The sequence below is a fragment of the Rattus norvegicus genome, chromosome 6 (assembly GCF_036323735.1).
Source record: "Rattus norvegicus strain BN/NHsdMcwi chromosome 6, GRCr8, whole genome shotgun sequence".
Classification (NCBI taxonomy): domain Eukaryota; kingdom Metazoa; phylum Chordata; class Mammalia; order Rodentia; family Muridae; genus Rattus; species Rattus norvegicus.
This window is the reverse complement of record NC_086024.1, coordinates 5,483,139-5,555,227: the sequence shown is the minus strand read 5'-3', so window position 1 is coordinate 5,555,227 and position 72,089 is coordinate 5,483,139.

The window sequence follows — 72,089 nt, the reverse complement described above, 5'->3', positions numbered from 1 at the left end:
ATCCTATTGGGAACCTACTGAATTCACCATGATACTTAGATTCCGTTCCACAAAATGTTGCTCTATATTGAAAAGCAGACTCATACAAGCATGTCCCATTGGGAACTCACTGAATTCGCCTAGAAATTTTGATTCCATTCGTGAAAATTTTTCTATATCCCGAACAGTCCACTCATTACTACTGCGGCCTACTGGGAACTAACCGAATTCACCATGTTACTCAGATTCGGCTCACCAAATTTTGATAAATCTTTAAAAGTACACATAGTACAAGAGCAGGCTACTGGGAACTAACTGAATTCACAGAGAAACAGTGTTTCAGTTCGTTAAAACGTTGCTCTATCTTGAATAACAAGCTTATTACATGCGAATCCTATTGAGAACCTACTGAATTCACCATGATACTTAGATTCCGTTCCACAAAATGTTGCTCTATATTGAAAAGCAGACTCATACAAGCATGTCCCAATGGGAACTCACTGAATTCGCCTAGAAATTTTGATTCCATTCGTGAAAATTTTTCTATATCCCGAACAGTCCACTCATTACTACTGCGGCCTACTGGGAACTAACCGAATTCACCATGTTACTCAGATTCGGCTCACCAAATTTTGATAAATCTTTAAAAGTACACATCGTACAAGAGCAGGCTACTGGGAACTAACTGAATTCACAGAGAAACAGTGTTTCAGTTCGTTAAAACGTTGCTCTATCTTGAATAACAAGCTTATTACATGCGAATCCTATTGGGAACCTACTGAATTCACCATGATACTTAGATTCCGTTCCACAAAATGTTGCTCTATATTGAAAAGCAGACTCATACAAGCATGTCCCATTGGGAACTCACTGAATTCGCCTAGAAATTTTGATTCCATTCGTGAAAATTTTTCTATATCCCGAACAGTCCACTCATTACTACTGCGGCCTACTGGGAACTAACCGAATTCACCATGTTACTCAGATTCGGCTCACCAAATTTGAATAATCTTTAAAAGTACACATCGTACAAGAGCAGGCTACTGGGAACTAACTGAATTCACAGAGAAACAGTGTTTCAGTTCGTTAAAACGTTGCTCTATCTTGAATAACAAGCTTATTACATGTGAATCCTATTGGGAACCTACTGAGTTCACCATGATACTTAGATTCCGTTCCACAAAATGTTGCTCTATATTGAAAAGCAGACTCATACAAGCATGTCCCATTGGGAACTCACTGAATTCGCCTAGAAATTTTGATTCCATTCGTGAAAATTTTTCTATATCCCGAACAGTCCACTCATTACTACTGCGGCCTACTGGGAACTAACCGAATTCACCATGTTACTCAGATTCGGCTCACCAAATTTTGATAAATCTTTAAAAGTACACATCGTACAAGAGCAGGCTACTGGGAACTAACTGAATTCACAGAGAAACAGTGTTTCAGTTCGTTAAAACGTTGCTCTATCTTGAATAACAAGCTTATTACATGCGAATCCTATTGGGAACCTACTGAATTCACCATGATACTTAGATTCCATTCCACAAAATGTTGCTCTATATTGAAAAGCAGACTCATACAAGCATGTCCCATTGGGAACTCACTGAATTCGCCTAGAAATTTTGATTCCATTCGTGAAAATTTTTCTATATCCCGAACAGTCCACTCATTACTACTGCGGCCTACTGGGAACTAACCGAATTCACCATGTTACTCAGATTCGGCTCACCAAATTTTGATAAATCTTTAAAAGTACACATAGTACAAGAGCAGGCTACTGGGAACTAACTGAATTCACAGAGAAACAGTGTTTCAGTTCGTTAAAACGTTGCTCTATCTTGAATAACAAGCTTATTACATGCGAATCCTATTGGGAACCTACTGAATTCACCATGATACTTAGATTCCGTTCCACAAAATGTTGCTCTATATTGAAAAGCAGACTCATACAAGCATGTCCCATTGGGAACTCACTGAATTCGCCTAGAAATTTTGATTCCATTCGTGAAAATTTTTCTATATCCCGAACAGTCCACTCATTACTACTGCGGCCTACTGGGAACTAACCGAATTCACCATGTTACTCAGATTCGGCTCACCAAATTTTGATAAATCTTTAAAAGTACACATCGTACAAGAGCAGGCTACTGGGAACTAACTGAATTCACAGAGAAACAGTGTTTCAGTTCGTTAAAACGTTGCTCTATCTTGAATAACAAGCTTATTACATGCGAATCCTATTGGGAACCTACTGAATTCACCATGATACTTAGATTCCGTTCCACAAAATGTTGCTCTATATTGAAAAGCAGACTCATACAAGCATGTCCCATTGGGAACTCACTGAATTCGCCTAGAAATTTTGATTCCATTCGTGAAAATTTTTCTATATCCCGAACAGTCCACTCATTACTACTGCGGCCTACTGGGAACTAACCGAATTCACCATGTTACTCAGATTCGGCTCACCAAATTTTGATAAATCTTTAAAAGTACACATAGTACAAGAGCAGGCTACTGGGAACTAACTGAATTCACGGAGAAACAGTGTTTCAGTTCGTTAAAACGTTGCTCTATCTTGAATAACAAGCTTATTACATGCGAATCCTATTGGGAACCTACTGAATTCACCATGACACTTAGATTCCGTTCCACAAAATGTTGCTCTATATTGAATAGCAGACTCATACAAGCATGTCCCATTGGGAACTCACTGAATTCGCCTAGAAATTTTGATTCCATTCGTGAAAATTTTTCTATATCCCGAACAGTCCACTCATTACTACTGCGGCCTACTGGGAACTAACCGAATTCACCATGTTACTCAGATTCGGCTCACCAAATTTTGATAAATCTTTAAAAGTACACATAGTACAAGAGCAGGCTACTGGGAACTAACTGAATTCACAGAGAAACAGTGTTTCAGTTCGTTAAAACGTTGCTCTATCTTGAATAACAAGCTTATTACATGCGAATCCTATTGGGAACCTCCTGAATTCACCATGATACTTAGATTCCGTTCCACAAAATGTTGCTCTATATTGAAAAGCAGACTCATACAAGCATGTCCCATTGGGAACTCACTGAATTCGCCTAGAAATTTTGATTCCATTCGTGAAAATTTTTCTATATCCCGAACAGTCCACTCATTACTACTGCGGCCTACTGGGAACTAACCGAATTCACCATGTTACTCAGATTCGGCTCACCAAATTTTGATAAATCTTTAAAAGTACACATCGTACAAGAGCAGGCTACTGGGAACTAACTGAATTCACAGAGAAACAGTGTTTCAGTTCGTTAAAACGTTGCTCTATCTTGAATAACAAGCTTATTACATGCGAATCCTATTGGGAACCTACTGAATTCACCATGATACTTAGATTCCGTTCCACAAAATGTTGCTCTATATTGAAAAGCAGACTCATACAAGCATGTCCCATTGGGAACTCACTGAATTCGCCTAGAAATTTTGATTCCATTCGTGAAAATTTTTCTATATCCCGAACAGTCCACTCATTACTACTGCGGCCTACTGGGAACTAACCGAATTCACCATGTTACTCAGATTCGGCTCACCAAATTTTGATAAATCTTTAAAAGTACATATAGTACAAGAGCAGGCTACTGGGACCTAACTGAATTCACAGAGAAACAGTGTTTCAGTTCGTTAAAACATTGCTCTATCTTGAATAACAAGCTTATTACATGCGAATCCTATTGGGAACCTCCTGAATTCACCATGATACTTAGATTCCGTTCCACAAAATGTTGCTCTATATTGAAAAGCAGACTCATACAAGCATGTCCCATTGGGAACTCACTGAATTCGCCTAGAAATTTTGATTCCATTCGTGAAAATTTTTCTATATCCCGAACAGTCCACTCATTACTACTGCGGCCTACTGGGAACTAACCGAATTCACCATGTTACTCAGATTCGGCTCACCAAATTTTGATAAATCTTTAAAAGTAAACATCGTACAAGAGCAGGCTACTGGGATCTAACTGAATTCACAGAGAAACAGTGTTTCAGTTCGTTAAAACGTTGCTCTATCTTGAATAACAAGCTTATTACATGCGAATCCTATTGAGAACCTACTGAATTCACCATGATACTTAGATTCCGTTCCACAAAATGTTGCTCTATATTGAAAAGCAGACTCATACAAGCATGTCCCATTGGGAACTCACTGAATTCGCCTAGAAATTTTGATTCCATTCGTGAAAATTTTTCTATATCCCGAACAGTCCACTCATTACTACTGCGGCCTACTGGGAACTAACCGAATTCACCATGTTACTCAGATTCGGCTCACCAAATTTTGATAAATCTTTAAAAGTACACATCGTACAAGAGCAGGCTACTGGGAACTAACTGAATTCACAGAGAAACAGTGTTTCAGTTCGTTAAAACGTTGCTCTATCTTGAATAACAAGCTTATTACATGCGAATCCTATTGGGAACCTACTGAATTCACCATGATACTTAGATTCCGTTCCACAAAATGTTGCTCTATATTGAAAAGCAGACTCATATAAGCATGTCCCATTGGGAACTCACTGAATTCGCCTAGAAATTTTGATTCCATTCCTGAAAATTATTCTATATCCCGAACAGTCCACTCATTACTACTGCGGCCTACTGGGAACTAACCGAATTCACCATGTTACTCAGATTCGGCTCACCAAATTTTGATAAATCTTTAAAAGTACACATCGTACAAGAGCAGGCTACTGGGAACTAACTGAATTCACAGAGAAACAGTGTTTCAGTTCGTTAAAACGTTGCTCTATCTTGAATAACAAGCTTATTACATGCGAATCCTATTGGGAACCTACTGAGTTCACCATGATACTTAGATTCCGTTCCACAAAATGTTGCTCTATATTGAAAAGCAGACTCATACAAGCATGTCCCATTGGGAACTCACTGAATTCGCCTAGAAATTTTGATTCCATTCGTGAAAATTTTTCTATATCCCGAACAGTCCACTCATTACTACTGCGGCCTACTGGGAACTAACCGAATTCACCATGTTACTCAGATTCGGCTCACCAAATTTGAATAATCTTTAAAAGTACACATCGTACAAGAGCAGGCTACTGGGAACTAACTGAATTCACAGAGAAACAGTGTTTCAGTTCGTTAAAACGTTGCTCTATCTTGAATAACAAGCTTATTACATGTGAATCCTATTGGGAACCTACTGAGTTCACCATGATACTTAGATTCCGTTCCACAAAATGTTGCTCTATATTGAAAAGCAGACTCATACAAGCATGTCCCATTGGGAACTCACTGAATTCGCCTAGAAATTTTGATTCCATTCGTGAAAATTTTTCTATATCCCGAACAGTCCACTCATTACTACTGCGGCCTACTGGGAACTAACCGAATTCACCATGTTACTCAGATTCGGCTCACCAAATTTTGATAAATCTTTAAAAGTACACATCGTACAAGAGCAGGCTACTGGGAACTAACTGAATTCACAGAGAAACAGTGTTTCAGTTCGTTAAAACGTTGCTCTATCTTGAATAACAAGCTTATTACATGCGAATCCTATTGGGAACCTACTGAATTCACCATGATACTTAGATTCCGTTCCACAAAATGTTGCTCTATATTGAAAAGCAGACTCATACAAGCATGTCCCATTGGGAACTCACTGAATTCGCCTAGAAATTTTGATTCCATTCGTGAAAATTTTTCTATATCCCGAACAGTCCACTCATTACTACTGCGGCCTACTGGGAACTAACCGAATTCACCATGTTACTCAGATTCGGCTCACCAAATTTTGATAAATCTTTAAAAGTACACATAGTACAAGAGCAGGCTACTGGGAACTAACTGAATTCACGGAGAAACAGTGTTTCAGTTCGTTAAAACGTTGCTCTATCTTGAATAACAAGCTTATTACATGCGAATCCTATTGGGAACCTACTGAATTCACCATGACACTTAGATTCCGTTCCACAAAATGTTGCTCTATATTGAATAGCAGACTCATACAAGCATGTCCCATTGGGAACTCACTGAATTCGCCTAGAAATTTTGATTCCATTCGTGAAAATTTTTCTATATCCCGAACAGTCCACTCATTACTACTGCGGCCTACTGGGAACTAACCGAATTCACCATGTTACTCAGATTCGGCTCACCAAATTTTGATAAATCTTTAAAAGTACACATAGTACAAGAGCAGGCTACTGGGAACTAACTGAATTCACAGAGAAACAGTGTTTCAGTTCGTTAAAACGTTGCTCTATCTTGAATAACAAGCTTATTACATGCGAATCCTATTGGGAACCTCCTGAATTCACCATGATACTTAGATTCCGTTCCACAAAATGTTGCTCTATATTGAAAAGCAGACTCATACAAGCATGTCCCATTGGGAACTCACTGAATTCGCCTAGAAATTTTGATTCCATTCGTGAAAATTTTTCTATATCCCGAACAGTCCACTCATTACTACTGCGGCCTACTGGGAACTAACCGAATTCACCATGTTACTCAGATTCGGCTCACCAAATTTTGATAAATCTTTAAAAGTACACATCGTACAAGAGCAGGCTACTGGGAACTAACTGAATTCACAGAGAAACAGTGTTTCAGTTCGTTAAAACGTTGCTCTATCTTGAATAACAAGCTTATTACATGCGAATCCTATTGGGAACCTACTGAATTCACCATGATACTTAGATTCCGTTCCACAAAATGTTGCTCTATATTGAAAAGCAGACTCATACAAGCATGTCCCATTGGGAACTCACTGAATTCGCCTAGAAATTTTGATTCCATTCGTGAAAATTTTTCTATATCCCGAACAGTCCACTCATTACTACTGCGGCCTACTGGGAACTAACCGAATTCACCATGTTACTCAGATTCGGCTCACCAAATTTTGATAAATCTTTAAAAGTACATATAGTACAAGAGCAGGCTACTGGGACCTAACTGAATTCACAGAGAAACAGTGTTTCAGTTCGTTAAAACATTGCTCTATCTTGAATAACAAGCTTATTACATGCGAATCCTATTGGGAACCTCCTGAATTCACCATGATACTTAGATTCCGTTCCACAAAATGTTGCTCTATATTGAAAAGCAGACTCATACAAGCATGTCCCATTGGGAACTCACTGAATTCGCCTAGAAATTTTGATTCCATTCGTGAAAATTTTTCTATATCCCGAACAGTCCACTCATTACTACTGCGGCCTACTGGGAACTAACCGAATTCACCATGTTACTCAGATTCGGCTCACCAAATTTTGATAAATCTTTAAAAGTAAACATCGTACAAGAGCAGGCTACTGGGATCTAACTGAATTCACAGAGAAACAGTGTTTCAGTTCGTTAAAACGTTGCTCTATCTTGAATAACAAGCTTATTACATGCGAATCCTATTGAGAACCTACTGAATTCACCATGATACTTAGATTCCGTTCCACAAAATGTTGCTCTATATTGAAAAGCAGACTCATACAAGCATGTCCCATTGGGAACTCACTGAATTCGCCTAGAAATTTTGATTCCATTCGTGAAAATTTTTCTATATCCCGAACAGTCCACTCATTACTACTGCGGCCTACTGGGAACTAACCGAATTCACCATGTTACTCAGATTCGGCTCACCAAATTTTGATAAATCTTTAAAAGTACACATCGTACAAGAGCAGGCTACTGGGAACTAACTGAATTCACAGAGAAACAGTGTTTCAGTTCGTTAAAACGTTGCTCTATCTTGAATAACAAGCTTATTACATGCGAATCCTATTGGGAACCTACTGAATTCACCATGATACTTAGATTCCGTTCCACAAAATGTTGCTCTATATTGAAAAGCAGACTCATATAAGCATGTCCCATTGGGAACTCACTGAATTCGCCTAGAAATTTTGATTCCATTCCTGAAAATTATTCTATATCCCGAACAGTCCACTCATTACTACTGCGGCCTACTGGGAACTAACCGAATTCACCATGTTACTCAGATTCGGCTCACCAAATTTTGATAAATCTTTAAAAGTACACATCGTACAAGAGCAGGCTACTGGGAACTAACTGAATTCACAGAGAAACAGTGTTTCAGTTCGTTAAAACGTTGCTCTATCTTGAATAACAAGCTTATTACATGCGAATCCTATTGGGAACCTACTGAGTTCACCATGATACTTAGATTCCGTTCCACAAAATGTTGCTCTATATTGAAAAGCAGACTCATACAAGCATGTCCCATTGGGAACTCACTGAATTCGCCTAGAAATTTTGATTCCATTCGTGAAAATTTTTCTATATCCCGAACAGTCCACTCATTACTACTGCGGCCTACTGGGAACTAACCGAATTCACCATGTTACTCAGATTCGGCTCACCAAATTTGAATAATCTTTAAAAGTACACATCGTACAAGAGCAGGCTACTGGGAACTAACTGAATTCACAGAGAAACAGTGTTTCAGTTCGTTAAAACGTTGCTCTATCTTGAATAACAAGCTTATTACATGTGAATCCTATTGGGAACCTACTGAGTTCACCATGATACTTAGATTCCGTTCCACAAAATGTTGCTCTATATTGAAAAGCAGACTCATACAAGCATGTCCCATTGGGAACTCACTGAATTCGCCTAGAAATTTTGATTCCATTCGTGAAAATTTTTCTATATCCCGAACAGTCCACTCATTACTACTGCGGCCTACTGGGAACTAACCGAATTCACCATGTTACTCAGATTCGGCTCACCAAATTTTGATAAATCTTTAAAAGTACACATCGTACAAGAGCAGGCTACTGGGAACTAACTGAATTCACAGAGAAACAGTGTTTCAGTTCGTTAAAACGTTGCTCTATCTTGAATAACAAGCTTATTACATGCGAATCCTATTGGGAACCTACTGAATTCACCATGATACTTAGATTCCATTCCACAAAATGTTGCTCTATATTGAAAAGCAGACTCATACAAGCATGTCCCATTGGGAACTCACTGAATTCGCCTAGAAATTTTGATTCCATTCGTGAAAATTTTTCTATATCCCGAACAGTCCACTCATTACTACTGCGGCCTACTGGGAACTAACCGAATTCACCATGTTACTCAGATTCGGCTCACCAAATTTTGATAAATCTTTAAAAGTACACATAGTACAAGAGCAGGCTACTGGGAACTAACTGAATTCACAGAGAAACAGTGTTTCAGTTCGTTAAAACGTTGCTCTATCTTGAATAACAAGCTTATTACATGCGAATCCTATTGGGAACCTACTGAATTCACCATGATACTTAGATTCCGTTCCACAAAATGTTGCTCTATATTGAAAAGCAGACTCATACAAGCATGTCCCATTGGGAACTCACTGAATTCGCCTAGAAATTTTGATTCCATTCGTGAAAATTTTTCTATATCCCGAACAGTCCACTCATTACTACTGCGGCCTACTGGGAACTAACCGAATTCACCATGTTACTCAGATTCGGCTCACCAAATTTTGATAAATCTTTAAAAGTACACATCGTACAAGAGCAGGCTACTGGGAACTAACTGAATTCACAGAGAAACAGTGTTTCAGTTCGTTAAAACGTTGCTCTATCTTGAATAACAAGCTTATTACATGCGAATCCTATTGGGAACCTACTGAATTCACCATGATACTTAGATTCCGTTCCACAAAATGTTGCTCTATATTGAAAAGCAGACTCATACAAGCATGTCCCATTGGGAACTCACTGAATTCGCCTAGAAATTTTGATTCCATTCGTGAAAATTTTTCTATATCCCGAACAGTCCACTCATTACTACTGCGGCCTACTGGGAACTAACCGAATTCACCATGTTACTCAGATTCGGCTCACCAAATTTTGATAAATCTTTAAAAGTACACATAGTACAAGAGCAGGCTACTGGGAACTAACTGAATTCACGGAGAAACAGTGTTTCAGTTCGTTAAAACGTTGCTCTATCTTGAATAACAAGCTTATTACATGCGAATCCTATTGGGAACCTACTGAATTCACCATGACACTTAGATTCCGTTCCACAAAATGTTGCTCTATATTGAAAAGCAGACTCATACAAGCATGTCCCATTGGGAACTCACTGAATTCGCCTAGAAATTTTGATTCCATTCGTGAAAATTTTTCTATATCCCGAACAGTCCACTCATTACTACTGCGGCCTACTGGGAACTAACCGAATTCACCATGTTACTCAGATTCGGCTCACCAAATTTTGATAAATCTTTAAAAGTACACATAGTACAAGAGCAGGCTACTGGGAACTAACTGAATTCACAGAGAAACAGTGTTTCAGTTCGTTAAAACGTTGCTCTATCTTGAATAACAAGCTTATTACATGCGAATCCTATTGGGAACCTCCTGAATTCACCATGATACTTAGATTCCGTTCCACAAAATGTTGCTCTATATTGAAAAGCAGACTCATACAAGCATGTCCCATTGGGAACTCACTGAATTCGCCTAGAAATTTTGATTCCATTCGTGAAAATTTTTCTATATCCCGAACAGTCCACTCATTACTACTGCGGCCTACTGGGAACTAACCGAATTCACCATGTTACTCAGATTCGGCTCACCAAATTTTGATAAATCTTTAAAAGTACACATCGTACAAGAGCAGGCTACTGGGAACTAACTGAATTCACAGAGAAACAGTGTTTCAGTTCGTTAAAACGTTGCTCTATCTTGAATAACAAGCTTATTACATGCGAATCCTATTGGGAACCTACTGAATTCACCATGATACTTAGATTCCGTTCCACAAAATGTTGCTCTATATTGAAAAGCAGACTCATACAAGCATGTCCCATTGGGAACTCACTGAATTCGCCTAGAAATTTTGATTCCATTCGTGAAAATTTTTCTATATCCCGAACAGTCCACTCATTACTACTGCGGCCTACTGGGAACTAACCGAATTCACCATGTTACTCAGATTCGGCTCACCAAATTTTGATAAATCTTTAAAAGTACATATAGTACAAGAGCAGGCTACTGGGACCTAACTGAATTCACAGAGAAACAGTGTTTCAGTTCGTTAAAACGTTGCTCTATCTTGAATAACAAGCTTATTACATGCGAATCCTATTGGGAACCTCCTGAATTCACCATGATACTTAGATTCCGTTCCACAAAATGTTGCTCTATATTGAAAAGCAGACTCATACAAGCATGTCCCATTGGGAACTCACTGAATTCGCCTAGAAATTTTGATTCCATTCGTGAAAATTTTTCTATATCCCGAACAGTCCACTCATTACTACTGCGGCCTACTGGGAACTAACCGAATTCACCATGTTACTCAGATTCGGCTCACCAAATTTTGATAAATCTTTAAAAGTAAACATCGTACAAGAGCAGGCTACTGGGATCTAACTGAATTCACAGAGAAACAGTGTTTCAGTTCGTTAAAACGTTGCTCTATCTTGAATAACAAGCTTATTACATGCGAATCCTATTGAGAACCTACTGAATTCACCATGATACTTAGATTCCGTTCCACAAAATGTTGCTCTATATTGAAAAGCAGACTCATACAAGCATGTCCCATTGGGAACTCACTGAATTCGCCTAGAAATTTTGATTCCATTCGTGAAAATTTTTCTATATCCCGAACAGTCCACTCATTACTACTGCGGCCTACTGGGAACTAACCGAATTCACCATGTTACTCAGATTCGGCTCACCAAATTTTGATAAATCTTTAAAAGTACACATCGTACAAGAGCAGGCTACTGGGAACTAACTGAATTCACAGAGAAACAGTGTTTCAGTTCGTTAAAACGTTGCTCTATCTTGAATAACAAGCTTATTACATGCGAATCCTATTGGGAACCTACTGAATTCACCATGATACTTAGATTCCGTTCCACAAAATGTTGCTCTATATTGAAAAGCAGACTCATACAAGCATGTCCCATTGGGAACTCACTGAATTCGCCTAGAAATTTTGATTCCATTCCTGAAAATTATTCTATATCCCGAACAGTCCACTCATTACTACTGCGGCCTACTGGGAACTAACCGAATTCACCATGTTACTCAGATTCGGCTCACCAAATTTTGATAAATCTTTAAAAGTACACATCGTACAAGAGCAGGCTACTGGGAACTAACTGAATTCACAGAGAAACAGTGTTTCAGTTCGTTAAAACGTTGCTCTATCTTGAATAACAAGCTTATTACATGCGAATCCTATTGGGAACCTACTGAGTTCACCATGATACTTAGATTCCGTTCCACAAAATGTTGCTCTATATTGAAAAGCAGACTCATACAAGCATGTCCCATTGGGAACTCACTGAATTCGCCTAGAAATTTTGATTCCATTCGTGAAAATTTTTCTATATACCGAACAGTCCACTCATTACTACTGCGGCCTACTGGGAACTAACCGAATTCACCATGTTACTCAGATTCGGCTCACCAAATTTTGATAAATCTTTAAAAGTACACATAGTACAAGAGCAGGCTACTGGGAACTAACTGAATTCACAGAGAAACAGTGTTTCAGTTCGTTAAAACGTTGCTCTATCTTGAATAACAAGCTTATTACATGCGAATCCTATTGGGAACCTACTGAATTCACCATGATACTTAGATTCCGTTCCACAAAATGTTGCTCTATATTGAAAAGCAGACTCATACAAGCATGTCCCATTGGGAACTCACTGAATTCGCCTAGAAATTTTGATTCCATTCGTGAAAATTTTTCTATATCCCGAACAGTCCACTCATTACTACTGCGGCCTACTGGGAACTAACCGAATTCACCATGTTACTCAGATTCGGCTCACCAAATTTTGATAAATCTTTAAAAGTACACATCGTACAAGAGCAGGCTACTGGGAACTAACTGAATTCACGGAGAAACAGTGTTTCAGTTCGTTAAAACGTTGCTCTATCTTGAATAACAAGCTTATTACATGCGAATCCTATTGGGAACCTACTGAATTCACCATGATACTTAGATTCCGTTCCACAAAATGTTGCTCTATATTGAAAAGCAGACTCATACAAGCATGTCCCATTGGGAACTCACTGAATTCGCCTAGAAATTTTGATTCCATTCGTGAAAATTTTTCTATATCCCGAACAGTCCACTCATTACTACTGCGGCCTACTGGGAACTAACCGAATTCACCATGTTACTCAGATTCGGCTCACCAAATTTTGATAAATCTTTAAAAGTACACATAGTACAAGAGCAGGCTACTGGGAACTAACTGAATTCACGGAGAAACAGTGTTTCAGTTCGTTAAAACGTTGCTCTATCTTGAATAACAAGCTTATTACATGCGAATCCTATTGGGAACCTACTGAATTCACCATGACACTTAGATTCCGTTCCACAAAATGTTGCTCTATATTGAAAAGCAGACTCATACAAGCATGTCCCATTGGGAACTCACTGAATTCGCCTAGAAATTTTGATTCCATTCGTGAAAATTTTTCTATATCCCGAACAGTCCACTCATTACTACTGCGGCCTACTGGGAACTAACCGAATTCACCATGTTACTCAGATTCGGCTCACCAAATTTTGATAAATCTTTAAAAGTACACATAGTACAAGAGCAGGCTACTGGGAACTAACTGAATTCACAGAGAAACAGTGTTTCAGTTCGTTAAAACGTTGCTCTATCTTGAATAACAAGCTTATTACATGCGAATCCTATTGGGAACCTCCTGAATTCACCATGATACTTAGATTCCGTTCCACAAAATGTTGCTCTATATTGAAAAGCAGACTCATACAAGCATGTCCCATTGGGAACTCACTGAATTCGCCTAGAAATTTTGATTCCATTCGTGAAAATTTTTCTATATCCCGAACAGTCCACTCATTACTACTGCGGCCTACTGGGAACTAGCCGAATTCACCATGTTACTCAGATTCGGCTCACCAAATTTTGATAAATCTTTAAAAGTACACATCGTACAAGAGCAGGCTACTGGGAACTAACTGAATTCACAGAGAAACAGTGTTTCAGTTCGTTAAAACGTTGCTCTATCTTGAATAACAAGCTTATTACATGCGAATCCTATTGAGAACCTACTGAATTCACCATGATACTTAGATTCCGTTCCACAAAATGTTGCTCTATATTGAAAAGCAGACTCATACAAGCATGTCCCATTGGGAACTCACTGAATTCGCCTAGAAATTTTGATTCCATTCGTGAAAATTTTTCTATATCCCGAACAGTCCACTCATTACTACTGCGGCCTACTGGGAACTAACCGAATTCACCATGTTACTCAGATTCGGCTCACCAAATTTTCATAAATCTTTAAAAGTACACATCGTACAAGAGCAGGCTACTGGGAACTAACTGAATTCACAGAGAAACAGTGTTTCAGTTCGTTAAAACGTTGCTCTATCTTGAATAACAAGCTTATTACATGCGAATCCTATTGGGAACCTCCTGAATTCACCATGATACTTAGATTCCGTTCCACAAAATGTTGCTCTATATTGAAAAGCAGACTCATACAAGCATGTCCCATTGGGAACTCACTGAATTCGCCTAGAAATTTTGATTCCATTCGTGAAAATTTTTCTATATCCCGAACAGTCCACTCATTACTACTGCGGCCTACTGGGAACTAACCGAATTCACCATGTTACTCAGATTCGGCTCACCAAATTTGAATAATCTTTAAAAGTACACATCGTACAAGAGCAGGCTACTGGGAACTAACTGAATTCACAGAGAAACAGTGTTTCAGTTCGTTAAAACGTTGCTCTATCTTGAATAACAAGCTTATTACATGCGAATCCTATTGGGAACCTACTGAGTTCACCATGATACTTAGATTCCGTTCCACAAAATGTTGCTCTATATTGAAAAGCAGACTCATACAAGCATGTCCCATTGGGAACTCACTGAATTCGCCTAGAAATTTTGATTCCATTCGTGAAAATTTTTCTATATCCCGAACAGTCCACTAATTACTACTGCGGCCTACTGGGAACTAACCGAATTCACCATTTTACTCAGATTCGGCTCACCAAATTTTGATAAATCTTTAAAAGTACACATCGTACAAGAGCAGGCTACTGGGAACTAACTGAATTCACAGAGAAACAGTGTTTCAGTTCATTAAAGCGTTGCTCTATCTTGAATAACAAGCTTATTACATGTGAATCCTATTGGGAACCTACTGAATTCACCATGATACTTAGATTCCGTTCCACAAAATGTTGCTCTATATTGAAAAGCAGACTCATACAAGCATGTCCCATTGGGAACTCACTGAATTCCCCTAGAAATTTTGATTCCATTCGTGAAAATTTTTCTATATCCCGAACAGTCCACTCATTACTACTGCGGCCTACTGGGAACTAACCGAATTCACCATGTTACTCAGATTCGGCTCACCAAATTTTGATAAATCTTTAAAAGTACACATCGTACAAGAGCAGGCTACTGGGAACTAACTGAATTCACAGAGAAACAGTGTTTCAGTTCGTTAAAACGTTGCTCTATCTTGAATAACAAGCTTATTACATGCGAATCCTATTGGGAACCTACTGAATTCACCATGATACTTAGATTCCGTTCCACAAAATGTTGCTCTATATTGAAAAGCAGACTCATACAAGCATGTCCCATTGGGAACTCACTGAATTCGCCTAGAAATTTTGATTCCATTCGTGAAAATTTTTCTATATCCCGAACAGTCCACTCATTACTACTGCGGCCTACTGGGAACTAACCGAATTCACCATGTTACTCAGATTCGGCTCACCAAATTTTGATAAATCTTTAAAAGTACACATAGTACAAGAGCAGGCTACTGGGAACTAACTGAATTCACGGAGAAACAGTGTTTCAGTTCGTTAAAACGTTGCTCTATCTTGAATAACAAGCTTATTACATGCGAATCCTATTGGGAACCTACTGAATTCACCATGACACTTAGATTCCGTTCCACAAAATGTTGCTCTATATTGAAAAGCAGACTCATACAAGCATGTCCCATTGGAAACTCACTGAATTCGCCTAGAAATTTTGATTCCATTCGTGAAAATTTTTCTATATCCCGAACAGTCCACTCATTACTACTGCGGCCTACTGGGAACTAACCGAATTCACCATGTTACTCAGATTCGGCTCACCAAATTTTGATAAATCTTTAAAAGTACACATAGTACAAGAGCAGGCTACTGGGAACTAACTGAATTCACAGAGAAACAGTGTTTCAGTTCGTTAAAACGTTGCTCTATCTTGAATAACAAGCTTATTACATGCGAATCCTATTGGGAACCTCCTGAATTCACCATGATACTTAGATTCCGTTGCACAAAATGTTGCTCTATATTGAAAAGCAGACTCATACAAGCATGTCCCATTGGGAACTCACTGAATTCGCCTAGAAATTTTGATTCCATTCGTGAAAATTTTTCTATATCCCGAACAGTCCACTCATTACTACTGCGGCCTACTGGGAACTAACCGAATTCACCATGTTACTCAGATTCGGCTCACCAAATTTTGATAAATCTTTAAAAGTACACATCGTACAAGAGCAGGCTACTGGGAACTAACTGAATTCACAGAGAAACAGTGTTTCAGTTCGTTAAAACGTTGCTCTATCTTGAATAACAAGCTTATTACATGCGAATCCTATTGGGAACCTACTGAATTCACCATGATACTTAGATTCCGTTCCACAAAATGTTGCTCTATATTGAAAAGCAGACTCATACAAGCATGTCCCATTGGGAACTCACTGAATTCGCCTAGAAATTTTGATTCCATTCGTGAAAATTTTTCTATATCCCGAACAGTCCACTCATTACTACTGCGGCCTACTGGGAACTAACCGAATTCACCATGTTACTCAGATTCGGCTCACCAAATTTTGATAAATCTTTAAAAGTACATATAGTACAAGAGCAGGCTACTGGGACCTAACTGAATTCACAGAGAAACAGTGTTTCAGTTCGTTAAAACGTTGCTCTATCTTGAATAACAAGCTTATTACATGCGAATCCTATTGGGAACCTCCTGAATTCACCATGATACTTAGATTCCGTTCCACAAAATGTTGCTCTATATTGAAAAGCAGACTCATACAAGCATGTCCCATTGGGAACTCACTGAATTCGCCTAGAAATTTTGATTCCATTCGTGAAAATTTTTCTATATCCCGAACAGTCCACTCATTACTACTGCGGCCTACTGGGAACTAACCGAATTCACCATGTTACTCAGATTCGGCTCACCAAATTTTGATAAATCTTTAAAAGTAAACATCGTACAAGAGCAGGCTACTGGGATCTAACTGAATTCACAGAGAAACAGTGTTTCAGTTCGTTAAAACGTTGCTCTATCTTGAATAACAAGCTTATTACATGCGAATCCTATTGAGAACCTACTGAATTCACCATGATACTTAGATTCCGTTCCACAAAATGTTGCTCTATATTGAAAAGCAGACTCATACAAGCATGTCCCATTGGGAACTCACTGAATTCGCCTAGAAATTTTGATTCCATTCGTGAAAATTTTTCTATATCCCGAACAGTCCACTCATTACTACTGCGGCCTACTGGGAACTAACCGAATTCACCATGTTACTCAGATTCGGCTCACCAAATTTTGATAAATCTTTAAAAGTACACATCGTACAAGAGCAGGCTACTGGGAACTAACTGAATTCACAGAGAAACAGTGTTTCAGTTCGTTAAAACGTTGCTCTATCTTGAATAACAAGCTTATTACATGCGAATCCTATTGGGAACCTACTGAATTCACCATGATACTTAGATTCCGTTCCACAAAATGTTGCTCTATATTGAAAAGCAGACTCATACAAGCATGTCCCATTGGGAACTCACTGAATTCGCCTAGAAATTTTGATTCCATTCCTGAAAATTATTCTATATCCCGAACAGTCCACTCATTACTACTGCGGCCTACTGGGAACTAACCGAATTCACCATGTTACTCAGATTCGGCTCACCAAATTTTGATAAATCTTTAAAAGTACACATCGTACAAGAGCAGGCTACTGGGAACTAACTGAATTCACAGAGAAACAGTGTTTCAGTTCGTTAAAACGTTGCTCTATCTTGAATAACAAGCTTATTACATGCGAATCCTATTGGGAACCTACTGAGTTCACCATGATACTTAGATTCCGTTCCACAAAATGTTGCTCTATATTGAAAAGCAGACTCATACAAGCATGTCCCATTGGGAACTCACTGAATTCGCCTAGAAATTTTGATTCCATTCGTGAAAATTTTTCTATATACCGAACAGTCCACTCATTACTACTGCGGCCTACTGGGAACTAACCGAATTCACCATGTTACTCAGATTCGGCTCACCAAATTTTGATAAATCTTTAAAAGTACACATAGTACAAGAGCAGGCTACTGGGAACTAACTGAATTCACAGAGAAACAGTGTTTCAGTTCGTTAAAACGTTGCTCTATCTTGAATAACAAGCTTATTACATGCGAATCCTATTGGGAACCTACTGAATTCACCATGATACTTAGATTCCGTTCCACAATATGTTGCTCTATATTGAAAAGCAGACTCATACAAGCATGTCCCATTGGGAACTCACTGAATTCGCCTAGAAATTTTGATTCCATTCGTGAAAATTTTTCTATATCCCGAACAGTCCACTCATTACTACTGCGGCCTACTGGGAACTAACCGAATTCACCATGTTACTCAGATTCGGCTCACCAAATTTTGATAAATCTTTAAAAGTACACATCGTACAAGAGCAGGCTACTGGGAACTAACTGAATTCACGGAGAAACAGTGTTTCAGTTCGTTAAAACGTTGCTCTATCTTGAATAACAAGCTTATTACATGCGAATCCTATTGGGAACCTACTGAATTCACCATGATACTTAGATTCCGTTCCACAAAATGTTGCTCTATATTGAAAAGCAGACTCATACAAGCATGTCCCATTGGGAACTCACTGAATTCGCCTAGAAATTTTGATTCCATTCGTGAAAATTTTTCTATATCCCGAACAGTCCACTCATTACTACTGCGGCCTACTGGGAACTAACCGAATTCACCATGTTACTCAGATTCGGCTCACCAAATTTTGATAAATCTTTAAAAGTACACATAGTACAAGAGCAGGCTACTGGGAACTAACTGAATTCACGGAGGAACAGTGTTTCAGTTCGTTAAAACGTTGCTCTATCTTGAATAACAAGCTTATTACATGCGAATCCTACTGGGAACCTACTGAATTCACCATGACACTTAGATTCCGTTCCACAAAATGTTGCTCTATATTGAAAAGCAGACTCATACAAGCATGTCCCATTGGGAACTCACTGAATTCGCCTAGAAATTTTGATTCCATTCGTGAAAATTTTTCTATATCCCGAACAGTCCACTCATTACTACTGCGGCCTACTGGGAACTAACCGAATTCACCATGTTACTCAGATTCGGCTCACCAAATTTTGATAAATCTTTAAAAGTACACATAGTACAAGAGCAGGCTACTGGGAACTAACTGAATTCACAGAGAAACAGTGTTTCAGTTCGTTAAAACGTTGCTCTATCTTGAATAACAAGCTTATTACATGCGAATCCTATTGGGAACCTCCTGAATTCACCATGATACTTAGATTCCGTTCCACAAAATGTTGCTCTATATTGAAAAGCAGACTCATACAAGCATGTCCCATTGGGAACTCACTGAATTCGCCTAGAAATTTTGATTCCATTCGTGAAAATTTTTCTATATCCCGAACAGTCCACTCATTACTACTGCGGCCTACTGGGAACTAGCCGAATTCACCATGTTACTCAGATTCGGCTCACCAAATTTTGATAAATCTTTAAAAGTACACATCGTACAAGAGCAGGCTACTGGGAACTAACTGAATTCACAGAGAAACAGTGTTTCAGTTCGTTAAAACGTTGCTCTATCTTGAATAACAAGCTTATTACATGCGAATCCTATTGAGAACCTACTGAATTCACCATGATACTTAGATTCCGTTCCACAAAATGTTGCTCTATATTGAAAAGCAGACTCATACAAGCATGTCCCATTGGGAACTCACTGAATTCGCCTAGAAATTTTGATTCCATTCGTGAAAATTTTTCTATATCCCGAACAGTCCACTCATTACTACTGCGGCCTACTGGGAACTAACCGAATTCACCATGTTACTCAGATTCGGCTCACCAAATTTTCATAAATCTTTAAAAGTACACATCGTACAAGAGCAGGCTACTGGGAACTAACTGAATTCACAGAGAAACAGTGTTTCAGTTCGTTAAAACGTTGCTCTATCTTGAATAACAAGCTTATTACATGCGAATCCTATTGGGAACCTCCTGAATTCACCATGATACTTAGATTCCGTTCCACAAAATGTTGCTCTATATTGAAAAGCAGACTCATACAAGCATGTCCCATTGGGAACTCACTGAATTCGCCTAGAAATTTTGATTCCATTCGTGAAAATTTTTCTATATCCCGAACAGTCCACTCATTACTACTGCGGCCTACTGGGAACTAACCGAATTCACCATGTTACTCAGATTCGGCTCACCAAATTTGAATAATCTTTAAAAGTACACATCGTACAAGAGCAGGCTACTGGGAACTAACTGAATTCACAGAGAAACAGTGTTTCAGTTCGTTAAAACGTTGCTCTATCTTGAATAACAAGCTTATTACATGCGAATCCTATTGGGAACCTACTGAGTTCACCATGATACTTAGATTCCGTTCCACAAAATGTTGCTCTATATTGAAAAGCAGACTCATACAAGCATGTCCCATTGGGAACTCACTGAATTCGCCTAGAAATTTTGATTCCATTCGTGAAAATTTTTCTATATCCCGAACAGTCCACTAATTACTACTGCGGCCTACTGGGAACTAACCGAATTCACCATGTTACTCAGATTCGGCTCACCAAATTTTGATAAATCTTTAAAAGTACACATCGTACAAGAGCAGGCTACTGGGAACTAACTGAATTCACAGAGAAACAGTGTTTCAGTTCATTAAAGCGTTGCTCTATCTTGAATAACAAGCTTATTACATGTGAATCCTATTGGGAACCTACTGAATTCACCATGATACTTAGATTCCGTTCCACAAAATGTTGCTCTATATTGAAAAGCAGACTCATACAAGCATGTCCCATTGGGAACTCACTGAATTCCCCTAGAAATTTTGATTCCATTCGTGAAAATTTTTCTATATCCCGAACAGTCCACTCATTACTACTGCGGCCTACTGGGAACTAACCGAATTCACCATGTTACTCAGATTCGGCTCACCAAATTTTGATAAATCTTTAAAAGTACACATCGTACAAGAGCAGGCTACTGGGAACTAACTGAATACACAGAGAAACAGTGTTTCAGTTCGTTAAAACGTTGCTCTATCTTGAATAACAAGCTTATTACATGCGAATCCTATTGGGAACCTACTGAATTCACCATGATACTTAGATTCCGTTCCACAAAATGTTGCTCTATATTGAAAAGCAGACTCACACAAGCATGTCCCATTGGGAACTCACTGAATTCGCCTAGAAATTTTGATTCCATTCGTGAAAATTTTTCTATATCCCGAACAGTCCACTCATTACTACTGCGGCCTACTGGGAACTAACCGAATTCACCATGTTACTCAGATTCGGCTCACCAAATTTTGATAAATCTTTAAAAGTACACATCGTACAAGAGCAGGCTACTGGGAACTAACTGAATTCACAGAGAAACAGTGTTTCAGTTCGTTAAAACGTTGCTCTATCTTGAATAACAAGCTTATTACATGCGAATCCTATTGGGAACCTACTGAATTCACCATGATACTTAGATTCCGTTCCACAAAATGTTGCTCTATATTGAGAAGCAGACTCATACAAGCATGTCCATTGCGAACTCACTGAATTCGCCTAGAAATTTTGATTCCATTCGTGTAAATATTTCTATATCCCGAACAGTCCACTCATTACTACTGCGGCCTACTGGGAACTAACCGAATTCACCATGTTACTCAGATTCGGCTCACCAAACTTTGATAAATCTTTAAAAGTACACATCGTACAAGAGCAGGCTACTGGGAACTAACTGAATTCACAGAGAAACAGTGTTTCAGTTCGTTAAAACGTTGCTCTATCTTGAATAACAAGCTTATTACATGCGAATCCTATTGGTGACCTACTGAATTCACCATGATACTTAGATTCCGTTCCACAAAATGTTGCTCTATATTGAAAAGCAGACTCATACAAGCATGTCCCATTGGGAACTCACTGAATTCGCCTAGAAATTTTGATTCCATTCGTGAAAATTTTTCTATATCCCGAACAGTCCACTCATTACTACTGCGGCCTACTGGGAACTAACCGAATTCACCATGTTACTCAGATTCGGCTCACCAAATTTTGATAAATCTTTAAAAGTACACATCGTACAAGAGCAGGCTACTGGGAACTAACTGAATTCACAGAGAAACAGTGTTTCAGTTCGTTAAAACGTTGCTCTATCTTGAATAACAAGCTTATTACATGCGAATCCTATTGGGAACCTACTGAATTCACCATGATACTTAGATTCCGTTCCACAAAATGTTGCTCTATATTGAAAAGCAGACTCATACAAGCATGTCCCATTGGGAACTCACTGAATTCGCCTAGAAATTTTGATTCCATTCGTGAAAATTTTTCTATATCCCGAACAGTCCACTCATTACTACTGCGGCCTACTGGGCACTAACCGAATTCACCATGTTACTCAGATTCGGCTCACCAAATTTTGATTAATCTTTAAAAGTACACATCGTACAAGAGCATGCTACTGGGAACTAACTGAATTCACAGAGAAACAGTGTTTCAGTTCGTTAAAACGTTACTCTATCTTGAATAACAAGCTTATTACATGCGAATCCTATTGGGAACCTCCTGAATTCACCATGATACTTAGATTCCGTTCCACAAAATGTTGCTCTATATTGAAAAGCAGACTCATACATGCATGTCCCATTGGGAACTCACTGAATTCGCCTAGAAATTTTGATTCCATTCGTGAAAATTTTTCTATATCCCGAACAGTCCACTCATTACTACTGCGGCCTACTGGGAACTAACCGAATTCACCATGTTACTCAGATTCGGCTCACCAAATTTTGATAAATCTTTAAAAGTACACATCGTACAAGAGCAGGCTACTGGGAACTAACTGAATTCACAGAGAAACAGTGTTTCAGTTCGTTAAAACGTTGCTCTATCTTGAATAACAAGCTTATTACATGCGAATCCTATTGGGAACCTACTGAATTCACCATGATACTTAGATTCCGTTCCACAAAATGTTGCTCTATATTGAAAAGCAGACTCATACAAGCATGTCCCATTGGGAACTCACTGAATTCGCCTAGAAATTTTGATTCCATTCGTGAAAATTTTTCTATATCCCGAACAGTCCACTCATTACTACTGCGGCCTACTGGGAACTAACCGAATTCACCATGTTACTCAGATTCGGCTCACCAAATTTTGATAAATCTTTAAAAGTACACATCGTACAAGAGCAGACTACTGGGAACTAACTGAATTCACAGAGAAACAGTGTTTCAGTTCGTTAAAACGTTGCTCTATCTTGAATAACAAGCTTATTACATGCGAATCCTATTGGGAACCTACTGAATTCACCATGATACTTAGATTCCGTTCCACAAAATGTTGCTCTATATTGAAAAGCAGACTCATACAAGCATGTCCCATTGGGAACTCACTGAATTCGCCTAGAAATTTTGATTCCATTCGTGAAAATTTTTCTATATCCCGAACAGTCCACTCATTACTACTGCGGCCTACTGGGAACTAACCGAATTCACCATGTTACTCAGATTCGGCTCACCAAATTTTGATAAATCTTTAAAAGTACACATCGTACAAGAGCAGACTACTGGGAACTAACTGAATTCACAGAGAAACAGTGTTTCAGTTCGTTAAAACGTTGCTCTATCTTGAATAACAAGCTTATTACATGCGAATCCTATTGGGAACCTACTGAATTCACCATGATACTTAGATTCCGTTCCACAAAATGTTGCTCTATATTGAAAAGCAGACTCATACAAGCATGTCCCATTGGGAACTCACTGAATTCGCCTAGAAATTTTGATTCCATTCGTGAAAATTTTTCTATATCCCGAACAGTCCACTCATTACTACTGCGGCCTACTGGGAACTAACCGAATTCACCATGTTACTCAGATTCGGCTCACCAAATTTTGATAAATCTTTAAAAGTACACATCGTACAAGAGCAGGCTATTGGGAACTAACTGAATTCACAGAGAAACAGTGTTTCAGTTCGTTAAAACGTTGCTCTATCTTGAATAACAAGCTTATTACATGCGAATCCTATTGGGAACCTACTGAATTCACCATGATACTTAGATTCCGTTCCACAAATGTTGCTCTATATTGAAAAGCAGACTCATACAAGCATGTCCCATTGGGAACTCACTGAATTCGCCTAGAAATTTTGATTCCATTCGTGAAAATTTTTCTATATCCCGAACAGTCCACTCATTACTACTGCGGCCTACTGGGAACTAACCGAATTCATCATGTTACTCAGATTCGGCTCACCAAATTTTGATAAATCTTTAAAAGTACACATCGTACAAGAGCAGACTACTGGGAACTAACTGAATTCACAGAGAAACAGTGTTTCAGTTCGTTAAAACGTTGCTCTATCTTGAATAACAAGCTTATTACATGCGAATCCTATTGGGAACCTACTGAATTCACCATGATACTTAGATTCCGTTCCACAAAATGTTGCTCTATATTGAAAAGCAGACTCATACAAGCATGTCCCATTGGGAACTCACTGAATTCGCCTAGAAATTTTGATTCCATTCGTGAAAATTTTTCTATATCCCGAAAAGTCCACTCATTACTACTGCGGCCTACTGGGAACTAACCGAATTCACCATGTTACTCAGATTTGGCTCACCAAATTTTGATTAATCTTTAAAAGTACACATCGTACAAGAGCAGGCTACTGGGAACTAACTGAATTCACAGAGAAAGAGTGTTTCAGTTCGTTAAAACGTTGCTCTATCTTGAATAACAAGCTTATTACATGCGAATCCTATTGGGAACCTACTGAATTCACCATGATACTTAGATTCCGTTCCACAAAATGTTGCTCTATATTGAGAAGCAGACTCATACAAGCATGTCCCATTTAGAACTCACTGAATTCGCCTAGAAATTTTGATTCCATTCGTGAAAATTTTTCTATATCCCGAACAGTCCACTCATTACTACTGCGGCCTACTGGGAACTAACCGAATTCACCATGTTACTCAGATTCGGCTCACCAAATTTTGATAAATCTTTAAAAGTACACATCGTACAAGAGCAGGCTACTGGGAACTAAGTGAATACACAGAGAAACAGTGTTTCAGTTCGTTAAAACGTTGCTCTATCTTGAATAACAAGCTTATTACATGCGAATCCTATTGGGAACCTACTGAATTCACCATGATACTTAGATTCCGTTCCACAAAATGTTGCTCTATATTGAAAAGCAGACTCCTACAAGCATGTCCCATTGGGATCTAACTGAATTCGCCTAGAAATTTTGATTCCATTCGTGAAAATTTTTCTATATCCCGAACAGTCCACTCATTACTACTGCGGCCTACTGGGAACTAACCGAATTCACCATGTTACTCAGATTCGGCTAACCAAATTTTGATTAATCTTTAAAAGTACACATCGTACAAGAGCAGGCTACTGGGAACTAACTGAATTCACAGAGAAACAGTGTTTCAGTTCGTTAAAACGTTACTCTATCTTGAATAACAAGCTTATTACATGCGAATCCTATTGGGAACCTCCTGAATTCACCATGATACTTAGATTCCGTTCCACAAAATGTTGCTCTATATTGAAAAGCAGACTCATACAAGCATGTCCCATTGGGAACTCACTGAATTCGCCTAGAAATTTTGATTCCATTCGTGAAAATTTTTCTATATCCCGAACAGTCCACTCATTACTACTGCGGCCTACTGGGAACTAACCGAATTCACCATGTTACTCAGATTCGGCTCACCAAATTTTGATAAATCTTTAAAAGTACACATCGTACAAGAGCAGGCTACTGGGAACTAACTGAATTCACAGAGAAACAGTGTTTCAGTTCGTTAAAACGTTGCTCTATCTTGAATAACAAGCTTATTACATGCGAATCCTATTGGGAACCTACTGAATTCACCATGATACTTAGATTCCGTTCCACAAAATGTTGCTCTATATTGAAAAGCAGACTCATACAAGCATGTCCCATTGGGAACTCACTGAATTCGCCTAGAAATTTTGATTCCATTCTTGAAAATTTTTCTATATCCCGAACAGTCCACTCATTACTACTGCGGCCTACTGGGAACTAACCGAATTCACCATGTTACTCAGATTCGGCTCACCAAATTTTGATAAATCTTTAAAAGTACACATCGTACAAGAGCAGGCTATTGGGAACTAACTGAATTCACAGAGAAACAGTGTTTCAGTTCGTTAAAACGTTGCTCTATCTTGAATAACAAGCTTATTACATGCGAATCCTATTGGGAACCTCCTGAATTCACCATGATACTTAGATTCCGTTCCACAAAATGTTGCTCTATATTGAAAAGCAGACTCATACAAGCATGTCCCATTGGGAACTCACTGAATTCGCCTAGAAATTTTGATTCCATTCGTGAAAATTTTTCTATATCCCGAACAGTCCACTCATTACTACTGCGGCCTACTGGGAACTAACCGAATTCACCATGTTACTCAGATTCGGCTCACCAAATTTTGATAAATCTTTAAAAGTACACATCGTACAAGAGCAGGCTACTGGGAACTAACTGAATTCACAGAGAAACAGTGTTTCAGTTCGTTAAAACGTTGCTCTATCTTGAATAACAAGCTTATTACATGCGAATCCTATTGGGAACCTACTGAATTCACCATGATACTTAGATTCCGTTCCACAAAATGTTGCTCTATATTGAAAAGCAGACTCATACAAGCATGTCCCATTGGGAACTCACTGAATTCGCCTAGAAATTTTGATTCCATTCTTGAAAATTTTTCTATATCCCGAACAGTCCACTCATTACTACTGCGGCCTACTGGGAACTAACCGAATTCACCATGTTACTCAGATTCGGCTCACCAAATTTTGATAAATCTTTAAAAGTACACATCGTACAAGAGCAGGCTATTGGGAACTAACTGAATTCACAGAGAAACAGTGTTTCAGTTCGTTAAAACGTTGCTCTATCTTGAATAACAAGCTTATTACATGCGAATCCTATTGGGAACCTACTGAATTCACCATGATACTTAGATTCCGTTCCACAAAATGTTGCTCTATATTGAAAAGCAGACTCATACAAGCATGTCCCATTGGGAACTCACTGAATTCGCCTAGAAATTTTGATTCCATTCGTGAAAATTTTTCTATATCCCGAACAGTCCACTCATTACTACTGCGGCCTACTGGGAACTAACCGAATTCATCATGTTACTCAGATTCGGCTCACCAAATTTTGATAAATCTTTAAAAGTACACATCGTACAAGAGCAGACTACTGGGAACTAACTGAATTCACAGAGAAACAGTGTTTCAGTTCGTTAAAACGTTGCTCTATCTTGAATAACAAGCTTATTACATGCGAATCCTATTGGGAACCTACTGAATTCACCAGGATACTTAGATTCCGTTCCACAAAATGTTGCTCTATATTGAAAAGCAGACTCATACAAGCATGTCCCATTGGGAACACACTGAATTCGCCTAGAAATTTTGATTCCATTCGTGAAAATTTTTCTATATCCCGAAAAGTCCACTCATTACTACTGCGGCCTACTGGGAACTAACCGAATTCACCATGTTACTCAGATTTGGCTCACCAAATTTTGATTAATCTTTAAAAGTACACATCGTACAAGAGCAGGCTACTGGGAACTAACTGAATTCACAGAGAAACAGTGTTTCAGTTCGTTAAAACGTTGCTCTATCTTGAATAACAAGCTTATTACATGCGAATCCTATTGGGAACCTACTGAATTCACCATGATACTTAGATTCCGTTCCACAAAATGTTGCTCTATATTGAGAAGCAGACTCATACAAGCATGTCCCATTTAGAACTCACTGAATTCGCCTAGAAATTTTGATTCCATTCGTGAAAATTTTTCTATATCCCGAACAGTCCACTCATTACTACTGCGGCCTACTGGGAACTAACCGAATTCACCATGTTACTCAGATTCGGCTCACCAAATTTTGATAAATCTTTAAAAGTACACATCGTACAAGAGCAGGCTACTGGGAACTAACTGAATACACAGAGAAACAGTGTTTCAGTTCGTTTAAACGTTGCTCTATCTTGAATAACAAGCTTATTACATGCGAATCCTATTGGGAACCTACTGAATTCACCATGATACTTAGATTACGTTCCACAAAATGTTGCTCTATATTGAAAAGCAGACTCCTACAAGCATGTCCCATTGGGAACTCACTGAATTCGCCTAGAAATTTTGATTCCATTCGTGAAAATTTTTCTATATCCCGAACAGTCCACTCATTACTACTGCGGCCTACTGGGAACTAACCGAATTCACCATGTTACTCAGATTCGGCTCACCAAATTTTGATAAATCTTTAAAAGTACACATCGTACAAGAGCAGGCTACTGGGAACTAACTGAATTCACAGAGAAACAGTGTTTCAGTTCGTTAAAGCGTTGCTCTATCTTGAATAACAAGCTTATTACATGCGAATCCTATTGGGAACCTACTGAATTCACCATGATACTTAGATTCCGTTCCACAAAATGTTGCTCTATATTGAAAAGCAGACTCATACAAGCATGTCCCATTGGGAACTCACTGAATTCCCCTAGAAATTTTGATTCCATTCGTGAAAATTTTTCTATATCCCGAACAGTCCACTCATTACTACTGCGGCCACTGGGAACTAACCGAATTCACCATGTTACTCAGATTCGGCTCACCAAATTTTGATAAATCTTTAAAAGTACACATCGTACAAGAGCAGGCTACTGGGAACTAACTGAATACACAGAGAAACAGTGTTTCAGTTCGTTAAAACGTTGCTCTATCTTGAATAACAAGCTTATTACATGCGAATCCTATTGGGAACCTACTGAATTCACCATTGTACTTAGATTCCGTTCCACAAAATGTTGCTCTATATTGAAAAGCAGACTCATACAAGCATGTCCCATTGGGAACTCACTGAATTCGCCTAGAAATTTTGATTCCATTCCTGAAAATTTTTCTATATCCCGAACAGTCCACTCATTACTACTGCGGCCTACTGGGAACTAACCGAATTCACCATGTTACTCAGATTTGGCTCACCAAATTTTGATAAATCTTTAAAAGTACACATCGTACAAGAGCAGGCTACTGGGAACTAACTGAATTCACAGAGAAACAGTGTTTCAGTTCGTTAAAACGTTGCTCTATCTTGAATAACAAGCTTATTACATGCGAATCCTATTGGGAACCTACTGAATTCACCATGATACTTAGATTCCGTTCCACAAAATGTTGCTCTATATTGAGAAGCAGACTCATACAAGCATGTCCCATTTAGAACTCACTGAATTCGCCTAGAAATTTTGATTCCATTCGTGAAAATTTTTCTATATCCCGAACAGTCCACTCATTACTACTGCGGCCTACTGGGAACTAACCGAATTCACCATGTTACTCAGATTCGGCTCACCAAATTTTGATAAATCTTTAAAAGTACACATCGTACAAGAGCAGGCTACTGGGAACTAACTGAATTCACAGAGAAACAGTGTTTCAGTTCGTTAAAACGTTGCTCTATCTTGAATAACAAGCTTATTACATGCGAATCCTATTGGGAACCTACTGAATTCACCATGATACTTAGATTCCGTTCCACAAAATGTTGCTCTATATTGAAAAGCAGACTCCTACAAGCATGTCCCATTGGGAACTCACTGAATTCGCCTAGAAATTTTGATTCCATTCGTGAAAATTTTTCTATATCCCGAACAGTCCACTCATTACTACTGCGGCCTACTGGGAACTAACCGAATTCACCATGTTACTCAGATTCGGCTCACCAAATTTTGATAAATCTTTAAAAGTACACATCGTACAAGAGAAGGCTACTGGGAACTAACTGAATTCACAGAGAAACAGTGTTTCAGTTCGTTAAAGCGTTGCTCTATGTTGAATAACAAGCTTATTACATGCGAATCCTATTGGGAACCTACTGAATTCACCATGATACTTAGATTCCGTTCCACAAAATGTTGCTCTATATTGAAAAGCAGACTCATACAAGCATGTCCCATTGGGAACTCACTGAATTCCCCTAGAAATTTTGATTCCATTCGTGAAAATTTTTCTATATCCCGAACAGTCCACTCACTACTACTGCGGCCTACTGGGAACTAACCGAATTCACCATGTTACTCAGATTCGGCTCACCAAATTTTGATAAATCTTTAAAAGTACACATCGTACAAGAGCAGGCTACTGGGAATTAACTGAATACACAGAGAAACAGTGTTTCAGTTCGTTAAAACGTTGCTCTATCTTGAATAACAAGCTTATTACATGCGAATCCTATTGGGAACCTACTGAATTCACCATGATACTTAGATTCCGTTCCACAAAATGTTGCTCTATATTGAAAAGCAGACTCATACAAGCATGTCCCATTGGGAACTCACTGAATTCGCCTAGAAATTTTGATTCCATTCGTGAAAATTTTTCTATATCCCGAACAGTCCACTCATTACTACTGCGGCCTACTGGGAACTAACCGAATTCACCATGTTACTCAGATTCGGCTCACCAAATTTTGATAAATCTTTAAAAGTACACATCGTACAAGAGCAGGCTACTGGGAACTAACTGAATTCACAGAGAAACAGTGTTTCAGTTCGTTAAAGCGTTGCTCTATCTTGAATAACAAGCTTATTACATGCGAATCCTATTGGGAACCTACTGAATTCACCATGATACTTAGATTCCGTTCCACAAAATGTTGCTCTATATTGAAAAGCAGACTCATACAAGCATGTCCCATTGGGAACTCACTGAATTCCCCTAGAAATTTTGATTCCATTCGTGAAAATTTTTCTATATCCCGAACAGTCCACTCATTACTACTGCGGCCACTGGGAACTAACCGAATTCACCATGTTACTCAGATTCGGCTCACCAAATTTTGATAAATCTTTAAAAGTACACATCGTACAAGAGCAGGCTACTGGGAACTAACTGAATACACAGAGAAACAGTGTTTCAGTTCGTTAAAACGTTGCTCTATCTTGAATAACAAGCTTATTACATGCGAATCCTATTGGGAACCTACTGAATTCACCATGATACTTAGATTCCGTTCCACAAAATGTTGCTCTATATTGAAAAGCAGACTCATACAAGCATGTCCCATTGGGAACTCACTGAATTCGCCTAGAAATTTTGATTCCATTCGTGAAAATTTTTCTATATCCCGAACAGTCCACTCATTACTACTGCGGCCTACTGGGAACTAACCGAATTCACCATGTTACTCAGATTCGGCTCACCAAATTTTGATAAATCTTTAAAAGTACACATCGTACAAGAGCAGGCTACTGGGAACTAACTGAATTCACAGAGAAACAGTGTTTCAGTTCGTTAAAACGTTGCTCTATCTTGAATAACAAGCTTATTACATGCGAATCCTATTGGGAACCTACTGAATTCACCATGATACTTAGATTCCGTTCCACAAAATGTTGCTCTATATTGAAAAGCAGACTCCTACAAGCATGTCCCATTGGGAACTCACTGAATTCGCCTAGAAATTTTGATTCCATTCGTGAAAATTTTTCTATATCCCGAACAGTCCACTCATTACTACTGCGGCCTACTGGGAACTAACCGAATTCACCATGTTACTCAGATTCGGCTCACCAAATTTTGATAAATCTTTAAAAGTTCACATCGTACAAGAGAAGGCTACTGGGAACTAACTGAATTCACAGAGAAACAGTGTTTCAGTTCGTTAAAGCGTTGCTCTATGTTGAATAACAAGCTTATTACATGCGAATCCTATTGGGAACCTACTGAATTCACCATGATACTTAGATTCCGTTCCACAAAATGTTGCTCTATATTGAAAAGCAGACTCATACAAGCATGTCCCATTGGGAACTCACTGAATTCCCCTAGAAATTTTGATTCCATTCGTGAAAATTTTTCTATATCCCGAACAGTCCACTCATTACTACTGCGGCCTACTGGGAACTAACCGAATTCACCATGTTACTCAGATTCGGCTCACCAAATTTTGATAAATCTTTAAAAGTACACATCGTACAAGAGCAGGCTACTGGGAATTAACTGAATACACAGAGAAACAGTGTTTCAGTTCGTTAAAACGTTGCTCTATCTTGAATAACAAGCTTATTACATGCGAATCCTATTGGGAACCTACTGAATTCACCATGATACTTAGATTCCGTTCCACAAAATGTTGCTCTATATTGAAAAGCAGACTCATACAAGCATGTCCCATTGGGAACTCACTGAATTCGCCTAGAAATTTTGATTCCATTCGTGAAAATTTTTCTATATCCCGAACAGTCCACTCATTACTACTGCGGCCTACTGGGAACTAACCGAATTCATCATGTTACTCAGATTCGGCTCACCAAATTTTGATAAATCTTTAAAAGTACACATCGTACAAGAGCAGGCTACTGGGAACTAACTGAATTCACAGAGAAACAGTGTTTCAGTTCGTTAAAACGTTGCTCTATCTTGAATAACAAGCTTATTACATGCGAATCCTATTGGGAACCTACTGAATTCACCATGATACTTAGATTCCGTTCCACAAAATGTTGCTCTATATTGAAAAGCAGACTCATACAAGCATGTCCCATTGGGAACTCACTGAATTCGCCTAGAAATTTTGATTCCATTCGTGAAAATTTTTCTATATCCCGAACAGTCTACTCATTACTACTGCGGCCTACTGGGAACTAACCGAATTCACCATGTTACTCAGATTCGGCTCACCAAATTTTGATTAATCTTTAAAAGTACACATCGTACAAGAGCAGGCTACTGGGAACTAACTGAATTCACAGAGAAACAGTGTTTCAGTTCGTTAAAACGTTGCTCTATCTTGAATAACAAGCTTATTACATGCGAATCCTATTGGGAACCTCCTGAATTCACCATGATACTTAGATTCCGTTCCACAAAATGTTGCTCTATATTGAAAAGCAGACTCATACAAGCATGTCCCATTGGGAACTCACTGAATTCGCCTAGAAATTTTGATTCCATTCGTGAAAATTTTTCTATATCCCGAACAGTCCACTCATTACTACTGCGGCCTACTGGGAACTAACCGAATTCACCATGTTACTCAGATTCGGCTCACCAAATTTTGATAAATCTTTAAAAGTACACATCGTACAAGAGCAGGCTACTGGGAACTAACTGAATACACAGAGAAACAGTGTTTCAGTTCGTTTAAACGTTGCTCTATCTTGAATAACAAGCTTATTACATGCGAATCCTATTGGGAACCTACTGAATTCACCATGATACTTAGATTACGTTCCACAAAATGTTGCTCTATATTGAAAAGCAGACTCCTACAAGCATGTCCCATTGGGAACTCACTGAATTCGCCTAGAAATTTTGATTCCATTCGTGAAAATTTTTCTATATCCCGAACAGTCCACTCATTACTACTGCGGCCTACTGGGAACTAACCGAATTCACCATGTTACTCAGATTCGGCTCACCAAATTTTGATAAATCTTTAAAAGTACACATCGTACAAGAGCAGGCTACTGGGAACTAACTGAATTCACAGAGAAACAGTGTTTCAGTTCGTTAAAGCGTTGCTCTATCTTGAATAACAAGCTTATTACATGCGAATCCTATTGGGAACCTACTGAATTCACCATGATACTTAGATTCCGTTCCACAAAATGTTGCTCTATATTGAAAAGCAGACTCATACAAGCATGTCCCATTGGGAACTCACTGAATTCCCCTAGAAATTTTGATTCCATTCGTGAAAATTTTTCTATATCCCGAACAGTCCACTCATTACTACTGCGGCCACTGGGAACTAACCGAATTCACCATGTTACTCAGATTCGGCTCACCAAATTTTGATAAATCTTTAAAAGTACACATCGTACAAGAGCAGGCTACTGGGAACTAACTGAATACACAGAGAAACAGTGTTTCAGTTCGTTAAAACGTTGCTCTATCTTGAATAACAAGCTTATTACATGCGAATCCTATTGGGAACCTACTGAATTCACCATTGTACTTAGATTCCGTTCCACAAAATGTTGCTCTATATTGAAAAGCAGACTCATACAAGCATGTCCCATTGGGAACTCACTGAATTCGCCTAGAAATTTTGATTCCATTCCTGAAAATTTTTCTATATCCCGAACAGTCCACTCATTACTACTGCGGCCTACTGGGAACTAACCGAATTCACCATGTTACTCAGATTTGGCTCACCAAATTTTGATAAATCTTTAAAAGTACACATCGTACAAGAGCAGGCTACTGGGAACTAACTGAATTCACAGAGAAACAGTGTTTCAGTTCGTTAAAACGTTGCTCTATCTTGAATAACAAGCTTATTACATGCGAATCCTATTGGGAACCTACTGAATTCACCATGATACTTAGATTCCGTTCCACAAAATGTTGCTCTATATTGAGAAGCAGACTCATACAAGCATGTCCCATTTAGAACTCACTGAATTCGCCTAGAAATTTTGATTCCATTCGTGAAAATTTTTCTATATCCCGAACAGTCCACTCATTACTACTGCGGCCTACTGGGAACTAACCGAATTCACCATGTTACTCAGATTCGGCTCACCAAATTTTGATAAATCTTTAAAAGTACACATCGTACAAGAGCAGGCTACTGGGAACTAACTGAATTCACAGAGAAACAGTGTTTCAGTTCGTTAAAACGTTGCTCTATCTTGAATAACAAGCTTATTACATGCGAATCCTATTGGGAACCTACTGAATTCACCATGATACTTAGATTCCGTTCCACAAAATGTTGCTCTATATTGAAAAGCAGACTCCTACAAGCATGTCCCATTGGGAACTCACTGAATTCGCCTAGAAATTTTGATTCCATTCGTGAAAATTTTTCTATATCCCGAACAGTCCACTCATTACTACTGCGGCCTACTGGGAACTAACCGAATTCACCATGTTACTCAGATTCGGCTCACCAAATTTTGATAAATCTTTAAAAGTACACATCGTACAAGAGAAGGCTACTGGGAACTAACTGAATTCACAGAGAAACAGTGTTTCAGTTCGTTAAAGCGTTGCTCTATGTTGAATAACAAGCTTATTACATGCGAATCCTATTGGGAACCTACTGAATTCACCATGATACTTAGATTCCGTTCCACAAAATGTTGCTCTATATTGAAAAGCAGACTCATACAAGCATGTCCCATTGGGAACTCACTGAATTCGCCTAGAAATTTTGATTCCATTCGTGAAAATTTTTCTATATCCCGAACAGTCCACTCATTACTACTGCGGCCTACTGGGAACTAACCGAATTCACCATGTTACTCAGATTCGGCTCACCAAATTTTGATAAATCTTTAAAAGTACACATCGTACAAGAGCAGGCTACTGGGAACTAACTGAATTCACAGAGAAACAGTGTTTCAGTTCGTTAAAGCGTTGCTCTATCTTGAATAACAAGCTTATTACATGCGAATCCTATTGGGAACCTACTGAATTCACCATGATACTTAGATTCCGTTCCACAAAATGTTGCTCTATATTGAAAAGCAGACTCATACAAGCATGTCCCATTGGGAACTCACTGAATTCCCCTAGAAATTTTGATTCCATTCGTGAAAATTTTTCTATATCCCGAACAGTCCACTCATTACTACTGCGGCCACTGGGAACTAACCGAATTCACCATGTTACTCAGATTCGGCTCACCAAATTTTGATAAATCTTTAAAAGTACACATCGTACAAGAGCAGGCTACTGGGAACTAACTGAATACACAGAGAAACAGTGTTTCAGTTCGTTAAAACGTTGCTCTATCTTGAATAACAAGCTTATTACATGCGAATCCTATTGGGAACCTACTGAATTCACCATGATACTTAGATTCCGTTCCACAAAATGTTGCTCTATATTGAAAAGCAGACTCATACAAGCATGTCCCATTGGGAACTCACTGAATTCGCCTAGAAATTTTGATTCCATTCGTGAAAATTTTTCTATATCCCGAACAGTCCACTCATTACTACTGCGGCCTACTGGGAACTAACCGAATTCACCATGTTACTCAGATTTGGCTCACCAAATTTTGATAAATCTTTAAAAGTACACATCGTACAAGAGCAGGCTACTGGGAACTAACTGAATTCACAGAGAAACAGTGTTTCAGTTCGTTAAAACGTTGCTCTATCTTGAATAACAAGCTTATTACATGAGAATCCTATTGGGAACCTACTGAATTCACCAGGATACTTAGATTCCGTTCCACAAAATGTTGCTCTATATTGAGAAGCAGACTCATACAAGCATGTCCCATTTAGAACTCACTGAATTCGCCTAGAAATTTTGATTCCATTCGTGAAAATTTTTCTATATCCCGAACAGTCCACTCATTACTACTGCGGCCTACTGGGAACTAACCGAATTCACCATGTTACTCAGATTCGGCTCACCAAATTTTGATAAATCTTTAAAAGTACACATCGTACAAGAGCAGGCTACTGGGAACTAACTGAATTCACAGAGAAACAGTGTTTCAGTTCGTTAAAACGTTGCTCTATCTTGAATAACAAGCTTATTACATGCGAATCCTATTGGGAACCTACTGAATTCACCATGATACTTAGATTCCGTTCCACAAAATGTTGCTCTATATTGAAAAGCAGACTCCTACAAGCATGTCCCATTGGGAACTCACTGAATTCGCCTAGAAATTTTGATTCCATTCGTGAAAATTTTTCTATATCCCGAACAGTCCACTCATTACTACTGCGGCCTACTGGGAACTAACCGAATTCACCATGTTACTCAGATTCGGCTCACCAAATTTTGATAAATCTTTAAAAGTACACATCGTACAAGAGAAGGCTACTGGGAACTAACTGAATTCACAGAGAAACAGTGTTTCAGTTCGTTAAAGCGTTGCTCTATGTTGAATAACAAGCTTATTACATGCGAATCCTATTGGGAACCTACTGAATTCACCATGATACTTAGATTCCGTTCCACAAAATGTTGCTCTATATTGAAAAGCAGACTCATACAAGCATGTCCCATTGGGAACTCACTGAATTCCCCTAGAAATTTTGATTCCATTCGTGAAAATTTTTCTATATCCCGAACAGTCCACTCATTACTACTGCGGCCTACTGGGAACTAACCGAATTCACCATGTTACTCAGATTCGGCTCACCAAATTTTGATAAATCTTTAAAAGTACACATCGTACAAGAGCAGGCTACTGGGAATTAACTGAATACACAGAGAAACAGTGTTTCAGTTCGTTAAAACGTTGCTCTATCTTGAATAACAAGCTTATTACATGCGAATCCTATTGGGAACCTACTGAATTCACCATGATACTTAGATTCCGTTCCACAAAATGTTGCTCTATATTGAAAAGCAGACTCATACAAGCATGTCCCATTGGGAACTCACTGAATTCGCCTAGAAATTTTGATTCCATTCGTGAAAATTTTTCTATATCCCGAACAGTCCACTCATTACTACTGCGGCCTACTGGGAACTAACCGAATTCATCATGTTACTCAGATTCGGCTCACCAAATTTTGATAAATCTTTAAAAGTACACATCGTACAAGAGCAGGCTACTGGGAACTAACTGAATTCACAGAGAAACAGTGTTTCAGTTCGTTAAAACGTTGCTCTATCTTGAATAACAAGCTTATTACATGCGAATCCTATTGGGAACCTACTGAATTCACCATGATACTTAGATTCCGTTCCACAAAATGTTGCTCTATATTGAAAAGCAGACTCATACAAGCATGTCCCATTGGGAACTCACTGAATTCCCCTAGAAATTTTGATTCCATTCGTGAAAATTTTTCTATATCCCGAACAGTCTACTCATTACTACTGCGGCCTACTGGGAACTAACCGAATTCACCATGTTACTCAGATTCGGCTCACCAAATTTTGATTAATCTTTAAAAGTACACATCGTACAAGAGCAGGCTACTGGGAACTAACTGAATTCACAGAGAAACAGTGTTTCAGTTCGTTAAAACGTTGCTCTATCTTGAATAACAAGCTTATTACATGCGAATCCTATTGGGAACCTCCTGAATTCACCATGATACTTAGATTCCGTTCCACAAAATGTTGCTCTATATTGAAAAGCAGACTCATACAAGCATGTCCCATTGGGAACTCACTGAATTCGCCTAGAAATTTTGATTCCATTCGTGAAAATATTTCTATATCCCGAACAGTCCACTCATTACTACTGCGGCCTACTGGGAACTAACCGAATTCACCATGTTACTCAGATTCGGCTCACCAAATTTTGATAAATCTTTAAAAGTACACATCGTACAAGAGCAGGCTACTGGGAACTAACTGAATTCACAGAGAAACAGTGTTTCAGTTCGTTAAAACGTTGCTCTATCTTGAATAACAAGCTTTTTACATGCGAATCCTATTGGGAACCTACTGAATTCACCATGATACTTAGATTCCGTTCCACAAAATGTTGCTCTATATTGAAAAGCAGACTCATACAAGCATGTCCCATTGGGAACTCACTGAATTCGCCTAGAAATTTTGATTCCATTCGTGAAAATTTTTCTATATCCCGAACAGTCCACTCATTACTACTGCGGCCTACTGGGAACTAACCGAATTCACCATGTTACTCAGATTCGGCTCACCAAATTTTGATAAATCTTTAAAAGTACACATCGTACAAGAGCAGGCTACTGGGAACTAACTGAATTCACAGAGAAACAGTGTTTCAGTTCGTAAAAACGTTGCTCTATCTTGAATAACAAGCTTATTACATGCGAATCCTATTGGGAACCTACTGAATTCACCATGATACTTAGATTTCGTTCCACAAAATGTTGCTCTATATTGAAAAGCAGACTCATACAAGCATGTCCCATTGGGAACTCACTGAATTCGCCTAGAAATTTTGATTCCATTCGTGAAAATTTTTCTATATCCCGAACAGTCCACTCATTACTACTGCGGCCTACTGGGAACTAACCGAATTCACCATGTTACTCAGATTCGGCTCACCAAATTTTGATAAATCTTTAAAAGTACACATCGTACAAGAGCAGGCTACTGGGAACTAACTGAATTCACAGAGAAACAGTGTTTCAGTTCGTTAAAACGTTGCTCTATCTTGAATAACAAGCTTATTACATGCGAATCCTGTTGGGAACCTACTGAATTCACCATGATACTTAGATTCCGTTCCACAAAATGTTGCTCTATATTGAAAAGCAGACTCATACAAGCATGTCCCATTGGGAACTCACTGAATTCGCCTAGAAATTTTGATTCCATTCGTGAAAATTTTTCTATATCCCGAACAGTCCACTCATTACTACTGCGGCCTACTGGGAACTAACCGAATTCACCATGTTACTCAGATTCGGCTCACCAAATTTTGATTAATCTTTAAAAGTACACATCGTACAAGAGCAGGCTACTGGGAACTAACTGAATTCACAGAGAAACATTGTTTCAGTTCGTTAAAACGTTACTCTATCTTGAATAACAAGCTTATTACATGCGAATCCTATTGGGAACCTCCTGAATTCACCATGATACTTAGATTCCGTTCCACAAAATGTTGCTCTCTATTGAAAAGCAGACTCATACAAGCATGTCCCCTGGGAACTCACTGAATTCGCCTAGAAATTTTGATTCCATTCGTGAAAATTTTTCTATATCCCGAACAGTCCACTCATTACTACTGCGGCCTACTGGGAACTAACCGAATTCACCATGTTACTCAGATTCGGCTCACCAAATTTTGATAAATCTTTAAAAGTACACATCGTACAAGAGCAGGCTACTGGGAACTAACTGAATTCACAGAGAAACAGTGTTTCAGTTCGTTAAAACGTTGCTCTATCTTGAATAACAAGCTTATTACATGCGAATCCTATTGGGAACCTACTGAATTCACCATGATACTTAGATTCCGTTCCACAAAATGTTGCTCTATATTGAAAAGCAGACTCATACAAGCATGTCCCATTGGGAACTCACTGAATTCGCCTCTAAATTTTGATTCCATTCGTGAAAATTTTTCTATATCCCGAACAGTCCACTCATTACTACTGCGGCCTACTGGGAACTAACCGAATTCACCATGTTACTCAGATTCGGCTCACCAAATTTTGATAAATCTTTAAAAGTACACATCGTACAAGAGCACGCTACTGGGAAATAACTGAATTCACAGAGAAACAGTGTTTCAGTTCGTTAAAACGTTGCTCTATCTTGAATAACAAGCTTATTACATGCGAATCCTATTGGTGACCTACTGAATTCACCATGATACTTAGATTCCGTTCCACAAAATGTTGCTCTATATTGAAAAGCAGACTCATACAAGCATGTCCCATTGGGAACTCACTGAATTCGCCTAGAAATTTTGATTCCATTCGTGAAAATTTTTCTATATCCCGAACAGTCCACTCATTACTACTGCGGCCTACTGGGAACTAACCGAATTCACCATGTTACTCAGATTCGGCTCACCAAATTTTCATAAATCTTTAAAAGTACACCTAGTACAAGAGCAGGCTACTGGGAACTAACTGAATTCACAGAGAAACAGTGTTTCAGTTCGTTAAAACGTTGCTCTATCTTGAATAACAAGCTTATTACATGCGAATCCTATTGGGAACCTACTGAATTCACCATGATACTTAGATTCCGTTCCACAAATGTTGCTCTATATTGAAAAGCAGACTCATACAAGCATGTCCCATTGGGAACTCACTGAATTCGCCTAGAAATTTTGATTCCATTCGTGAAAATTTTTCTATATCCCGAACAGTCCACTCATTACTACTGCGGCCTACTGGGAACTAATCGAATTCACCATGTTACTGAGATTCGGCTCATCAAATTTTGATAAATCTTTAAAAGTACACATAGTACAAGAGCAGGCTACTGGGAACTAACTGAATTCACAGAGAAACAGTGTTTCAGTTCGTTAAAACGTTGCTCTATCTTGAATAACAAGCTTATTACATGCGAATCCTATTGGGAACCTACTGAATTCACCATGATACTTAGATTCCGTTCCACAAAATGTTGCTCTATATTGAAAAGCAGACTCATACAAGCATGTCCCATTGGGAACTCACTGAATTCGCCTAGAAATTTTGATTCCATTCGTGAAAATTTTTCTATATCCCGAACAGTCCACTCATTACTACTGCGGCCTACTGGGAACTAACCGAATTCACCATGTTACTCAGATTCGGCTCACCAAATTTTGATAAATCTTTAAAAGTACACATCGTACAAGAGCAGGCTACTGGGAACTAACTGAATTCACAGAGAAACAGTGTTTCAGTTCGTTAAAACGTTGCTCTATCTTGAATAACAAGCTTATTACATGCGAATCCTATTGGGAACCTACTGAATTCACCATGATACTTAGATTCCGTTCCACAAAATGTTGCTCTATATTGAAAAGCAGACTCATACAAGCATGTCCCATTGGGAACTCACTGAATTCGCCTAGAAATTTTGATTCCATTCGTGAAAATTTTTCTATATCCCGAACAGTCCACTCATTACTACTGCGGCCTACTGGGAACTAACCGAATTCACCATGTTACTCAGATTCGGCTCACCAAATTTTGATAAATCTTTAAAAGTACACATCGTACAAGAGCAGGCTATTGGGAACTAACTGAATTCACAGAGAAACAGTGTTTCAGTTCGTTAAAACGTTGCTCTATCTTGAATAACAAGCTTATTACATGCGAATCCTATTGGGAACCTACTGAATTCACCATGATACTTAGATTCCGTTCCACAAAATGTTGCTCTATATTGAAAAGCAGACTCATACAAGCATGTCCCATTGGGAACTCACTGAATTCGCCTAGAAATTTTGATTCCATTCGTGAAAATTTTTCTATATCCCGAACAGTCCACTCATTACTACTGCGGCCTACTGGGAACTAACCTAATTCACCATGTTACTGAGATTCGGCTCACCAAATTTTGATAAATCTTTAAAAGTACACATCTTACAAGAGCAGGCTACTGGGAACTAACTGAATTCACAGAGAAACAGTGTTTCAGTTCGTTAAAACGTTGCTCTATCTTGAATAACAAGCTTATTACATGCGAATCCTATTGGGAACCTACTGAAGTCACCATGATACTTAGATTCCGTTCCACAAAATGTTGCTCTATATTGAAAAGCAGACTCATACAAGCATGTCCCATTGGGAACTCACTGAATTCGCCTAGAAATTTTGATTCCATTCGTGAAAATTTTTCTATATCCCGAACAGTCCACTCATTACTACTGCGGCCTACTGGGAACTAACCGAATTCACCATGTTACTCAGATTCGGCTCACCAAATTTTGATAAATCTTTAAAGGTACACATCGTACAAGAGCAGGCTATTGGGAACTAACTGAATTCACAGAGAAACAGTGTTTCAGTTCGTTAAAACGTTGCTCTATCTTGAATAACAAGCTTATTACATGCGAATCCTATTGGTGACCTACTGAATTCACCATGATACTTAGATTCCGTTCCACAAAATGTTGCTCTATATTGAAAAGCAGACTCATACAAGCATGTCCCCTTGGGAACTCACTGAATTCACCTAGAAATTTTGATTCCATTCGTGAAAATTTTTCTATATCCCGAACAGTCCACTCATTACTACTGCGGCCTACTGGGAACTAACCGAATTCACCATGTTACTCAGATTCGGCTCACCAAATTTTGATAAATCTTTAAAAGTACACATCGTACAAGAGCAGGCTACTGGGAACTAACTGAATTCACAGAGAAACAGTGTTTCAGGTCGTTAAAACGTTGCTCTATCTTGAATAACAAGCTTATTACATGCGAATCCTATTGGGAACCTACTGAATTCACCATGATACTTAGATTCCGTTCCACAAAATGTTGCTATATATTGAAAAGCAGACTCATACAAGCATGTCCCATTGGGAACTCACTGAATTCGCCTAGAAATTTTGATTCCATTCGTGAAAATTTTTCTATATCCCGAACAGTCCACTCATTACTACTGCGGCCTACTGGGAACTAACCGAATTCACCATGTTACTCAGATTCGGCTCACCAAATTTTGATAAATCTTTAAAAGTACACATAGTACAAGAGCAGGCTACTGGGAACTAACTGAATTCACAGAGAAAGAGTGTTTCAGTTCGTTAAAACGTTGCTCTATCTTGAATAACAAGCTTATTACATGCGAATCCTATTGGGAACCTACTGAATTCACCATGATACTTAGATTCCGTTCCACAAAATGTTGCTATATATTGAAAAGCAGACTCATACAAGCATGTCCCATTGGGAACTCACTGAATTCTCCTAGAAATTTTGATTCCATTCGTGAAAATTTTTCTATATCCCGAACAGTCCACTCATTACTACTGTGGCCTACTGGGAACTAACCGAATTCACCATGTTACTCAGATTCGGCTCACCAAATTATGATAAAACTTTAAAAGTACACATCGTACAAGAGCAGACTACTGGGAACTAACTGAATTCAGAGAGAAACAGTGTTTCAGTTCGATAAAACGTTGCTCTACCTTGAATAACAAGCTTATTACATGCGAATCCTATTGGGAACCTACTGAATTCACCATGATACTTAGATTCCGTTCCACAAAATGTTGCTCTATATTGAAAAGCAGACTCATACAAGCATGTCCCATTGGGAACTCACTGAATTCGCCTAGAAATTTTGATTCCATTCGTGAAAATTTTTCTATATCCCGAACAGTCCACTCATTACTACTGCGGCCTACTGGGAACTAAACGAATTCACCATGTTACTCAGATTCGGCTCACCAAATTTTGATAAATCTTTAAAAGTACACATCGTACAAGAGCAGGCTACTGGGAACTAACTGAATTCACAGAGAAACAGTGTTTCAGTTCGTTAAAACGTTGCTCTATCTTGAATAACAAGCTTATTACATGCGAATCCTGTTGGGAACCTACTGAATTCACCATGATACTTAGATTCCGTTCCACAAAATGTTGCTCTATATTGAAAAGCAGACTCATACAAGCATGTCCCATTGGGAACTCACTGAATTCGCCTAGAAATTTTGATTCCATTCGTGAAAATTTTTCTATATCCCGAACAGTCCACTCATTACTACTGCGGCCTACTGGGAACTAACCGAATTCACCATGTTACTCAGATTCGGCTCACCAAATTTTGATTAATCTTTAAAAGTACACATCGTACAAGAGCAGGCTACTGGGAACTAACTGAATTCACAGAGAAACAGTGTTTCAGTTTGTTAAAACGTTACTCTATCTTGAATAACAAGCTTATTACATGCGAATCCTATTGGGAACCTCCTGAATTCACCATGATACTTAGATTCCGTTCCACAAAATGTTGCTCTCTATTGAAAAGCAGACTCATACAAGCATGTCCCCTGGGAACTCACTGAATTCGCCTAGAAATTTTGATTCCATTCGTGAAAATTTTTCTATATCCCGAACAGTCCACTCATTACTACTGCGGCCTACTGGGAACTAACCGAATTCACCATGTTACTCAGATTCGGCTCACCAAATTTTGATAAATCTTTAAAAGTACACATCGTACAAGAGCAGGCTACTGGGAACTAACTGAATTCACAGAGAAACAGTGTTTCAGTTCGTTAAAACGTTGCTCTATCTTGAATAACAAGCTTATTACATGCGAATCCTATTGGGAACCTACTGAATTCACCATGATACTTAGATTCCGTTCCACAAAATGTTGCTCTATATTGAAAAGCAGACTCATACAAGCATGTCCCATTGGGAACTCACTGAATTCGCCTAGAAATTTTGATTCCATTCGTGAAAATTTTTCTATATCCCGAACAGTCCACTCATTACTACTGCGGCCTACTGGGAACTAACCGAATTCACCATGTTACTGAGATTCGGCTCACCAAATTTTGATAAATCTTTAAAAGTACACATCGTACAAGAGCAGGCTACTGGGAACTAACTGAATTCACAGAGAAACAGTGTTTCAGTTCGTTAAAACGTTGCTCTATCTTGAATAACAAGCTTATTACATGCGAATCCTATTGGTGACCTACTGAATTCACCATGATACTTAGATTCCGTTCCACAAAATGTTGCTCTATATTGAAAAGCAGACTCATACAAGCATGTCCCATTGGGAACTCACTGAATTCGCCTAGAAATTTTGATTCCATTCGTGAAAATTTTTCTATATCCCGAACAGTCCACTCATTACTACTGCGGCCTACTGGGAACTAACCGAATTCACCATGTTACTCAGATTCGGCTCACCAAATTTTGATAAATCTTTAAAAGTACACCTAGTACAAGAGCAGGCTACTGGGAACTAACTGAATTCACAGAGAAACAGTGTTTCAGTTCGTTAAAACGTTGCTCTATCTTGAATAACAAGCTTATTACATGCGAATCCTATTGGGAACCTACTGAATTCACCATGATACTTAGATTCCGTTCCACAAATGTTGCTCTATATTGAAAAGCAGACTCATACAAGCATGTCCCATTGGGAACTCACTGAATTCGCCTAGAAATTTTGATTCCATTCGTGAAAATTTTTCTATATCCCGAACAGTCCACTCATTACTACTGCGGCCTACTGGGAACTAATCGAATTCACCATGTTACTGAGATTCGGCTCATCAAATTTTGATAAATCTTTAAAAGTACACATAGTACAAGAGCAGGCTACTGGGAACTAACTGAATTCACAGAGAAACAGTGTTTCAGTTCGTTAAAACGTTGCTCTATCTTGAATAACAAGCTTATTACATGCGAATCCTATTGGGAACCTACTGAATTCACCATGATACTTAGATTCCGTTCCACAAAATGTTGCTCTATATTGAAAAGCAGACTCATACAAGCATGTCCCATTGGGAACTCACTGAATTCACCTAGAAATTTTGATTCCATTCGTGAAAATTTTTCTATATCCCGAACAGTCCACTCATTACTACTGCGGCCTACTGGGAACTAACCGAATTCACCATGTTACTCAGATTCGGCTCACCAAATTTTGATAAATCTTTAAAAGTACACATCGTACAAGAGCAGGCTACTGGGAAATAACTGAATTCACAGAGAAACAGTGTTTCAGTTCGTTAAAACGTTGCTCTATCTTGAATAACAAGCTTATTACATGCGAATCCTATTGGGAACCTACTGAATTCACCATGATACTTAGATTCCGTTCCACAAAATGTTGCTCTATATCGAAAAGCAGACTCATACAAGCATGTCCCATTGGGAACTCACTGAATTCGCCTAGAAATTTTGATTCCATTCGTGAAAATTTTTCTATATCCCGAACAGTCCACTCATTACTACTGCGGCCTACTGGGAACTAACCGAATTCACCATGTTACTCAGATTCGGCTCACCAAATTTTGATAAATCTTTAAAAGTACACATCGTACAAGAGCAGGCTATTGGGAACTAACTGAATTCACAGAGAAACAGTGTTTCAGTTCGTTAAAACGTTGCTCTATCTTGAATAACAAGCTTATTACATGCGAATCCTATTGGGAACCTACTGAATTCACCATGATACTTAGATTCCGTTCCACAAAATGTTGCTCTATATTGAAAAGCAGACTCATACAAGCATGTCCCTTTGGGAACTCACTGAATTCGCCTAGAAATTTTGATTCCATTCGTGAAAATTTTTCTATATCCCGAACAGTCCACTCATTACTACTGCGGCCTACTGGGAACTAACCGAATTCACCATGTTACTGAGATTCGGCTCACCAAATTTTGATAAATCTTTAAAAGTGCACATCGTACAAGAGCAGGCTATTGGGAACTAACTGAATTCACAGAGAAACAGTGTTTCAGTTCGTTAAAACGTTGCTCTATCTTGAATAACAAGCTTATTACATGCGAATCCTATTGGGAACCTACTGAATTCACCATGATACTTAGATTCCGTTCCACAAAATGTTGCTCTATATTGAAAAGCAGACTCATACAAGCATGTCCCATTGGGAACTCACTGAATTCGCCTAGAAATTTTGATTCCATTCGTGAAAATTTTTCTATATCCCGAACAGTCCACTCATTACTACTGCGGCCTACTGGGAACTAACCGAATTCACCATGTTACTCAGATTCGGCTCACCAAATTTTGATAAATCTTTAAAGGTACACATCGTACAAGAGCAGGCTATTGGGAACTAACTGAATTCACAGAGAAACAGTGTTTCAGTTCGTTAAAACGTTGCTCTATCTTGAATAACAAGCTTATTACATGCGAATCCTATTGGTGACCTACTGAATTCACCATGATACTTAGATTCCGTTCCACAAAATGTTGCTCTATATTGAAAAGCAGACTCATACAAGCATGTCCCCTTGGGAACTCACTGAATTCACCTAGAAATTTTGATTCCATTCGTGAAAATTTTTCTATATCCCGAACAGTCCACTCATTACTACTGCGGCCTACTGGGAACTAACCGAATTCACCATGTTACTCAGATTCGGCTCACCAAATTTTGATAAATCTTTAAAAGTACACATCGTACAAGAGCAGGCTACTGGGAACTAACTGAATTCACAGAGAAACAGTGTTTCAGGTCGTTAAAACGTTGCTCTATCTTGAATAACAAGCTTATTACATGCGAATCCTATTGGGAACCTACTGAATTCACCATGATACTTAGATTCCGTTCCACAAAATGTTGCTATATATTGAAAAGCAGACTCATACAAGCATGTCCCATTGGGAACTCACTGAATTCGCCTAGAAATTTTGATTCCATTCGTGAAAAATTTTCTATATCCCGAACAGTCCACTCATTACTACTGCGGCCTACTGGGAACTAACCGAATTCACCATGTTACTCAGATTCGGCTCACCAAATTTTGATAAATCTTTAAAAGTACACATAGTACAAGAGCAGGCTACTGGGAACTAACTGAATTCACAGAGAAAGAGTGTTTCAGTTCGTTAAAACGTTGCTCTATCTTGAATAACAAGCTTATTACATGCGAATCCTATTGGGAACCTACTGAATTCACCATGATACTTAGATTCCGTTCCACAAAATGTTGCTATGTATTGAAAAGCAGACTCATACAAGCATGTCCCATTGGGAACTCACTGAATTCGCCTAGAAATTTTGATTCCATTCGTGAAAATTTTTCTATATCCCGAACAGTCCACTCATTACTACTGCGGCCTACTGGGAACTAATCGAATTCACCATGTTACTGAGATTCGGCTCATCAAATTTTGATAAATCTTTAAAAGTACACATAGTACAAGAGCAGGCTACTGGGAACTAACTGAATTCACAGAGAAACAGTGTTTCAGTTCGTTAAAACGTTGCTCTATCTTGAATAACAAGCTTATTACATGCGAATCCTATTGGGAACCTACTGAATTCACCATGATACTTAGATTCCGTTCCACAAAATGTTGCTCTATATTGAAAAGCAGACTCATACAAGCATGTCCCTTTGGGAACTCACTGAATTCGCCTAGAAATTTTGATTCCATTCGTGAAAATTTTTCTATATCCCGAACAGTCCACTCATTACTACTGCGGCCTACTGGGAACTAACTGAATTCACCATGTTACTGAGATTCGGCTCACCAAATTTTGATAAATCTTTAAAAGTACACATCGTACAAGAGCAGGCTACTGGGAACTAACTGAATTCACAGAGAAACAGTGTTTCAGTTCGTTAAAACGTTGCTCTATCTTGAATAACAAGCTTATTACATGCGAATCCTATTGGGAACCTACTGAATTCACCATGATACTTAGATTCCGTTCCACAAAATGTTGCTCTATATTGAAAAGCAGACTCATACAAGCATGTCCCATTGGGAACTCACTGAATTCGCCTAGAAATTTTGATTCCATTCGTGAAAATTTTTCTATATCCCGAACAGTCCACTCATTACTACTGCGGCCTACTGGGAACTAACCGAATTCACCATGTTACTCAGATTCGGCTCACCAAATTTTGATAAATCTTTAAAGGTACACATCGTACAAGAGCAGGCTATTGGGAACTAACTGAATTCACAGAGAAACAGTGTTTCAGTTCGTTAAAACGTTGCTCTATCTTGAATAACAAGCTTATTACATGCGAATCCTATTGGTGACCTACTGAATTCACCATGATACTTAGATTCCGTTCCACAAAATGTTGCTCTATATTGAAAAGCAGACTCATACAAGCATGTCCCCTTGGGAACTCACTGAATTCACCTAGAAATTTTGATTCCATTCGTGAAAATTTTTCTATATCCCGAACAGTCCACTCATTACTACTGCGGCCTACTGGGAACTAACCGAATTCACCATGTTACTCAGATTCGGCTCACCAAATTTTGATAAATCTTTAAAAGTACACATCGTACAAGAGCAGGCTACTGGGAACTAACTGAATTCACAGAGAAACAGTGTTTCAGGTCGTTAAAACGTTGCTCTATCTTGAATAACAAGCTTATTACATGCGAATCCTATTGGGAACCTACTGAATTCACCATGATACTTAGATTCCGTTCCACAAAATGTTGCTATATATTGAAAAGCAGACTCATACAAGCATGTCCCATTGGGAACTCACTGAATTCGCCTAGAAATTTTGATTCCATTCGTGAAAATTTTTCTATATCCCGAACAGTCCACTCATTACTACTGCGGCCTACTGGGAACTAACCGAATTCACCATGTTACTCAGATTCGGCTCACCAAATTTTGATAAATCTTTAAAAGTACACATAGTACAAGAGCAGGCTACTGGGAACTAACTGAATTCACAGAGAAAGAGTGTTTCAGTTCGTTAAAACGTTGCTCTATCTTGAATAACAAGCTTATTACATGCGAATCCTATTGGGAACCTACTGAATTCACCATGATACTTAGATTCCGTTCCACAAAATGTTGCTATGTATTGAAAAGCAGACTCATACAAGCATGTCCCATTGGGAACTCACTGAATTCTCCTAGAAATTTTGATTCCATTCGTGAAAATTTTTCTATATCCCGAACAGTCCACTCATTACTACTGTGGCCTACTGGGAACTAACCGAATTCACCATGTTACTCAGATTCGGCTCACCAAATTTTGATAAAACTTTAAAAGTACACATCGTACAAGAGCAGACTACTGGGAACTAACTGAATTCAGAGAGAAACAGTGTTTCAGTTCGTTAAAACGTTGCTCTATCTTGAATAACAAGCTTATTACATGCGAATCCTATTGGGAACCTACTCAATTCACCATGATACTTAGATTCCGTTCCACAAAATGTTGTTCTATATTGAGAAGCAGACTCATACAAGCATGTCCCATTGGGAACTCACTGAATTCGCCTAGAAATTTTGATTCCATTCGTGAAAATATTACTATATCCCGAACAGTCCACTCATTACTACTGCGGCCTACTGGGAACTAACCGAATTCACCATGTTACTCAGATTCGGCTCACCAAATTTTGATAAATCTTTAAAAGTACACATCGTACAAGAGCAGGCTACTGGGAACTAACTGAATTCACAGAGAAACAGTGTTTCAGTTCGTTAAAACGTTGCTCTATCTTGAATAACAAGCTTATTACATGCGAATCCTATTGGTGACCTACTGAATTCACCATGATACTTAGATTCCGTTCCACAAAATGTTGCTCTATATTGAAAAGCAGACTCATACAAGCATGTCCCATTGGGAACTCACTGAATTCGCCTAGAAATTTTGATTCCATTCGTGAAAATTTTTCTATATCCCAAACAGTCCACTCATTACTACTGCGGCCTACTGGGAACTAACCGAATTCACCATGTTACTCAGATTCGGCTCACCAAATTTTGATAAATCTTTAAAAGTACACCTAGTACAAGAGCAGGCTACTGGGAACTAACTGAATTCACAGAGAAACAGTGTTTCAGTTCGTTAAAACGTTGCTCTATCTTGAATAACAAGCTTATTACATGCGAATCCTATTGGGAACCTACTGAATTCACCATGATACTTAGATTCCGTTCCACAAATGTTGCTCTATATTGAAAAGCAGACTCATACAAGCATGTCCCATTGGGAACTCACTGAATTCGCCTAGAAATTTTGATTCCATTCGTGAAAATTTTTCTATATCCCGAACAGTCCACTCATTACTACTGCGGCCTACTGGGAACTAACCGAATTCACCATGTTACTCAGATTCGGCTCACCAAATTTTGATAAATCTTTAAAAGTACACATAGTACAAGAGCAGGCTACTGGGAACTAACTGAATTCACAGAGAAACAGTGTTTCAGTTCGTTAAAACGTTGCTCTATCTTGAATAACAAGCTTATTACATGCGAATCCTATTGGGAACCTACTGAATTCACCATGATACTTAGATTCCGTTCCACAAAATGTTGCTCTATATTGAAAAGCAGACTCATACAAGCATGTCCCATTGGGAACTCACTGAATTCGCCTAGAAATTTTGATTCCATTCGTGAAAATTTTTCTATATCCCGAACAGTCCACTCATTACTACTGCGGCCTACTGGGAACTAACCGAATTCACCATGTTACTCAGATTCGGCTCACCAAATTTTGATAAATCTTTAAAAGTACACATCGTACAAGAGCAGGCTACTGGGAACTAACTGAATTCACAGAGAAACAGTGTTTCAGTTCGTTAAAACGTTGCTCTATCTTGAATAACAAGCTTATTACATGCGAATCCTATTGGTGACCTACTGAATTCACCATGATACTTAGATTCCGTTCCACAAAATGTTGCTCTATATTGAAAAGCAGACTCATACAAGCATGTCCCATTGGGAACTCACTGAATTCGCCTAGAAATTTTGATTCCATTCGTGAAAATTTTTCTATATCCCGAACAGTCCACTCATTACTACTGCGGCCTACTGGGAACTAACCGAATTCACCATGTTACTCAGATTCGGCTCACCAAATTTTGATAAATCTTTAAAAGTACACCTAGTACAAGACCAGGCTACTGGGAACTAACTGAATTCACAGAGAAACAGTGTTTCAGTTCGTTAAAACGTTGCTCTATCTTGAATAACAAGCTTATTACATGCGAATCCTATTGGGAACCTAGTGAATTCACCATGATACTTAGATTCCGTTCCACAAATGTTGCTCTATATTGAAAAGCAGACTCATACAAGCATGTCCCATTGGGAACTCACTGAATTCGCCTAGAAATTTTGATTCCATTCGTGAAAATTTTTCTATATCCCGAACAGTCCACTCATTACTACTGTGGCCTACTGGGAACTAACCGAATTCACCATGTTACTCAGATTCGGCTCACCAAATTTTGATAAAACTTTAAAAGTACACATCGTACAAGAGCAGGCTACTGGGAACTAACTGAATTCAGAGAGAAACAGTGTTTCAGTTCGTTAAAACGTTGCTCTATCTTGAATAACAAGCTTATTACATGCGAATCCTATTGGGAACCTACTCAATTCACCATGATACTTAGATTCCGTTCCACAAAATGTTGTTCTATATTGAGAAGCAGACTCATACAAGCATGTCCCATTGCGAACTCACTGAATTCGCCTAGAAATTTTGATTCCATTCGTGAAAATATTACTATATCCCGAACAGTCCACTCATTACTACTGCGGCCTACTGGGAACTAACCGAATTCACCATGTTACTCAGATTCGGCTCACCAAATTTTGATAAATCTTTAAAAGTACACATCGTACAAGAGCAGGCTACTGGGAACTAACTGAATTCACAGAGAAACAGTGTTTCAGTTCGTTAAAACGTTGCTCTATCTTGAATAACAAGCTTATTACATGCGAATCCTATTGGTGACCTACTGAATTCACCATGATACTTAGATTCCGTTCCACAAAATGTTGCTCTATATTGAAAAGCAGACTCATACAAGCATGTCCCATTGGGAACTCACTGAATTCGCCTAGAAATTTTGATTCCATTCGTGAAAATTTTTCTATATCCCGAACAGTCCACTCATTACTACTGCGTCCTACTGGGAACTAACCGAATTCACCATGTTACTCAGATTCGGCTCACCAAACTTTGATAAATCTTTAAAAGTACACATCGTACAAGAGCAGGCTACTGGGAACTAACTGAATTCACAGAGAAACAGTGTTTCAGTTCGTTAAAACGTTGCTCTATCTTGAATAACAAGCTTATTACATGCGAATCCTATTGGGAACCTACTGAATTCACCATGATACTTAGATTCCGTTCCACAAATGTTGCTCTATATTGAAAAGCAGACTCATACAAGCATGTCCCATTGGGAACTCACTGAATTCGCCTAGAAATTTTGATTCCATTCGTGAAAATTTTTCTATATCCCGAACAGTCCACTCATTACTACTGCGGCCTACTGGGAACTAACCGAATTCACCATGTTACTGAGATTCGGCTCACCAAATTTTGATAAATCTTTAAAAGTACACATAGTACAAGAGCAGGCTACTGGGAACTAACTGAATTCACAGAGAAACAGTGTTTCAGTTCGTTAAAACGTTGCTCTATCTTGAATAACAAGCTTATTACATGCGAATCCTATTGGGAACCTACTGAATTCACCATGATACTTAGATTCCGTTCCACAAAATGTTGCTCTATATTGAAAAGCAGACTCATACAAGCATGTCCCATTGGGAACTCACTGAATTCGCCTAGAAATTTTGATTCCATTCGTGAAAATTTTTCTATATCCCGAACAGTCCACTCATTACTACTGCGGCCTACTGGGAACTAACCGAATTCACCATGTTACTCAGATTCGGCTCACCAAATTTTGATTAATCTTTAAAAGTACACATCGTACAAGAGCAGGCTACTGGGAACTAACTGAATTCACAGAGAAACAGTGTTTCAGTTCGTTAAAACGTTGCTCTATCTTGAATAACAAGCTTATTACATGCGAATCCTATTGGGAACCTACTGAATTCACCATGATACTTAGATTACGTTCCACAAAATGTTGCTCTATATTGAAAAGCAGACTCATACAAGCATGTCCCATTGGGAACTCACTGAATTCGCCTAGAAATTTTGATTCCATTCGTGAAAATTTTTCTATATCCCGAACAGTCCACTCATTACTACTGCGGCCTACTGGGAACTAACCGAATTCACCATGTTACTCAGATTCGGCTCACCAAATTTTGATAAATCTTTAAAAGTACACATCGTACAAGAGCAGGCTACTGGGAACTAACTGAATTCACAGAGAAACAGTGTTTCAGTTCGTTAAAACGTTGCTCTATCTTGAATAACAAGCTTATTACATGCGAATCCTATTGGGAACCTACTGAATTCACCATGATACTTAGATTCCGTTCCACAAAATGTTGCTCTATATTGAAAAGCAGACTCATACAAGCATGTCCCATTGGGAACTCACTGAATTCGCCTAGAAATTTTGATTCCATTCGTGAAAATTTTTCTATATCCCGAACAGTCCACTCATTACTACTGCGGCCTACTGGGAACTAACCGAATTCACCATGTTACTCAGATTCGGCTCACCAAATTTTGATTAATCTTTAAAAGTACACATCGTACAAGAGCAGGCTACTGGGAACTAACTGAATTCACAGAGAAACAGTGTTTCAGTTCGTTAAAACGTTGCTCTATCTTGAATAACAAGGTTATTACATGCGAATCCTATTGGGAACCTACTGAATTCACCATGATACTTAGATTCCGTTCCACAAAATGTTGCTCTATATTGAGAAGCAGACTCATACAAGCATGTCCCATTGGGAACTCACTGAATTCGCCTAGAAATTTTGATTCCATTCGTGAAAATTTTTCTATATCCCGAACAGTCCACTCATTACTACTGCGGCCTACTGGGAACTAACCGAATTCACCATGTTACTCAGATTCGGCTCACCAAATTTTGATAAATCTTTAAAAGTACACATCGTACAAGAGCAGGCTATTGGGAACTAACTGAATTCACAGAGAAACAGTGTTTCAGTTCGTTAAAACGTTGCTCTATCTTGAATAACAAGCTTATTACATGCGAATCCTATTGGGAACCTACTGAATTCACCATGATACTTAGATTCCGTTCCACAAAATGTTGCTCTATATTGAGAAGCAGACTCATACAAGCATGTCCCATTGGGAACTCACTGAATTCGCCTAGAAATTTTGATTCCATTCGTGAAAATTTTTCTATATCCCGAACAGTCCACTCATTACTACTGCGGCCTACTGGGAACTAACCGAATTCACCATGTTACTCAGATTCGGCTCACCAAATTTTGATAAATCTTTAAAAGTACACATCGTACAAGAGCAGGCTATTGGGAACTAACTGAATTCACAGAGAAACAGTGTTTCAGTTCGTTAAAACGTTGCTCTATCTTGAATAACAAGCTTATTACATGCGAATCCTATTGGGAACCTACTGAATTCACCATGATACTTAGATTCCTTTCCACAAAATGTTGCTCTATATTGAAAAGCAGACTCATACAAGCATGTCCCATTGGGAACTCACTGAATTCGCCTAGAAATTTTGATTCCATTCGTGAAAATTTTTCTATATCCCGAACAGTCCACTCATTACTACTGCGGCCTACTGGGAACTAACCGAATTCACCATGTTACTCAGATTCGGCTCACCAAATTTTGATAAATCTTTAAAAGTACACATCGTACAAGAGCAGGCTACTGGGAACTAACTGAATTCACAGAGAAACAGTGTTTCAGTTCTTTAAAACGTTGCTCTATCTTGAATAACAAGCTTTTTACATGCGAATCCTATTGGGAACCTACTGAATTCACCATGATACTTAGATTCCGTTCCACAAAATGTTGCTCTATATTGAAAAGCAGACTCATACAAGCATGTCCCATTGGGAACTCACTGAATTCGCCTAGAAATTTTGATTCCATTCGTGAAAATTTTTCTATATCCCGAACAGTCCACTCATTACTACTGCGGCCTACTGGGAACTAACCGAATTCACCATGTTACTCAGATTCGGCTCACCAAATTTTGATAAATCTTTAAAAGTACACATCGTACAAGAGCAGGCTACTGGGAACTAACTGAATTCAGAGAGAAACAGTGTTTCAGTTCGTTACAATGTTGCTCTATCTTGAATAACAAGCTTATTACATGCGAATCCTATTGGGAACCTACTGAATTCACCATGATACTTAGATTCCGTTCCACAAAATGTTGCACTATATTGAAAAGCAGACTCATACAAGCATGTCCCATTGGGAACTCACTGAATTCGCTTAGAAATTTTGATTCCATTCGTGAAAATTTTTCTATATCCCGAACAGTCCACTCATTACTACTGCGGCCTACTGGGAACTAACCGAATTCACCATGTTACTCAGATTCGGCTCACCAAATTTTGATAAATCTTTAAAAGTACACATCGTACAAGAGCAGGCTACTGGGAACTAACTGAATTCACAGAGAAACAGTGTTTCAGTTCGTTAAAACGTTGCTCTATCATGAATAACAAGCTTATTACATGCGAATCCTATTGGGAACCTACTGAATTCACCATGATACTTAGATTCCGTTCCACAAATGTTGCTCTATATTGAAAAGCAGACTCATACAAGCATGTCCCATTGGGAACTCACTGAATTCGCCTAGAAATTTTGATTCCATTCGTGAAAATTTTTCTATATCCCGAACAGTCCACCCATTACTACTGCGGCCTACTGGGAACTAACCGAATTCACCATGTTACTGAGATTCGGCTCACCAAATTTTGATAAATCTTTAAAAGTACACATCGTACAAGAGCAGGCTACTGGGAACTAACTGAATTCACAGAGAAACAGTGTTTCAGTTCGTTAAAACGTTGCTCTATCTTGAATAACAAGCTTATTACATGCGAATCGTATTGGGAACCTACTGAATTCACCATGATACTTAGATTCCGTTCCACAAAATGTTGCTCTATATTGAAAAGCAGACTCATACAAGCATGTCCCATTGGGAACTCACTGAATTCGCCTAGAAATTTTGATTCCATTCGTGAAAATTTTTCTATATCCCGAACAGTCCACTCATTACTACTGCGGCCTACTGGGAACTAACCGAATTCACCATGTTACTCAGATTCGGCTCACCAAATTTTGATAAATCTTTAAAGGTACACATCGTACAAGAGCAGGCTATTGGGAACTAACTGAATTCACAGAGAAACAGTGTTTCAGTTCGTTAAAACGTTGCTCTATCTTGAATAACAAGCTTATTACATGCGAATCCTATTGGTGACCTACTGAATTCACCATGATACTTAGATTCCGTTCCACAAAATGTTGCTCTATATTGAAAAGCAGACTCATACAAGCATGTCCCATTGGGAACTCACTGAATTCACCTAGAAATTTTGATTCCATTCGTGAAAATTTTTCTATATCCCGAACAGTCCACTCATTACTACTGCGGCCTACTGGGAACTAACCGAATTCACCATGTTACTCAGATTCGGCTCACCAAATTTTGATAAATCTTTAAAAGTACACATCGTACAAGAGCAGGCTACTGGGAACTAACTGAATTCACAGAGAAACAGTGTTTCAGGTCGTTAAAACGTTGCTCTATATTGAATAACAAGCTTATTACATGCGAATCCTATTGGGAACCTACTGAATTCACCATGATACTTAGATTCCGTTCCACAAAATGTTGCTATATATTGAAAAGCAGACTCATACAAGCATGTCCCATTGGGAACTCACTGAATTCGCCTAGAAATTTTGATTCCATTCGTGAAAATTTTTCTATATCCCGAACAGTCCACTCATTACTACTGCGGCCTACTGGGAACTAACCGAATTCACCATGTTACTCAGATTCGGCTCACCAAATTTTGATTAATCTTTAAAAGTACACATCGTACAAGAGCAGGCTACTGGGAACTAACTGAATTCACAGAGAAACAGTGTTTCAGTTCGTTAAAACGTTGCTCTATCTTGAATAACAAGCTTATTACATGCGAATCCTATTGGGAACCTACTGAATTCACCATGATACTTAGATTCCGTTCCACAAAATGTTGCTATATATTGAAAAGCAGACTCATACAAGCATGTCCCATTGGGAACTCACTGAATTCTCCTAGAAATTTTGATTCCATTCGTGAAAATTTTTCTATATCCCGAACAGTCCACTCATTACTACTGTGGCCTACTGGGAACTAAACGAATTCACCATGTTACTCAGATTCGGCTCACCAAATTTTGATAAAACTTTAAAAGTACACATCGTACAAGAGCAGGCTACTGGGAACTAACTGAATTCAGAGAGAAACAGTGTTTCAGTTCGTTAAAACGTTGCTCTATCTTGAATAACAAGCTTATTACATGCGAATCCTATTGGGAACCTACTCAATTCACCATGATACTTAGATTCCGTTCCACAAAATGTTGTTCTATATTGAGAAGCAGACTCATACAAGCATGTCCCATTGGGAACTCACTGAATTCGCCTAGAAATTTTGATTCCATTCGTGAAAATTTTTCTATATCCCGAACAGTCCACTCATTACTACTGCGGCCTACTGGGAACTAACCGAATTCACCATGTTACTCAGATTCGGCTCACCAAATTTTGATAAATCTTTAAAAGTACACATCGTACAAGAGCAGGCTACTGGGAACTAACTGAATTCACAGAGAAACAGTGTTTCAGTTCGTTAAAACGTTGCTCTATCTTGAATAACAAGCTTATTACATGCGAATCCTATTGGTGACCTACTGAATTCACCATGATACTTAGATTCCGTTCCACAAAATGTTGCTCTATATTGAAAAGCAGACTCATACAAGCATGTCCCATTGGGAACTCACTGAATTCGCCTAGAAATTTTGATTCCATTCGTGAAAATTTTTCTATATCCCGAACAGTCCACTCACTACTACTGCGGCCTAATGGGAAGTAACCGAATTCACCATGTTACTCAGATTCGGCTCACCAAATTTTGATAAATCTTTAAAAGTACACCTAGTACAAGAGCAGGCTACTGGGAACTAACTGAATTCAGAGAGAAACAGTGTTTCAGTTCGTTAAAACGTTGCTCTATCTTGAATAACAAGCTTATTACATGCGAATCCTATTGGGAACCTACTGAATTCACCATGATACTTAGATTCCGTTCCACAAATGTTGCTCTATATTGAAAAGCAGACTCATACAAGCATGTCCCATTGGGAACTCACTGAATTCGCCTAGAAATTTTGATTCCATTCGTGAAAATTTTTCTATATCCCGAACAGTCCACTCATTACTACTGCGGCCTACTGGGAACTAACCGAATTCACCATGTTACTGAGATTCGGCTCACCAAATTTTGATAAATCTTTAAAAGTACACATAGTACAAGAGCAGGCTACTGGGAACTAACTGAATTCACAGAGAAACAGTGTTTCAGTTCGTTAAAACGTTGCTCTATCTTGAATAACAAGCTTATTACATGCGAATCCTATTGGGAACCTACTGAATTCACCATGATACTTAGATTCCGTTCCACAAAATGTTGCTCTATATTGAAAAGCAGACTCATACAAGCATGTCCCATTGGGAACTCACTGAATTCGCCTAGAAATTTTGATTCCATTCGTGAAAATTTTTCTATATCCCGAACAGTCCACTCATTACTACTGCGGCCTACTGGGAACTAACCGAATTCACCATGTTACTCAGATTCGGCTCACCAAATTTTGATTAATCTTTAAAAGTACACATCGTACAAGAGCAGGCTACTGGGAACTAACTGAATTCACAGAGAAACAGTGTTTCAGTTCGTTAAAACGTTGCTCTATCTTGAATAACAAGCTTATTACATGCGAATCCTATTGGGAACCTACTGAATTCACCATGATACTTAGATTCCGTTCCACAAAATGTTGCTCTATATTGAAAAGCAGACTCATACAAGCATGTCCCATTGGGAACTCACTGAATTCGCCTAGAAATTTTGATTCCATTCGTGAAAATTTTTCTATATCCCGAACAGTCCACTCATTACTACTGCGGCCTACTGGGAACTAACCGAATTCACCATGTTACTCAGATTCGGCTCACCAAATTTTGATAAATCTTTAAAAGTACACATCGTACAAGAGCAGGCTACTGGGAACTAACTGAATTCACAGAGAAACAGTGTTTCAGTTCGTTAAAACGTTGCTCTATCTTGAATAACAAGCTTATTACATGCGAATCCTATTGGGAACCTACTGAATTCACCATGATACTTAGATTCCGTTCCACAAAATGTTGCTCTATATTGAAAAGCAGACTCATACAAGCATGTCCCATTGGGAACTCACTGAATTCGCCTAGAAATTTTGATTCCATTCGTGAAAATTTTTCTATATCCCGAACAGTCCACTCATTACTACTGCGGCCTACTGGGAACTAACCGAATTCACCATGTTACTCAGATTCGGCTCACCAAATTTTGATAAATCTTTAAAAGTACACATCGTACAAGAGCAGGCTACTGGGAACTAACTGAATTCACAGAGAAACAGTGTTTCAGTTCGTTAAAACGTTGCTCTATGTTGAATAACAAGCTTATTACATGCGAATCCTATTGGGAACCTACTGAATTCACCATGATACTTAGATTCCGTTCCACAAAATGTTGCTCTATATTGAGAAGCAGACTCATACAAGCATGTCCCATTGGGAACTCACTGAATTCGCCTAGAAATTTTGATTCCATTCGTGAAAATTTTTCTATATCCCGAACAGTCCACTCATTACTACTGCGGCCTACTGGGAACTAACCGAATTCACCATGTTACTCAGATTCGGCTCACCAAATTTTGATAAATCTTTAAAAGTACACATCGTACAAGAGCAGGCTACTGGGAACTAACTGAATTCAGAGAGAAACAGTGTTTCAATTCGTTAAAACGTTGCTCTATCTTGAATAACAAGCTTATTACATGCGAATCCTATTGGGAACCTACTGAATTCACCATGATACTTAGATTCCGTTCCACAAAATGTTGCTCTATATTGAAAAGCAGACTCATACAAGCATGTCCCATTGGGAACTCACTGAATTCGCCTAGAAATTTTGATTCCATTCGTGAAAATTTTTCTATATCCCGAACAGTCCGCTCATTACTACTGCGGCCTACTGGGAACTAACCGAATTCTCCATGTTACTCAGATTCGGCTCACCAAATTTTGATAAATCTTTAAAAGTACACATCGTACAAGAGCAGGCTACTGGGAACTAACTGAATTCACAGAGAAACAGTGTTTCAGTTCGTTAAAACGTTGCTCTATCTTGAATAACAAGCTTATTACATGCGAATCCTATTGGGAACCTCCTGAATTCACCATGATACTTAGATTCCGTTCCACAAAATGTTGCTCTATATTGAAAAGCAGACTCATACAAGCATGTCCCATTGGGAACTCACTGAATTCGCCTAGAAATTTTGATTCCATTCGTGAAAATTTTTCTATATCCCGAACAGTCCACTCATTACTACTGCGGCCTACTGGGAACTAACCGAATTCACCATGTTACTCAGATTCGGCTCACCAAATTTTGATAAATCTTTAAAAGTACACATTGTTCAAGAGCAGGCTACTGGGAACTAACTGAATTCACAGAGAAACAGTGTTTCAGTTCGTTAAAACGTTGCTCTATCTTGAATAACAAGCTTATTACATGCGAATCCTATTGGGAACCTACTGAATTCACCATGATACTTAGATTCCGTTCCACAAAATGTTGCTCTATATTGAAAAGCAGACTCATACAAGCATGTCCCATTGGGAACTCACTGAATTCGCCTAGAAATTTTGATTCCATTCGTGAAAATTTTTCTATATCCCGAACAGTCCACTCATTACTACTGCGGCCTACTGGGAACTAACCGAATTCACCATGTTACTCAGATTCGGCTCACCAAATTTTGATAAATCTTTAAAAGTACACATCGTACAAGAGCAGACTACTGGGAACTAACTGAATTCACAGAGAAACAGTGTTTCAGTTCGTTAAAACGTTGCTCTATCTTGAATAACAAGCTTATTACATGCGAATCCTATTGGGAACCTACTGAATTCACCATGATACTTAGATTTCGTTCCACAAAATGTTGCTCTATATTGAAAAGCAGACTCATACAAGCATGTCCCATTGGGAACTCACTGAATTCGCCTAGAAATTTTGATTCCATTCGTGAAAATTTTTCTATATCCCGAACAGTCCACTCATTACTACTGCGGCCTACTGGGAACTAACCGAATTCACCATGTTACTCAGATTCGGCTCACCAAATTTTGATAAATCTTTAAAAGTACACATCGTACAAGAGCAGGCTACTGGGAACTAACTGAATTCACAGAGAAACAGTGTTTCAGGTCGTTAAAACGTTGCTCTATATTGAATAACAAGCTTATTACATGCGAATCCTATTGGGAACCTACTGAATTCACCATGATACTTAGATTCCGTTCCACAAAATGTTGCTATATATTGAAAAGCAGACTCATACAAGCATGTCCCATTGGGAACTCACTGAATTCGCCTAGAAATTTTGATTCCATTCGTGAAAATTTTTCTATATCCCGAACAGTCCACTCATTACTACTGCGGCCTACTGGGAACTAACCGAATTCACCATGTTACTCAGATTCGGCTCACCAAATTTTGATTAATCTTTAAAAGTACACATCGTACAAGAGCAGGCTACTGGGAACTAACTGAATTCACAGAGAAACAGTGTTTCAGTTCGTTAAAACGTTGCTCTATCTTGAATAACAAGCTTATTACATGCGAATCCTATTGGGAACCTACTGAATTCACCATGATACTTAGATTCCGTTCCACAAAATGTTGCTATATATTGAAAAGCAGACTCATACAAGCATGTCCCATTGGGAACTCACTGAATTCTCCTAGAAATTTTGATTCCATTCGTGAAAATTTTTCTATATCCAGAACAGTCCACTCATTACTACTGTGGCCTACTGGGAACTAAACGAATTCACCATGTTACTCAGATTCGGCTCACCAAATTTTGATAAAACTTTAAAAGTACACATCGTACAAGAGCAGGCTACTGGGAACTAACTGAATTCAGAGAGAAACAGTGTTTCAGTTCGTTAAAACGTTGCTCTATCTTGAATAACAAGCTTATTACATGCGAATCCTATTGGGAACCTACTCAATTCACCATGATACTTAGATTCCGTTCCACAAAATGTTGTTCTATATTGAGAAGCAGACTCATACAAGCATGTCCCATTGGGAACTCACTGAATTCGCCTAGAAATTTTGATTCCATTCGTGAAAATTTTTCTATATCCCGAACAGTCCACTCATTACTACTGCGGCCTACTGGGAACTAACCGAATTCACCATGTTACTCAGATTCGGCTCACCAAATTTTGATAAATCTTTAAAAGTACACATCGTACAAGAGCAGGCTACTGGGAACTAACTGAATTCACAGAGAAACAGTGTTTCAGTTCGTTAAAACGTTGCTCTATCTTGAATAACAAGCTTATTACATGCGAATCCTATTGGTGACCTACTGAATTCACCATGATACTTAGATTCCGTTCCACAAAATGTTGCTCTATATTGAAAAGCAGACTCATACAAGCATGTCCCATTGGGAACTCACTGAATTCGCCTAGAAATTTTGATTCCATTCGTGAAAATTTTTCTATATCCCGAACAGTCCACTCATTACTACTGCGGCCTAATGGGAAGTAACCGAATTCACCATGTTACTCAGATTCGGCTCACCAAATTTTGATAAATCTTTAAAAGTACACCTAGTACAAGAGCAGGCTACTGGGAACTAACTGAATTCAGAGAGAAACAGTGTTTCAGTTCGTTAAAACGTTGCTCTATCTTGAATAACAAGCTTATTACATGCGAATCCTATTGGGAACCTACTGAATTCACCATGATACTTAGATTCCGTTCCACAAATGTTGCTCTATATTGAAAAGCAGACTCATACAAGCATGTCCCATTGGGAACTCACTGAATTCGCCTAGAAATTTTGATTCCATTCGTGAAAATTTTTCTATATCCCGAACAGTCCACTCATTACTACTGCGGCCTACTGGGAACTAACCGAATTCACCATGTTACTGAGATTCGGCTCACCAAATTTTGATAAATCTTTAAAAGTACACATAGTACAAGAGCAGGCTACTGGGAACTAACTGAATTCACAGAGAAACAGTGTTTCAGTTCGTTAAAACGTTGCTCTATCTTGAATAACAAGCTTATTACATGCGAATCCTATTGGGAACCTACTGAATTCACCATGATACTTAGATTCCGTTCCACAAAATGTTGCTCTATATTGAAAAGCAGACTCATACAAGCATGTCCCATTGGGAACTCACTGAATTCGCCTAGAAATTTTGATTCCATTCGTGAAAATTTTTCTATATCCCGAACAGTCCACTCATTACTACTGCGGCCTACTGGGAACTAACCGAATTCACCATGTTACTCAGATTCGGCTCACCAAATTTTGATTAATCTTTAAAAGTACACATCGTACAAGAGCAGGCTACTGGGAACTAACTGAATTCACAGAGAAACAGTGTTTCAGTTCGTTAAAACGTTGCTCTATCTTGAATAACAAGCTTATTACATGCGAATCCTATTGGGAACCTACTGAATTCACCATGATACTTAGATTCCGTTCCACAAAATGTTGCTCTATATTGAAAAGCAGACTCATACAAGCATGTCCCATTGGGAACTCACTGAATTCGCCTAGAAATTTTGATTCCATTCGTGAAAATTTTTCTATATCCCGAACAGTCCACTCATTACTACTGCGGCCTACTGGGAACTAACCGAATTCACCATGTTACTCAGATTCGGCTCACCAAATTTTGATAAATCTTTAAAAGTACACATCGTACAAGAGCAGACTACTGGGAACTAACTGAATTCACAGAGAAACAGTGTTTCAGTTCGTTAAAACGTTGCTCTATCTTGAATAACAAGCTTATTACATGCGAATCCTATTGGGAACCTACTGAATTCACCATGATACTTAGATTTCGTTCCACAAAATGTTGCTCTATATTGAAAAGCAGACTCATACAAGCATGTCCCATTGGGAACTCACTGAATTCGCCTAGAAATTTTGATTCCATTCGTGAAAATTTTTCTATATCCCGAACAGTCCACTCATTACTACTGCGGCCTACTGGGAACTAACCGAATTCACCATGTTACTCAGATTCGGCTCACCAAATTTTGATAAATCTTTAAAAGTACACATCGTACAAGAGCAGGCTACTGGGAACTAACTGAATTCACAGAGAAACAGTGTTTCAGGTCGTTAAAACGTTGCTCTATATTGAATAACAAGCTTATTACATGCGAATCCTATTGGGAACCTACTGAATTCACCATGATACTTAGATTCCGTTCCACAAAATGTTGCTATATATTGAAAAGCAGACTCATACAAGCATGTCCCATTGGGAACTCACTGAATTCGCCTAGAAATTTTGATTCCATTCGTGAAAATTTTTCTATATCCCGAACAGTCCACTCATTACTACTGCGGCCTACTGGGAACTAACCGAATTCACCATGTTACTCAGATTCGGCTCACCAAATTTTGATTAATCTTTAAAAGTACACATCGTACAAGAGCAGGCTACTGGGAACTAACTGAATTCACAGAGAAACAGTGTTTCAGTTCGTTAAAACGTTGCTCTATCTTGAATAACAAGCTTATTACATGCGAATCCTATTGGGAACCTACTGAATTCACCATGATACTTAGATTCCGTTCCACAAAATGTTGCTATATATTGAAAAGCAGACTCATACAAGCATGTCCCATTGGGAACTCACTGAATTCTCCTAGAAATTTTGATTCCATTCGTGAAAATTTTTCTATATCCAGAACAGTCCACTCATTACTACTGTGGCCTACTGGGAACTAAACGAATTCACCATGTTACTCAGATTCGGCTCACCAAATTTTGATAAAACTTTAAAAGTACACATCGTACAAGAGCAGGCTACTGGGAACTAACTGAATTCAGAGAGAAACAGTGTTTCAGTTCGTTAAAACGTTGCTCTATCTTGAATAACAAGCTTATTACATGCGAATCCTATTGGGAACCTACTCAATTCACCATGATACTTAGATTCCGTTCCACAAAATGTTGTTCTATATTGAGAAGCAGACTCATACAAGCATGTCCCATTGGGAACTCACTGAATTCGCCTAGAAATTTTGATTCCATTCGTGAAAATTTTTCTATATCCCGAACAGTCCACTCATTACTACTGCGGCCTACTGGGAACTAACCGAATTCACCATGTTACTCAGATTCGGCTCACCAAATTTTGATAAATCTTTAAAAGTACACATCGTACAAGAGCAGGCTACTGGGAACTAACTGAATTCACAGAGAAACAGTGTTTCAGTTCGTTAAAACGTTGCTCTATCTTGAATAACAAGCTTATTACATGCGAATCCTATTGGTGACCTACTGAATTCACCATGATACTTAGATTCCGTTCCACAAAATGTTGCTCTATATTGAAAAGCAGACTCATACAAGCATGTCCCATTGGGAACTCACTGAATTCGCCTAGAAATTTTGATTCCATTCGTGAAAATTTTTCTATATCCCGAACAGTCCACTCATTACTACTGCGGCCTAATGGGAAGTAACCGAATTCACCATGTTACTCAGATTCGGCTCACCAAATTTTGATAAATCTTTAAAAGTACACCTAGTACAAGAGCAGGCTACTGGGAACTAACTGAATTCAGAGAGAAACAGTGTTTCAGTTCGTTAAAACGTTGCTCTATCTTGAATAACAAGCTTATTACATGCGAATCCTATTGGGAACCTACTGAATTCACCATGATACTTAGATTCCGTTCCACAAATGTTGCTCTATATTGAAAAGCAGACTCATACAAGCATGTCCCATTGGGAACTCACTGAATTCGCCTAGAAATTTTGATTCCATTCGTGAAAATTTTTCTATATCCCGAACAGTCCACTCATTACTACTGCGGCCTACTGGGAACTAACCGAATTCACCATGTTACTGAGATTCGGCTCACCAAATTTTGATAAATCTTTAAAAGTACACATAGTACAAGAGCAGGCTACTGGGAACTAACTGAATTCACAGAGAAACAGTGTTTCAGTTCGTTAAAACGTTGCTCTATCTTGAATAACAAGCTTATTACATGCGAATCCTATTGGGAACCTACTGAATTCACCATGATACTTAGATTCCGTTCCACAAAATGTTGCTCTATATTGAAAAGCAGACTCATACAAGCATGTCCCATTGGGAACTCACTGAATTCGCCTAGAAATTTTGATTCCATTCGTGAAAATTTTTCTATATCCCGAACAGTCCACTCATTACTACTGCGGCCTACTGGGAACTAACCGAATTCACCATGTTACTCAGATTCGGCTCACCAAATTTTGATTAATCTTTAAAAGTACACATCGTACAAGAGCAGGCTACTGGGAACTAACTGAATTCACAGAGAAACAGTGTTTCAGTTCGTTAAAACGTTGCTCTATCTTGAATAACAAGCTTATTACATGCGAATCCTATTGGGAACCTACTGAATTCACCATGATACTTAGATTACGTTCCACAAAATGTTGCTCTATATTGAAAAGCAGACTCATACAAGCATGTCCCATTGGGAACTCACTGAATTCGCCTAGAAATTTTGATTCCATTCGTGAAAATTTTTCTATATCCCGAACAGTCCACTCATTACTACTGCGGCCTACTGGGAACTAACCGAATTCACCATGTTACTCAGATTCGGCTCACCAAATTTTGATAAATCTTTAAAAGTACACATCGTACAAGAGCAGGCTACTGGGAACTAACTGAATTCACAGAGAAACAGTGTTTCAGTTCGTTAAAACGTTGCTCTATCTTGAATAACAAGCTTATTACATGCGAATCCTATTGGGAACCTACTGAATTCACCATGATACTTAGATTCCGTTCCACAAAATGTTGCTCTATATTGAAAAGCAGACTCATACAAGCATGTCCCATTGGGAACTCACTGAATTCGCCTAGAAATTTTGATTCCATTCGTGAAAATTTTTCTATATCCCGAACAGTCCACTCATTACTACTGCGGCCTACTGGGAACTAACCGAATTCACCATGTTACTCAGATTCGGCTCACCAAATTTTGATAAATCTTTAAAAGTACACATCGTACAAGAGCAGGCTACTGGGAACTAACTGAATTCACAGAGAAACAGTGTTTCAGTTCGTTAAAACGTTGCTCTATCTTGAATAACAAGCTTATTACATGCGAATCCTATTGGGAACCTACTGAATTCACCATGATACTTAGATTCCGTTCCACAAAATGTTGCTCTATATTGAGAAGCAGACTCATACAAGCATGTCCCATTGGGAACTCACTGAATTCGCCTAGAAATTTTGATTCCATTCGTGAAAATTTTTCTATATCCCGAACAGTCCACTCATTACTACTGCGGCCTACTGGGAACTAACCGAATTCACCATGTTACTCAGATTCGGCTCACCAAATTTTGATAAATCTTTAAAAGTACACATCGTACAAGAGCAGGCTACTGGGAACTAACTGAATTCAGAGAGAAACAGTGTTTCAATTCGTTAAAACGTTGCTCTATCTTGAATAACAAGCTTATTACATGCGAATCCTATTGGGAACCTACTGAATTCACCATGATACTTAGATTCCGTTCCACAAAATGTTGCTCTATATTGAAAAGCAGACTCATACAAGCATGTCCCATTGGGAACTCACTGAATTCGCCTAGAAATTTTGATTCCATTCGTGAAAATTTTTCTATATCCCGAACAGTCCGCTCATTACTACTGCGGCCTACTGGGAACTAACCGAATTCTCCATGTTACTCAGATTCGGCTCACCAAATTTTGATAAATCTTTAAAAGTACACATCGTACAAGAGCAGGCTACTGGGAACTAACTGAATTCACAGAGAAACAGTGTTTCAGTTCGTTAAAACGTTGCTCTATCTTGAATAACAAGCTTATTACATGCGAATCCTATTGGGAACCTCCTGAATTCACCATGATACTTAGATTCCGTTCCACAAAATGTTGCTCTATATTGAAAAGCAGACTCATACAAGCATGTCCCATTGGGAACTCACTGAATTCGCCTAGAAATTTTGATTCCATTCGTGAAAATTTTTCTATATCCCGAACAGTCCACTCATTACTACTGCGGCCTACTGGGAACTAACCGAATTCACCATGTTACTCAGATTCGGCTCACCAAATTTTGATAAATCTTTAAAAGTACACATTGTACAAGAGCAGGCTACTGGGAACTAACTGAATTCACAGAGAAACAGTGTTTCAGTTCGTTAAAACGTTGCTCTATCTTGAATAACAAGCTTATTACATGCGAATCCTATTGGGAACCTACTGAATTCACCATGATACTTAGATTCCGTTCCACAAAATGTTGCTCTATATTGAAAAGCAGACTCATACAAGCATGTCCCATTGGGAACTCACTGAATTCGCCTAGAAATTTTGATTCCATTCGTGAAAATTTTTCTATATCCCGAACAGTCCACTCATTACTACTGCGGCCTACTGGGAACTAACCGAATTCACCATGTTACTCAGATTCGGCTCACCAAATTTTGATAAATCTTTAAAAGTACACATCGTACAAGAGCAGACTACTGGGAACTAACTGAATTCACAGAGAAACAGTGTTTCAGTTCGTTAAAACGTTGCTCTATCTTGAATAACAAGCTTATTACATGCGAATCCTATTGGGAACCTACTGAATTCACCATGATACTTAGATTTCGTTCCACAAAATGTTGCTCTATATTGAAAAGCAGACTCATACAAGCATGTCCCATTGGGAACTCACTGAATTCGCCTAGAAATTTTGATTCCATTCGTGAAAATTTTTCTATATCCCGAACAGTCCACTCATTACTACTGCGGCCTACTGGGAACTAACCGAATTCACCATGTTACTCAGATTCGGCTCACCAAATTTTGATAAATCTTTAAAAGTACACATCGTACAAGAGCAGGCTACTGGGAACTAACTGAATTCACAGAGAAACAGTGTTTCAGTTCGTTAAAACGTTGCTCTATCTTGAATAACAAGGTTATTACATGCGAATCCTATTGGGAACCTACTGAATTCACCATGATACTTAGATTCCGTTCCACAAAATGTTGCTCTATATTGAGAAGCAGACTCATACAAGCATGTCCCATTGGGAACTCACTGAATTCGCCTAGAAATTTTGATTCCATTCGTGAAAATTTTTCTATATCCCGAACAGTCCACTCATTACTACTGCGGCCTACTGGGAACTAACCGAATTCACCATGTTACTCAGATCGGCTCACCAAATTTTGATAAATCTTTAAAAGTACACATCGTACAAGAGCAGGCTACTGGGAACTAACTGAATTCACAGAGAAACAGTGTTTCAGTTCGTTAAAACGTTGCTCTATCTTGAATAACAAGCTTATTACATGCGAATCCTATTGGGAACCTACTGAATTCACCATGATACTTAGATTCCGTTCCACAAAATGTTGCTCTATATTGAGAAGCAGACTCATACAAGCATGTCCCATTGGGAACTCACTGAATTCGCCTAGAAATTTTGATTCCATTCGTGAAAATTTTTCTATATCCCGAACAGTCCACTCATTACTACTGCGGCCTACTGGGAACTAACCGAATTCACCATGTTACTCAGATTCGGCTCACCAAATTTTGATAAATCTTTAAAAGTACACATCGTACAAGAGCAGGCTACTGGGAACTAACTGAATTCAGAGAGAAACAGTGTTTCAGTTCGTTAAAACGTTGCTCTATCTTGAATAACAAGCTTATTACATGCGAATCCTATTGGGAACCTACTGAATTCACCATGATACTTAGATTCCGTTCCACAAAATGTTGCTCTATATTGAAAAGCAGACTCATACAAGCATGTCCCATTGGGAACTCACTGAATTCGCCTAGATATTTTGATTCCATTCGTGAAAATTTTTCTATATCCCGAACAGTCCACTCATTACTACTGCGGCCTACTGGGAACTAACCGAATTCACCATGTTACTCAGATTCGGCTCACCAAATTTTGATAAATCTTTAAAAGTACACATCGTACAAGAGCAGGCTACTGGGAACTAACTGAATTCACAGAGAAACAGTGTTTCAGTTCGTTAAAACGTTGCTCTATCTTGAATAACAAGCTTATTACATGCGAATCCTATTGGGAACCTCCTGAATTCACCATGATACTTAGATTCCGTTCCACAAAATGTTGCTCTATATTGAAAAGCAGACTCATACAAGCATGTCCCATTGGGAACTCACTGAATTCGCCTAGAAATTTTGATTCCATTCGTGAAAATTTTTCTATATCCCGAACAGTCCACTCATTACTACTGCGGCCTACTGGGAACTAACCGAATTCACCATGTTACTCAGATTCGGCTCACCAAATTTTGATAAATCTTTAAAAGTACACATCGTACAAGAGCAGGCTACTGGGAACTAACTGAATTCACAGAGAAACAGTGTTTCAGTTCGTTAAAA